We start from the raw sequence: 72,089 nt of genomic DNA on the forward strand, positions 1-72,089 counted from the left end.
AGAGACAGGAAGTCGAGTGAGGGCAAGATGGCCCTCACTCAACTCTATGGTCTTGGAGGACCGGAGCTACGTCAAAAGACGTTGCCTAGCAACCGGTTTAAAGGGCCGCTTTTTTTTTTTCTTTTTTTTTTTTTCCTCTTTCAACAATTTTTTTTTTTCTTTTCTTTTTTAGTGTAGTTGTGAGGTGTGAGGTCTTTTTGACCCCAGATCTCACAATAAAGAGGACCTGTCATGCCTATTTCTATTACAAGGGATGTTTACATTCCTTGTAATAGGAATAAAAATGATCAAAACATTTTTTTTTTTTTTAAACTGTGTAAAAATAAAAAAATAATAAATAAAATAAATAGGAAAAAAAAAAAAAAAATTAAAGCGCCCTGTCCCCGTTAGCTCGCGCGCAGAAGCAAACGCATACGCAATTCCCGCCCACATATGTAAACGATGTTCAAACCATACATGTGAGGTATCGCCGCGATCGTTAGAGCGAGAGCAATAATTCGAGCCCTAGACCTCCTCTGTAACTCTAAGCTAGTAACCTGCAGAAATTTTTAAAATGTTGCCTATGGGGATTTTCAAGTACCAATGTTTGGCGCCATTCTGTGAGCATGCGCAATTTTGAAGCATGACATGTTGGGTATCTAATTACTCGGCGTAATATTATCTTTCACATTATGGAAAAAAATTGTGCTAAATTTACTGTTTTCTTATTTTTTAGTTCAAAAAAGTGAATTTTTTTCAAAAAAATCGCATCTGGAAGACTGCTGCGCAAATATGGTGTGATAAAAAATATTGCAACGATCTCCATTTTATTCTCTAGGGTCTCTGCTAAAAAAAAATATATAATGTTTGGGGGTTCCAAGTAATTTTCTAGCAAAAAAAATGATTTTAGCTTGTAAACACCAAGTGTCAAAAATAGGCCCAGTCTTAAAGTGGATAAATGGACAACTTTGTGTAAAGCGCTACTTGGATGTTAGGCCTATGTATGGGGCCAGGCTGTGAAAAAGTGTTACACATGTGGTATCGCCATACTCAGGAGGAATAGCAGAATGTATTTTGGGGTGCAATTTTTGCTATGTACATGCTATGTGTTAGAAATATTGCATAAATGGACAGCTTTGTGTAAAAAAAAATGTGTTTTCATTTTCTTTCCACATTTTCCAAAAACTTGTGGAAAAAAATGACATATTCAAAAGACTCATTATGCCTCAAAAATTATACGTTGGGCTGTTTGCTTTCCAAAATGGGGTCATTTTATGGGGGTTTCCATTGTCCTGGTGCTCCAGGGCCTTCAAAAGTGCGATAGGTTGTCAGGAAATTATATGTGTAATTTGTGCTCCTAGAATGCCGGACGGGGCTACTTGAATGTTAGGCCTCTGTATGTGGCCAGGCTGTGAAAAAGTCTCACACATGTGGTATCGCCATACTCAGGAGGAGTAGTAGAATGTGTTTTGGGGTGTAGTTGCAAGTATACATGTGCTGTGTGAGAGAAATAACCTGTTAATATGGCAATTTGTAAAAAAAAAAAAAAAAAAATCTTCATTTTGCAAAGAGTTGTGGGAAAAAATGACAACTTCAAAAAACTCTCCATGCCCCTTATTAAATACCTTGGAATGTCTACTTTCCAAAAAGGGGTCATTTGGGGGGTATTTGTACTTTCCTGACTTTTTAGTGTCTCAAGAAATGAGATAGGCCTTCAGTACATCAGGTGTGAGCAAGTGTGATCAATTTTCAATGATTCGCACCATAGCTTGTGGACTCTATAACTTTCACAAAGACCAAATAATGTACACTTACTTAGGTTATTTTTACCAAAGATAAGTAGCAGTATAAATCTTGGCCAAAATTTGTGAAGAAAAATGACTAATTTGCAAAATTTTATGACAGAAACAAAGAAAAATTAGTTTTTTCCCGATATTTTCAGTCTTTTTTTATTTATAGCACAAAAAATAAAAAACCCAGTATTGATCAAATACCATCAAAAGAAAGCTCTATTTGTGTGAAAAAAAGGACACAATTTTTGTATGGGTACAGTGTTGCATGACTGAGTAATTCTCAGTCAAAGTGTGAGAGCGCTAAAAGCTGAAAATCGGTCTGGGCAGGAAGGGGGTGAAAGTGCACTGTAGGCAAGTGGTTAAAAAATATTTTTTTTTTCCCCTGTCATAATTGCAGTCAGTGTCAGGTCCACAGAGTGTACTGTGCCCACTGCAGTGCCCACCACTGATATACATACGGTGGCACAGCAGCTTGTTGCAAATTGAAAATTTTTTTTTTTTTTATAATTGCAGTTGCCTGGCCTGCCAGTGACTGTCAGGTCCACAGAGTGTACTGTGCCCACTGCAGTGCCCACCACTGATATATACGGTGGCACAGCAGCTTGCAAATTAAAAATATATATATTTCTTTATAATTGCAGTTGCCTGGCCTGCCAATGACTGTCAGGTCCACAGAGTGTATATGAAGATAAATCTATGCGCTACCAAATGAAGAGAAGGGAACGGAAAAAGGAGGAGGTACCAATATAGAACAATGGAGCACCAGAAATCTGCAGCTAATTTTGTAGTGTCCCCACATACAACAAGATAAAATAAAGAGTAAAAATCAGCGCAGATATTCTAAAACCGGTGAACCATAGATATCTAAAGGTAGATCTTTAAAATTAATCAATAATTCAAAATCAATAGTATAAAATCAATACATCAACCTTCAGATAAAAATGACAAAGGTGCTTGAGTGCCAAAGGGAAAGTGCATAAATATGATAAAAAAGTGAGATCCTCAATATGCTGAATCAATAGCACTTGAATAAGTATCCTGTGCAAAGTTAATGCTGTGAAAGAATCAGTCATAAAGGGTACTGATCCAACATTCAGCAGAAGAAAGAAGAAAACAATATTATAAAGTGAAGTGCCCTATGAAGAGTGAACCCATCCAACTCTTCAATCAAATAAAGTGAATCGATAAAAAGTGACGAATGTGATCATCTTAAAGAAATAAAGTGCTAAAATGGAGGAAAATAAAAAAATATTTTAAGTGCCCTATGAAGGGTGAACCACTAAAACTCTTCAGTAGCAAAACAATCTTAGTAGTGACAAATGTGAAATATATCTACAAATTACATATATACACTGAATAGCAGTGTGAGGGTGAAGACAGAGTGTACTGTGCCCACTGCAGTGCCCACCACTCATATATACGGTGGCACAGCACCTTGCAAATTAAAAAAATATATATTTGGTCCGTCACTGTGAAGCGGGCATAACCCTTACACTACCTGATTGATACAACATCATACCTGATCGTATACACACACTGGATGTTTTAAAGCACGTTATTCCAAACAATTTAGGAATGTTAGGTGATTTATGCCCTTTATGGATTAAAACCCTACTCTGCGTCAACTACGTAATTTTCCGTGGGAGTTTTGCCATGGATCCCCCTCCGCCATGCCACAGTCCAGGTGTTAGTCCCCTTGAAACCACTTTTCCATCACTACTGTGGCCAGAAAGAGTCCCTGTGGGTTTTAAAATTTGCCTGCCTATTGAAGTCTATGGCGGTTCGCCCGGCTCGCCGGTTCGCGAATATTCGCGGAGGTTTGCGTTCGCCGTTCGCGAACGGCAAATTTTAGGTTCGCGACATCACTGTATATCAGAAGGAATTTCTTGATTTTGATATCTACAAACTCACAATATATCTAAGGTATCAGTGTTGATCAAATACACAATAAGTCCTTCTTATAATCCATTCTAAACTCAATCTATACTATAAAAAGTAAATGGGTAATTTTAGGGATTTAAACAATAATATGTAGAATAAGTATATTTATACCAACTTAGCATAGTTGTCCCTGAAAATGATTTTAAAGTATTGGGAACTTTGTTCTGCACTATAGGAAGAAGCTGGTGTGTGGTGCAAGGCATAAATCACTTTATGACAAAACCTTTAATAAAGATCATCTCAGAGTTCTGTGAATTCTGAAAGTATTCGACTATTGCACATTTAAATGCAAGAGCAAGGTCAGTGACATTATGGTAGCTTAGCTAGATGCACTATAACATTTATGTTCTACTTTCGGAAATGTTAGTTACCCGGCCATTATAATGGTCCACTAATTTTATAGTGACACTTACACCATGAAAAATCCTTAGCCCAAGGCATCCTCACAAAGAAGATGTTGATTATTTATCTGTCCATAAGGTTGTAGGTCATCATCTTATTCAAGAGATAGCAGAATCATTGCACTTCTTGGTGTATCTGATAGCATGCTCTCTGGGTGCTGTGGTTTCTACCACCAGCCACTATGTCACCATAGGAAACAGTAGCTGTTTGACTGAGTTTAATATTTCTGAGCCAATGACATAGGAGAAGTGCACAGATCAGAAAATTCATAGAAATGTCATAACTCCTAATCTGCATATTTGATCTGGTCAGTGAATAAAAGCATGGAAGCAAAATAATCAACAAGACAGCCAGTGAGCTAGCATTTTCCAAGGGAGAGCTTAGCAGTATACACGTCTGTCATGACAAGTTTTTCTAAAGCCAGTCTCCAGACACTTCTCCATATTTGATGTGGACAACCAGCTCAGCAACAGATTTGACAATGTGCTCAATCTACAAACAGATGCTTCCTTTACAATATACAACTGGAATGTCCATCCGGGTCACCTAAAATCCAAATTGGCTAGCTTCCCTAGTTTTTGCTAGTTCTTATGTATTTTTAATTAGTTAATATGTCTTAACCTTCCTCTGCAGATAGATTTCCTGTGTTTGGGCATCTTTATGCTTTATCTTTTTAGGATACTTTATTAAAGCTCAAAGAGAATTTGTCGGAAAAAACACTACTGAAGGTAAAACATACAGGTGTCTACACGTAGCAGATATGGACGCTTTGCTTTATGTTTGAACCAAGGACCCCCCGATAGACAAAACTTCAGGACAAAGCTTGCCTACCTTTTTTTGACTCTTCCTACACACTTGTATTGGCCAGCGAGGCAGCCCATCGTTGTGAATGGTCAATAGAAATGTGGGGGGGGAGGTACTCGTAAATTACAGTACAAGCCCCAACATTGTTTGGAGGTTTAAGAAAAAGGGTATATCTCACTGAGTATGGGACCAATACCCATGTGGATAAACAGGACAAAAGGACTTTAAAGGACAGGTATAGCATATAGTGAGCATGACATTGTTATATAAAAAAAAATAAAGTTTATTGTTCATTAAAAACAGATAGTTGTAACATAGACACAACGACAAGGAATATTGACTACGATAATATGTAAAGTTGTAAACAATCATATAGTTCAAGCAGTCATATGGTTCGACGCGTTTCGCCAATTACAGAGTGGCTTCTTCAGGAACCAATATGATCAGATCATGTATCCTCTAATTATAAGAGAGGAAAACATATGAGTAAATACATTTAGATGTTTATTACATATATATTAGAAATATATCTCATATGGTAAGAAGCTGTTGTTGTTTGCTTGGAGGTGTTGGTCTGTTGAATGTCTGAGCAGCCCAGAATAAAAAATGCTACATGACAACAGGTATGTGCCTGTCTCATGACAATGTTTTTAATGAGTATGCATGTGTGTGTGTGTAAGTGTGTGTTTATAAACTGTTTTACTTGTCAAAAGACAAGTAATTATGTTCAGCTAGTCTAGTTTGGCCCCAGCATGAGTTCAGGCCAAACATTGACTTGTTTGCCCGTTCGCCGAACATGCAAATTGTTACGGCGTTCGATTGTTTGTTTGACCCGCCGAATGACTACAATGCACTGCACTGTCGCACAATGCATTGGAAGCCCTGATTGGCTGAGGCAATGAAAGCTTTGCCCAATCAGGGCACAAAGCATGTCATGATTGGACACTGTCATGATGTCTCTATCCAATCATGGCTCATTGGGACTAAAAGCAATCTACACTATAAAATGATTCATTCCAAAGCGTCAATTTGCAGTGTGATATTAGCGTGGAGAGACATAGAACAAGCTCTGTTCAGTGCTACTAGAGAGTTGGTGTGCTATAGTGTGTTATTGTGATTCTATAGTTAGTGTAGAATATCAGTGTAACTTTAGTGTGATTCTAGTGATAGTGCAGTGTGAGTGTAGTGCGACCATTCATTTTTACTTTAGTGTTATTTTATTTTGTCAGGGCAGGTTTTTCTGCAGTATATTTCAGTGTGTTACTGCACATTTAACACAGTATATTGCAGTGCTTAATTGCACATTTAATGCAGTATATTTCTGTGTGTTGGTATATTGCAGTGCATTAGTGAAAGTTCATTGCAGTATATTTCAGTGCATTATTGCACATTTACCGCAGGATATTGCAGCGCGTTAGTGCACGTCTAATGCAGTATATTTCAGTGCAGTATATTTCAGTGGGCTGGTGCACATTTATCGCAGTATATTGTAGTGTGTCAGTGGAGTGTATCTGTTTAGTGAGTACTCAAGTTAAAGTGCACCAAACACCACATTTTATTGATTAAAGTGCATCCACGTACATATTTCCCCATCTTTATTACATTTTGTTAATAAGCAACCCCCCCCCCCCATCATGTCTGGGAGGCCAACAAGGAGAGGCAGACCATCCCATGGCACTGTGAGAGGGCCAGCAGCATCTGTGTCTTTAGGCAAAGGTGGGCATGGTCTGTCCCCAGGCAGGGCATCATTTCCTCTGATTAGTGACGTTGCCCATGCCATCCAGCCACAGCATGCAGAGAAGGTAGTGGACTGGCTTACTAAGCCATTCTCATCCTCCATCATCCAAGCAGAGACTAGTACGCAGTCCACGGCTTATTCTGCCGCCTATTCTGCCTCCTTGTCCACAGCTACTTCTACCATAGCCCCAGCATCAGGTATAGAAAAGTCAGCTGAATTATTTGAACACAGTGTCAGTCACTTGCTCCCTGACATTGCACAGCCATAACTTGATTCAGATCTTGGTTCTGAGGTTGAGGAAGGTAGGAACATGTGCCTACGGAGAGGGGAGAACCCTGGTAAATAACGAATTGGCAGTCATGTTCCCCTAGCCGCAGCGTATTGCCAAGTTGGCTCCAGTGATGATGAGGATGGAGGGGATGATGATGATGATGAGGTCACTGATGCGACCTGGGTGCCGGATTGAGCAGAGGAGGAAAGTGAGGGTGAAGCACAACCCCAATGAGGCAGTCATCATGGAAGAGTAGAGAGCAGCCACTCTATTCCACTAGATTCTAGAGCTGTTATCTCCCGGCCCACTTCCCACAGCTTAGCTGTCTGAGCCTTTTTTAGCACATGTGCAGCTGATTTCACTGTTGCAATTTGCAAACTTTGCCTCAAGCAGATCAAGTGTGGCAAAAACACCCGCCATTTGGGTACCACATGCTTTACAAGGCACTTAACCTCCATCCGCTCAGCCTGTATGCAAGAGCACCTGAAAGCCAGACAAAAGGGATGCAATTCTGCTCCTCCTCATTCCTCACCTTTCCGGTCTACCCTGCTATACCTCATGACCTCTCAGCAGCCTCCAATGACAGGGATGATGGTATAACGAAGGGTGTGACAGGTCCTTGCACCATGTCTGCCAGTAGCACACCACCAGCTGTAGACTATGCAGGAAAAGTTCTCTGCCCCATTTGCTGCAGTGAAAACAAAAATACAGTTATTGCCACCCACATCCCCAGCATCTAAATCCAAGCTTGTCAAAGCTGCTGGCTTTTTTTTAACACTTGCCTTTCCATCTGGTGGATTCTTCCCCCCTCCTTGAATTTGCAGAATGTGCTGTACAACAATGACAGGTTTCCAGTTACTATTTCTATGCATGTAAGGTCATTTCAGCTCTGTACCATCACGTGTAAGGCAATGTTGTCGCATCGTTGGGCAAGGCAGTCAGCCACAAGGTCCACGTTACTTCTGATGCTGTGGTCCAGCAAGCATAGCCAGCAATGATATATTTTGCTTACAGCACACTGGATAAATCTGCTTGCACCTTGGAAGGATGCAGGACAGGGCTCAGTGCTTCAGCTTGTTGTGCCGCCATGTGCCCATAATGAGTAAGGCTAAAAGGTGCCATGCAGTACAGGCTAAAGGGTGCCATACAGTGCTTCAGCTGGTCTGTCTAGGGGACAGGAGCCACATCAGAACAGAGATTCTTGCCGCTCTGCAGAACCAGGAGGTTCAGACGATGCCAGCTGGAGCCAGGAATGGTGGTGTGCGATAATGTTCTAAACCTCCTGTCTGCCCTTAGACAGGAAAAGTTGACACATGTGTCATGCCTGGCACATGTCCTCAATTTGGAGGTGCGGCATTTCTTAAATAGGTACCCAGGGTTGGAAGATCTGCTAAAGCAGGCCAGAAGAGTCTGTAGCCAATTCAGGATGTCATACACAGCCAGTGCTCGGATGGCTGAAATTCAGCGGGAATTCCACCTGCCTGTAAACCACCTGATTTGTGACATGATCACCAGGTGGAACTCGACTTTGGCAATGCTGCAGTGGCTGCACATGCAGCAAAGGGCCATCAATGAGTACCTGTGTGAACATGGCACAACGACAGGCTGAGGCCGGCTCAGCTTTTTTTCCCACGCCACTGGCTGCTGATAGAGGATGCATGCACTGTACTGTCACCATTTGAGGAGGCCACAAGGATGGTGAGCCTGGACAATGCATGCATCAGTGACACAATCCCTCTTGTGTTCCTGCTGGAGCAGGCAATGCATGGCATTATGGACAGGGCACTTGAGGCAGTGCATTAGGAGGAAAAGCAGTACTTTCTTTGCTCTCAAGGCCCGCTTTATGCAGACAACATTCTTGTGACGCCACACAGCACACAGGAGGAATGGAGGAGGATGAGGATTCTGGCAGTTTTAGAGACATTTAAGCAGAGGAAGAAATACGTCAACCCTTAACAGATGGTCTTCAATCCCCAGAATCCGTGGGAGTAGAACGTGGCTGGGAGGAGGCAGTTCCAGATACTGTAATTCTCAGTGACCCTGAAGAGTCTGCTTCTTATGCCTCCACAAACTTGTGGTGAATTGTCTCCCTCATTCTTCAAAGCCTGTGAAAGGACACGAAAATACATGGCATCAAAGAGAAGGATCACTATTGGTTGGCAACCCTCCTTGACCACCATTACAAGAGGAAAGTCTCAGAACTCATCCCGTCCCACAGAGGGAGCATAAGATGAAATGTCTTGAGGACACCTTAAAGAGGAGTTTATGTAAACCCTTTCCAGACTTTGGTAGCTTACAGTCTCATGGAAAACGTCGTTTTGAGGCTTCTGTTGGTCAAGAGAGGAGTGGTGGAAAAGGGGCTGTCTCAGTGATGCATTTTAACATTTTTTTCAGTCATCGGCACCCAGGGCTGCCATCTTTTACATCCCATAGGCAGCGTCTTCATCATTTTGTGGAAGATTATCTAGGGGTTTTCCAGTTGACTAATTACTGGGATAGCGTGTCATGAAAATAGACCATTGGCCAGAACTTGCCCAGTATGCAATAGAGCTGCTGGGCTGCCCTGCATCCAGCGTGCTTTCCAAACAGACATTCAGTACTGCTAGATGTTTTGTGAAAGATAAGAGAGCGTGTCTGTCCACAGGCTCTGTAGACCAGCTGACATTTATCAAAATGAATCAGTCCTGAATTAGCAGCGATTATCATGGTCCTGATGCCAATGTCACTGATTAGGTGCTTTCTGGATCTGGAATCTCTGAAAGCCTGTGTAGCTTTGTGGGTGTAGATTTCATCTGGAAGAAAATTTTTGGTGTAGGTTTCATGGGCACAATTAACACCCAAGAACCAATTTTTGCACACTTGACATTTGCATATCATTTCAGTTTTTGACAGCAAGGGCAATTCTTGGTTTCATTAAGACATGTGAAGGCACCACCAACACCCAAAGACCAATTTTTTCACCACTGTTCGGCTAGGGCATATCATTTCTATTTTTGACAGGGCATATCATTTCTATTTTTGACAGCAAGGCTTATTCTTGCTTTTATTAACCCGTATAGGGTTATGGTGTGAAGGCACAACTGACACCCAAAGCCCAATTTTTCCGCACCTGTTCTTCTATCCAAAGTCTGCAAAAGAGACACCAGAATTTTAAAAAAAAATCTCTAATCTTGTTCTGAGTGCACTACATTGTGGCCTCATCATACAGACTGGCTCCATAAGCTGTTGTTTACAAAATAAAGAAAGATTGCAAAGGAAATACCATTTTTTGGCTTTATAAATGTCATTATTGCTGCAGCAGGTTCTATATACAGTACAGATGTACTACTTTACAGGCAGACTAAAGGGACCCTTAGTCCTTTAGCCGGTTGCCGACCGCCGCACGACTATGTACTGCGGCGGTCAGCCCCGGCCAGGCAGAGTGACGTATCGGTACGTCACTCGCCTGTCACTGACTTGCGAGCCTATTGCGGGCGCGCGCGCGCCCGCCGAGGCGCGCGCCAGCCGCGGCTCGTTCACAGACAAGTCAGTGCGTGTGACCGGCGGACTCGATGTCCGCTAGTCACACTACGATCGCTCCTGTGAAGGGAGAAAGACAGAGCGGCTTGTGTAAACAAGCTGCCTGTCAGTTCTCCCTGTGTAAAAGTGAAGATCTGTCCGTTCTACTATGTAGAACGGTTGATCTTTGCTTTTACACCAATAGGAATGTCCCTGCACAGTTAGAATCACGCCCCTAGGACACACTTAACCCCTCCCTGTCCAATAAAGTTAACCCCTTCCCTGCCAGTGTCATTTTTGCAGTAACAGTGCATATGTATAGCACCGATTACTGCAGTAATGTCACTGGTACCCCCAAAAGTGTCAAAAATGTCAGTCAAGGGTCCGATCTGTCTGCCGCAATGTCGCAGTACCGAAAAAAAATCGCAGATCGCCGCCATTGCGCGTTAAAAAAAAAAACACCAAAAATGACAAAAATCTTTCCCTTTGTTAGTAAACGCGATAACTTTTGTGCAAACCAATCAAAATACGCTTTTTGCGATTTTTTTTACCAAACATAGGTAGCATAAAACAAATTGGCCGAAAAATGTTAAAAAATTTTGATTTTTACATTTTTTTGGGGGGAATTTCATATAAAAAAATATGAAAAATATTGTTATTTTTGCAAAATTTACGCTCTTTTTTTGTTTATAGCGCGTGATCAAAAAATTGCACAGGTGATCAAATACCACCAAAAGAAAGCTCTGTTTGTGGGAAAAAAAGGACGTCAAATTCGTTTAGGTACATCGTCGCACGACCGCGCAATTGTCCGTTAAAGTCACGCAGTAAAAAATCGCAAAAAAACCCCTGGTCCTTTAGCAGCCAAATCCCTCGGGGCTTAAGTGGTTAAAGGATTTTTTCCTTTTTTAGTGTTATTTCTTATGGTTTCACTTTAGGCATCAGTAAATCACTGCTCATTTAAAATGGTGCTTTTTTACAAACTTTTTTTTCATTGATACATGTCCCCCAGGGCAGTACCCAGCCCCCGTAATCATTGTATGACTTCAATAGGGTTTGTTAATCGGTCCTGAAATTTTGCAATGATTGAAAGTTCTGCCATAAACCGAACCAGGGGTCATTTTGTCCATGCCTATTGCTTACCCCTGTTCTAAGAATCTCCATAGTCCATAGAGGAACACCAATGGGCAAAGCAGTTAAACCCCTCAAATGTTGCCCCCTTCCTTCTTCCAGTCTGAGTCCTGCTATGCAGGGGATTGAAGGAAACATATACAGTATTTTTCCTTGAGTACTTAGAAAAACTATATTTAAAAGGATATTTAGTGTTTTTTTAAATTAATTTGGGCTTTGTTTGTGTTTTTATATGTACCTGGGGATTAGACATTTACAGTACTCACAGCCAGGACTCAGAAGGAATGGCCTGGGTGGCCGTTCCTTCAGAGCACATTCGGTGGTGACGTCACCGGCTGCATCTACAGTAAATTTTTCCTAAACGGTGCATGTTTAGGAGATATTTACAGTACCTATAGGTAAGCCTTATTATAGGCTTACCTATAGATAAAAATGATACATGGGAGTTTACTCCCACTTTAAAGTGTGACACAAAACAATATCAATATTCTCCAAAAATAATCTATATACATACATGGACTTGTATAGGCTACACCATTTAATTTTCTTTATTTGTTATTGAAATAGTTTGTATGTTGTTTGTTTCCAGTGAGGAATGCATGTTAGTAGCAGTATAGCTTCCAACTGTCCCTAATTTTGAGGGACTGTCCATGATTTGGAACAAAGTCCCTCTTTCCTCTTCATTTGTCCCTCATTTTGGTCTGATCTATATAGTTGTAAATCAAATGGACTTTTTATCTTTCAGAAAGTGTTTTCAAGTGCTAAACCTTTCCTCCAATTTCAAAATTGCTGCATTTGTAAATTTCAAAAGTCAACATAAAGGAATAGTAGTGGTAAAAAAGGACTTGTGGGTTTAACCAATCATTTATTTTTTTGTACAATTCCCCTTTAACCACTTGCCGACCACTAACTTGAGCTCTACTGCGGCAAAGTGGTTCGTTATCGTCCAGCGACGTAGTACTACGTCGCTGGACTCCTCCCTCTGTAGGCGGCGCTCGCGCGCCACTGGAGGCGCGCTCCCACTGCATTAATTCACAGAGGGAGACGGGCCAGGGGAGGAGCAGCAGCAATCGCCGCTGCTCTTCCCCGATCATTGGGGAATCTAGTTTGGAGATCCGCCCGCCTGTGTAAACAGAGCGGGCGGATCTCCTAAGTGACAGGGAGTGACAGATTGCAGTGTTCAGCATAGCTGAACATGCGATCTGTCCCTGACTCACTCAGTCACCTCCCTCCACACACGTCAGTAAGCACTAGGCATACATTAACCCCTCCCTCTCCAATAAAATTAACCCCTTCCCTGCCAGTGTCATTTTTACAGTAACAGTGCATATATATAGCACTGATTATTGCAGTAATGTCACTGGTAAACCCAAAAGTATCAAAAATGTCAGTCAAGGGTACGATCTGTCCGTCGCAATGTCGCAGTCCCGCAAAAAAAATTGCAGATCGCCGCCAATTACTCGTTAAAAAAAACCACCAAAAATGACAGAAATCTTTCCCTTAGTTAGTAAACGCAATAACTTTTGCGCAAACCAATCAAAATACGCTTATTGTGATTTTCTTTACCAAACATAGCTAGCAGAAAACAAATTGGCCAAAAATTTTAAAAAATTTTGATTTTTACATTTTTTTGGGGGGAATTTCATATAAAAAAATGATAAAAAATGTTAAAAATATTGTTATTTTTTCAAAATAAACGCTCTTTTTTTGTTTATAGCGCAAAAAGTAAAACTCGCATAGGTGATCAAATACCACCAAAATAAAGCTCTGTTTGTGGGGAAAATAAAGACGTAAATTTCGTTTGGGTACGGCATTGCACGACCGCGCAATTGTCAGTTAAAGTCGCAAAGCGCAGAATCGCAAAAAGTGGCCTGGACGTAAGACAGCAAAATCCTCCGGTGGTAAAGTGGTTAAGGGGGTGTGGCAGAGGGGTGTCCTATGCCTACATACTTTTGCTAATAGGTGTCCCTCATTCCCATCTCAGAAAGTTGGGAGGTATGGTTACAGTTATGTACCCTGCTCTATGCACACTACAAATCACATAGTCCACAGCCCATACTCCATTTTGGAAGCAAGCCATTCTACATACAGTGGGACCATGGAGGATGAATGTAGCCACCCTCTAACAGAAAGTCTGATCACAGCAGCAAAAAAAGGGAATTTGGAGAATTAGAGGAGGTTGAGAGCTATAGAAGGTACGATTATTAAATTGTTTTTCAGCATTTAGTGTCACTTTAGGGCTGGGTTCCTACATATTATTATAGACAATTTCCCAATCTTTCTATCATTGTTCATTACTTATATTAAAAACATGAGAAAAAAATCATACTATTAAAAAAACATGTATTATTGGAAGTCTTTCTTTTTTTTTTGCTGGCTATGCTACATCATTTTTGTGAAATAATGAATTTTGATAACCCCCTTTAGAGAGGATTCTGGTTGCACTTGGCTCCTTTTGAAATTTTTTTTTGCTTTAAATCCTTTTACTATGATTTCATAGACCACTGGTATTTTTCATTGCATGTCTTGTTCTTGTCATTCCTCTTCTTGGAAACTCTACACTGATTCATGGCTTCAGCATCAACATGGTTTCACTAAATTATCAATAATTCTCACATCTTAAACATGAATATAACCATGGCAAAGTATGTCAAAGGATTACCTTTTGTGTAATACTAGAAAGAAGAATACATTTGTCTGGAGGCACCAGACCATGTGATTTATAGTTAAATTGTTCACATTAAGTTCAAGGGTTCCCAGGATTGATTTTATACAATTACCAGGCACTATTTTTTAACCATACAGTTAAAATATTGCACTTTGGAAACATCAATCCTAAATACAGCAGTATATCAATTAAACCAATTGCTAAAAAACATCTCATGACAAGGTAAAGAGGTACAATGAACACAACATGGTGGAATAGAACTGTACTGAAGGGAAAAATTAGTGAGAACATATTCTGTGTTGTTGCTGCAGTGTTTTATTTTTGATGTGACATTACAATTTTACACGCTTCCTCTTTAATATTTTTGTTATTGTGTTACATGTAAAGAACTGTAAATTAGGCACTAATTGCAGTGCCTCACAGCAAATAATAATGCACACTGTTGTAGTGCCCTGCATTGTCACAAATGGTGCTTATTTATTTTCTTGATATGAATAGGCTGTCTTAACATGTAACAAAATACTGGTCAATCCGGCACCACATCTAAAATATAATCAGGATAAAAGAAAAGCAAATGCTAAACAAACTTCATCAAAGTTGACATCAGTAATTTATTCACTGCACCTGAGCAGTGCATTGTGGGGCTGCTTGTGACGTTAGGTCCCTCTAAAAGAGCTGTCACAATCAAAACAGCTCAGAGTGTGGGAAGCGTCCGTAGAAGCAGGAGCTTCTTCTTCTTCTTTTTTTTTTTTTCTATTTTTCGGGCGGGCGGGCGGGCGGGCGACTGATCATCGGGGAACACAATTTTTTTATTTTTTAATAAAGGACTTTTCCAAAACTGGTATTTGTCTTCATTTTTTTTGTACACTTTTTTGGTGAATGAGTAGGGGTACAATGTACCCAATATCCATTCACATAGGGGAAGGCTGGGATCTGGGGGAGCCCTTGTCAAAGGGGGCTTCCAGATTCCAATAAGCCTCCCCCCGCTGACCCCCACAACCACAGCCCACGGTTGTCGGGAAGAGACCCCTGTCCCCATCAACATGGGGGCAAGGTGCTTTGGGTGGGGGGCAGAGCCCCCCCCTGCCCCAAAGCACCCACCCCCCCATGTTGAGGGCATGTGGCCTGGTATGGCCGCGGGCGGGGGCGCTCGCTCGCCCCCACCCCCATCCTGGCCAGCCAGGTTGTGTGCTCGGAAAAGGGTCTGGTATGGATTGTAGGGGGAAACCCCATGCTGTTTATTTTATAAAATTTTGGCGTGGGGGCAGGGACCCCACGCCGTTTTTCTTTTCATTTTTTTGCCTGTATTGCCGGGAGCCAACAATACATTATAGCCACAAGCAAGTTTAAATGACTTTTTTTCCATTAGAAAAGTCAGTATTGCTGCAGCAGGCTACAACCATCACACAAATGTGCTACTTTACAGGTACATTAAGGGAGCCCCCCAGGCACGATATTTAAAGGAATTTTTCATTTTTATTGTTTCACTTTAAGCATTATTAAAATCACTGCTCCTGTGAAAACAATCATTTTAAAAAAATGTTTTTGCATTGATTCATGTCCCCCAGGGCAGTACCCAGGTCCCCATACACTTTTTTTGGGCCAATAACTTGCATTTAAGCCTTTAAAATTAGGACTTTTGTTTTTTCATGTTCGTGTCCCATAGACTTTAATGGAGTTCACATGTTCGGCTCATCACTAGTCATGTGTTTAGTTGTTTTATATGTATTCTTTCGTTTCTGAACATGCGTAGTTTTGCTCTTGCGATTTTTTTCAGACGAAAACTGTAATAATAGAATGAAAATCAGATGTTGTGTTCACATACAATAAAAATTTTATAGCCTGCACATTTAGTTTTTGTCTTCCAAAAACTTGTAATCGGCTGTTGAAAGCCTCATACTAACGATCCAAAAATCGGCAGATTGCTCATAAGACTAAATTTTACTTCCAATTTTCTTATCATGTGTATAGGCCGTTAGTCCACTTCCTCAGAATGGAACAGTACTGTAATGTTTTATGGCTTTCAATGCAAATGCAGCAGCTAGGGCAAGTCAAAAGCCACTCCAAGGTGAACACAGGGGCAAAGAAGGAATGGCAAATCACAGAGAGAAGGCAGAGACGGAAACTAAAAACTTGTGCTTCAATATCTCATCCCTTTGACAACTAAAAGAAGCCTCCTTCTTCTGAATAGTCTGCCTTAACAGAATGCACAATAATAGGCAAAAAATGCCTGTGCATTAATGCTATAAAACATATCCAATAAAAAAAAGGAAAATGTAATTTCTTAAAAAAATTAGGCCAAAATGTTTTCGGCTACAAAACATCTCAGCAACTGTACATTGATTAATTTTTGTGAAAGTTATAGCATCTACAAACTATGGTATACATTTTTTTTTATATATACTAGTAATGGAGGTGATTAGCGAATTATAGTGGGACTGTGATAGTGCGGCGGAAACCTGACACTGGGTGGGAACTGACTAACTGACACTGACATCACCAGTGACACTAATACAGTTATCAGTGCTAATACTATACACTGTCACTGTACTATTGTCACTGGGTGGGAAGGGGTTAACATTTTAGGATAATCGAGGTGTTAATCGTGTGCCTAACAAGTGTTAATGTGTGTATTATGTCCTGCTTTTTACTAAAAATCTATTTATTCCTTCTTCCTGTGCGCACTCGCCCTGAATCCAAGAAGAAGGCATTGCTGTGCCTGTAGGATCCGCCCGTCCATAGTACAACCTGTCCTGCTGCTGACCAGTTTTACACTTCTGCATCCTCTGCGGTATCTTAATCCTTGTATTAAAAAAGCTGCCTGTATTCTTTGTCTCTAGTACATTTGGCCTATTGTCCTTTGTTAAAACTGTCCAGCTACTGGACAATTTTGCACTGCTGTATCCTTTGCAGTATCCTAAAGCAAAATTAAAGTCATTTATTTACTTTTACAAAGTGCTGACAAGCTGTTATTTATAATGGAAAAAGGCAGTTTCCGTCTCTAAAAGGTGAAGCACAGTCAAAGCTCGCTTGGTTGTACATCTCCTATGGATCACAGGAGTGCAGTTCCTTTTGCACTCCTGTGATCTGTTTTCAGCAGAGAGCGGGCTGAAGTCTGCTATCTGCGGACATCACAGAGCCAGTCCATGCTCAGTCAAGATCCCGACAATGAAGTTGGGATCTGCCCACATGCCTGGACCAGCACCCGGTTCAGCCTCTTAGCAAGCTCCTGAGAGCCTGAGCCAGCCACTCCTTCCCCCTCCACAGCTCAGCGCTTCAATGAGCGAGGAGGGGGCAGAGCAGAGTGCTGCTGACTGATAGTCAGCATCTCTCTGCTCACAGAGCTGTGAGAACCGAGCAAATGGCGGTATTAGATCGCTTGGTTCTCAGTGTCAGAGCTAACGGGGGACAGATGCTAAATCCACCTAGGTAAGTATAATCAAAAAAAAAAATCAAGTCAATACTTTCAAAGCCTATCAATGCCGCCTCATCAGCACAAAACAGTGAAGGAGAAAAATTACATATTTACAAAATTCCCAGTGGTGATTAAAAACCACCAAAATAAATCTCTATCTGTCTCAAAAAAAATGATAAACATTTCATATGGGTAAATTGTTGCATGATCATGCAATTGTCATTCAAAGTGTGACAGCGCTGAGAGCTGAAAATATTCCTTGGCAAGAGGGGGGTGAAAGTGCCCAGTATTAAGGGTCGTGGCGTGTTCTTAATGGGGAAAGTGGGTAAATGGGTGCAGGCCTAGCAAGCCCAGATTTGGACTTTAAGACATAGAACTGAACCATTCTGCAACTGTGCTATCAACAGTTTTTGGAATTTTTCCAGTCTAGTACCAGATTCTTGCTCGCTTAACAAAAACATTCCACCTGGGCACTTTAGAGGTATCATGTCCTGCTCAACCCGTATCTCCATGGTCTATCTAATATTATATATGCAAAACTCCTGCAGGTGAAACCTGGTATTACACATTGTTATCGCAAATGGAAGGATATGTTTTGACAGCCATCATACCAGAATGTGTCAGCTCAGTTCTTTGAGTAAATTTAAACAACAGCAGGGTCTTACTTTTACTTATGAATTGGGACTACTTCAATCTACCACACAGAAAGGTCAGACACAGGAGTTAATTCAAATCAAATAGAGTTCACTCCAAATCAGCATAGACAGTATTTCATGCAATGCACAGCCCTGCCATAACCTCTATTGGTGTTAAACTGTGTAAGACTCTGTCTGATAGCTGTGTGTTCTTAATAAAAGGTTACCTACTAGCCTACTCATCAATCAAAATAGCCTGCACATGCCAAGGTCAGCAGATCCGCTGGGTGGTGAAGATTAAACATGCATGAAAAAAGTGAAGGCAACGACAGATAAAAGTCCAAGTGATCATTCACATTTTTAAGAGAAATTTTATTGCTAGTAACAAAAGCAAAAACAAGACAGGATTAATTTAATGTTGGGTAAAAACTGTCATTTCGTAGACATAAAAGTAATCTGCCAAAAGTACAAAAGTAGTTTATAGAGCTTCAAAAATGTAGATCGACAGCTAAAATGACTACATTCTTTCTATTTTGATATTATGTATCTATTTTAAGGAGCTGAGCAAATGGCTTAGCATGAACAACTTGGGGATAAACTTTATATTAACCCTCTAAAATGTATATTAAATGTCATTAACACTAGGCTGAAACAAAAGCAGAAACAGGCTGATTTACTAAAGGCGCAGACAGTTTTTCCAGCAAATTTACTCTTTAATGAGCTTGGTAAATAATGGGAAGCTTTGCTAACGTAACTTCAATCCAATCATGTGCAAGAAAAAAGAAAACTTTTCTGCCTGATTGCATACAATTTAAAAGTGTTTATGTTTGACCTCATATTATATGGTTTTGGTCAATCTAAAGGAAAGTTGCACAAGAAAATTGTATAAAAATTGTAGCCAGCTCTACACTGCATTTGTGTAACCCACGTCTGTGGACCCTTTAAGACATAGGAGCCACGCAGCCCATACTTCATCAAGGCTGTATTGCAAACTGTCACCACTGCCACTGATGACAGACAGCTCCAAAGGGGGAAGGATGTAATTGGCTGCATAGGCATCCAGGGGACTTAAGCCCGCCCTCCAGCTTTTAAAACAAAGAAGCACCAGGCACCGAACAATTCAGGGTCACTTAGTCCCATTCACAATCTTCAACTCCTGTTTGGGCCTATGGAGCAAGGCTTGGTTCAAACTCTAAAGACACTCCTGGAGCCATCTTATAAGGGTAAAATCAACAATTGTCACTAGAGGTTTTCTAACCTGTCTGATCACTATTTCTTAAAGTGGTTGTATGCTCCACTTTCTTATTATGATAAGGCTTACCTGTAGGTAAACTTAATATCCTCTAAATCTACATAATTTAGGAGATATTCAACCTGCATGCAACCATAGTCATCAGTCGCGCATGCGCTCTGAAGGTCCAGTGTACCGTGCCTGAAATTCAGAGCGTCTTGCCGGAACTAAGGACTCCTGCGCACATACGCGAGAGTGACGTCATTATGGCTCCGGCCACTCATAGTGCTGGAGCCCGATCCCTGAAAAAAGTACGGGAAAAGATCTCAGCCCTCTCATCAATGACTGGGCACCGCTGAGAGGGCTTCATTCTAAGGTGAGTATTTCATTATGTGCTAGTATGTGATGCATACTAGCTTTTTGCCTTTTTCTTGCAGTTTTTATTTTTTTCAGCGGGTTTACAACTGCTTTATGATGAATCTTGTCTGGTGCTGCCTTTAGCAGCCCCAAAACAATAGGGTTGATTTTCTAAAGCAGGGGCAGGTAACCATTGAGAGGTGGAGAGCTACCCGAACAACATGGAAAATATAAAAAATCACCAGGGTGCAGCATGCTTTTTTTTTAGGGAAATAATTAAAAAATAAGGTTAGTATAGTAAGTCAAATCTAACCAGGGATTACCTCAATCTGCTTATCCTTTTCTCCTAATAAATACAGCCACTGACAGCCTTGAAACATCTTTATTACTGCCATCTATTTCATTTTACTGCTTATTTTTTTATTAACAAAGAAGCTGTTGCCATTGGAACATAGCCCATCAACAAATCAGCTAGTAAAGCAGGGACTTTCTCCTCTCCCTCTCTCTGACCAATCACTACATCCATCCTGGAGAAGAAGAAAGCAGCCCACATTTCCTCTCAGCCCTCTCCTCCTCCTCAGTGTCGGTTCGCAGCCATCACTATTCCTGTTAGTGGCCCAGACAACAAAAGTCAGTCAACACCCAATCATTACATGGTTGATAAACGGGTGGGTTGCGTTTGACCTCTTTCCATTGCCAACACCCATTCTAAACTATTTTTTTTCTTGCATTTGATTGCATAAATGTATTGAATACTGCTTTGCCTAAGCTCAAAGTACATTCAGTTTAGCAAATCAACCTCATTGTATTATCTGACAGCCAGATCAGCAGATTGTCCTCTAATGCCTATGTGACCATTACAGTTGCTTCTGACCTTACTTCTTCACAGTTATGACCAAAACACTAAAACAATTCGGGGATGTCTGTTCAGAGGTGTAATGGCGATAGCAATTTGGTCCCTCCCAGTGACCTGAGGAAGTATTGTTGTGTACATTAGAGAGGACTGCAATCCACTGTACATTGGTTGTTACACCCCAACTGACAATGGCAGGCCCATCATTATTTCCTTACAACAAAGAGTATCTGCGATTTATTGTAATATGTTGACAACTATGAAAATGACTGTCCTCGTTATTCGTTTTTGGCAATAACTTCTACCAGAAAGAGCCCACACTAAACTTTTATATTTTTTATCAAAGCGTATCAGTGTAAAAAAAAAAAGAAATCCTTTGTTTATTACTTGAATGAACACAGCGCCAAATTAGTCCCGTGAGACATATAGGATTGGCTGATATATAAAAGTCGTGTATATAGTTCCCGGTTAGACGGAAACTACTATTGGTTTCTATAGAGCTCAGTGCTGAAAGCAATAAAAGTGGGATTGACATAGATTTTAATAGTAAATGCATGTATAAAAAGACAATAATACCTGCAATTAATTTCTTTATGTCTGACTAAAAACACCTGCTGAGGAAAGTGTTTTAACATATAGTGTTGAAATTGTAGCAGTGGTGGCTGAAGCAGCGAGTAGGAGGAGGAGAGTCATGCTGGCTGCATTGTAGACGGTTCACACAGGAAAAGGGGTACAATCAATTGAACATACTTCAATCGAAGACAGACCAGTCAAAATAGGAATGGGAATTTATAAGGTTATTTATTTACTAACCATTTATAGGGCTAAGACCAGCATAGTTAAATGCTGAATGTGAAATTCAATGGGCTATAAGCAGAACACTATTCTGAGTTATTTCACATAATGTACGCTTTTATGGCTTAAGTGACCAGGTATCCATAGGCTTCATTACATTCCAACAAACAAAATAGGATTTTTTTCTGATTTTGTCTCGCATTCATTACATTCCAACCTAACCCATAATTATGATACAATAAATACATTAAAACAATATCCTTAGCCCCCAGAACACTGCAACACTGGTTTCAATACAATTTTTCAAATCTGCCTAAAAAAAGTATAATCACATGGTTTAAAGAGGTCCTGTCAATAGACTTTGCTTTAAAAAAAAAATATTTTGTTAAAGTGGATATAAACTCTCACATATACCCAGTGAAGTGAACAGCCTCAAATGATACACAGTGATGAAAAAATTCTCGCTACATAAGTCTTGCATGTATATCTGCTGTCTGTGGCTTTCTATATTCTTTAGAAAGTGCACATCATGTTAGAATTTCTTCTTCCTGTTTCAGCAGTGGGACAGTAGTCTGGCCATACACTGTGTGTGAGCTGATTGGAGGAAACCCCCTCCCCCTCCAAATAAGCAGTGGAAAGACGAAACATGCAGAGCTGTGCTGTGAATAAATCAGCTGTCTGCTAATCTATCTCTATGCACCCATCCTGACACAAATTTCCAGCTGCTTTTATCTCCTGTGTCAGAGAACTAGTCAGAAGTTATCACTCTGATAACAGAGGAATAGAGCAGCAGGAAGACATGGGACTTAGGGCTTTGGAGAGAGATACGTAAACACTACAGATATATGTGCCCAGGTCAGAATTCATGAATGGGGTTTACATCACTTTTAACATATTGTATGCATGTTACTTAATTGTAAAAGTTGTCCTTTTGTAGATATCCAAATGTGCTAAGGTTATTGCTGAATGTTGCCATGTGGATGTGGTGTCAGCAAAATCAGAGCTGTCACTCAAGTGACACCCACTAATACTCCCCTTCACTTCTTCCCTGAAAGCCACATAAAATAGGGAGGGTCTGAGAAGTTGGCTTAGCACTGACAGTAATAAGACACTCTTAGAAGGGGAAAAGGCTATGATGTGTATGGAGGGATAGGGCTATGCGAGGAATTGGCTCTTCCTGCAGTAGTCAAACTTTCTACTTCAGAGGAGGATTGCAAGTGAATTTAAAATCATTTATGAAGGAGACCACTGCAAGTAAGCATTTAATAAGTGCTAACATTTTTATGTACTAGAATGAATTCTATTGATGCCCCACGAGCTAATTAAAATGAGTTATAAGTAATGTGTTCTGTAGGAAACTTTGAGCAAATGTGTGTATGTAAACTGTCATGTGTGTGTGATTGTGTGTGTGTGTGCCTGCAACTGTGAACCAGTAGTGTGATGAGCTGTGCTAATGCAAGTCATAAAAATGTGTGCGTTTGTGCCTCTGTAACTCTTGTGGGGACATCAGCATATAATGATAGAATAGACATGAAAAAACAATCTTTAGTTTAAAGTGTAGCAACCTCCTAGCAAAGGATGCTAGGCAAATTTAGTTTTTAGCTCCTTCTGTAGTCTAGGGAACAGTGGTTTGTTCTCGTCTGTTCACGGTTTCATAGACAGGAGTTTGATTTCCCCCCCCCCCTGCCTCTGGAAGGAGCTTTCAGAAAATAGGTAGAGAAATTCAAATGACTAGCTTGAATATTTATTATGCTCCAATCAATTCCTGGGGGGGTCCAGAATGTGGCTGGGGAGGTAATAAATAGTCTGCAGGCCTGCAGAGATTGTTCCTTCTTCCCGGGAGGGTGCCAACGCCTCAGAGGACTGTGTAGCTGTTTTTGAGGCCTCAGTAGTGTAAGGGCTGAGGGCCTCGGGTGATCTTCCTAAGGAGTTGGCTGTGGGGCTTCACTACAGGGATCAGGCCTGGAGAAGGATTGTCTCCCTCACTGGACCGTGTCCAGATAAAGCTGGAAGGAATGCAGCGGTCCTGGGGTCTTGTGAGTAAAGATCCTGAACTGATTCCTGGTGACTGTGTGCTGTTGGCATAAAGGGGCAAGAGGTAGCTTGGACTTAGATGGCTCTCAATGTGTCCCATATTACTGGCCATTCCCCTGTTCTCAGCAGAATCCTGGAATGTGAGCCTAGAGAAAAGTTTCCTCTCGTTTACTGTGCACCATTTTGTAGTTTTCCATGCAGTAACCCTTCTTCTGTTTAAGGTTCTTCAAGTAAAACATTTTTCAAAACACTTCCCTTAGTCTTTGCTATAGGAGCATGTGTGTATGGAGCGGTGCTCAAGGCGGTGGGTAGCGTGTGTCTATTTGGGAAGAACCAGCTATTTCCTCTTTATGTCTGGTAACTCTGCTACCTGTTACACAAGTGCTACACAACAGTTGTACTTTACTGCTCTTTCTGACATTGAAGTTCTGTGTAATAGCTGAGTCATTGAAAACAATTGACTCTCCAACTGGCTGATATATCATCTTAATAGTTGTTAAGTGAAACCTGTAATGGAAAAGAATGGAGACACAATTGGTGACATTCTGAAAATGCTAATTCACTATCTGTCATGCTGACCCAGTGATTTTGGTACTCCAATCACTCACCCAAAACAAATATGGAGTTTTAAAAAATAATGTTACTATACCATACCATGTTACCATTCAGGGCAAAATGACAGTGTCTGCACATTGCCAACCCCTCCAGCAATTAATACATTCCAAGTAACACTTCCTTGCAACCTCTCTGAAGCAGCACCCACATTTGTCAAAACCCCAGTGTAAATGGTTGTTGGAGTTTAGACAGGGGGATGACAAAATGGCTCCCCCAAATGACAGTGTTGAGGACTAGTGATTGGGTACTCAGGCCCAAGCACTGTGTTATAAGGTAGATGCTCCCTCATACCTAAAGTCCTGTACAGTTAGTAAGGACTTTGGCAGTGTGGAAAGACAGAGAGGGAATGTAGGAGAGTAGGTACATCATAAAGATCTCTGGATGTAATAAATAAGGTTTCAAATGTATAGCCTACCCCTCTGACATTTAGGGTGGAATAAGTTGTCTGTGCCAAACAACAAACACATCAAATATATTAAAGCTGCACAAAGAAATGAAAGATATCATAAAAACATAAAGAGCAGAGGGTGCATGTGTATAAACCATTATTGTTAAGCCAAATTAAACCCTCTTCATTTAGGGTAACACAGTTAGGCTGCATATACCATACAGAATATGTGTTTTTTTTTTTTTTTTTAATTTCTCAATCTGCTAATTGCTGCCATAAGGGTTAAAAGAAAGCTGGCAGCACTAAGGGAGTCGCATCATCTCAACTCTCTGACACGTCCCCTTGAACCCTGCTCCAATCAACAGCTTTGTTTAGGAAGCAAGAGTATTGTTGATTAGATCCAGCATTTACTGGAGGTTTGTCAGCCCGCATGAGAGCTGGGGCTGAGTGAGTAGCAGTCCGACTCTGCTACAGTATGTACTGGCAGAACAAGGTTTTCTTACCTTTGTCGCAGTACTTAACAAATAAAAAATAGACATAATAAATACTGCATTACGGCATTACAATAAATTAAGATGCTTCAATTGGGCTTTACTATTTTATGTTCAAATATTCTGAAGCAATAATTTTCTCCAAGCTTATGTTCTAAAACAATAATTTTCTTCAAGCTTGTGGATTGGAATTTCTATATTCCTCAAAAATAACTAGGGATCCTGCCAGTTCCCCTTTTTTATTTTCCATTCAGCCGATGCCAGACAGATTTGTGCTGACATGGTCAGCTTGCTTCTCAAAGCCAACTCATGTCATTTCAGTTTAGCACCCTGGGTGCTATGGGTTAGCGTTTTGTGTTAGGTGTTGTGCTACATGTTAGAATAGGTTTGATAGTGTAGGAAAATTAAGTTTAGCTCAAGGCTAAGCCTGAGCTACGAGTCTTGGTCAGGGTTCAGTGACTCCGGGATGGATGACTCATATGGCAACTCCCTCTGGCACCTCCCCCTGGTCTGGAAGTTTGTAGAAGCTTTCAGAGCTGGAGGGTTGGAGTGAGGAGGGGCTGCCATGCATATTTATGAGGCTTTGGTCAATCCCCAGCTATAAGCCCGCAGGGGCAGAGCTTACCTCATTAATAGACGTGGGCCATGCCAGCAGGGGCAGTCGGGTGGAAGATGGAGATATAGTGCTGTAGAGACTGCTGGTGGCCCTCAAGATTGCCCCCTAGTCTGGTGGGTGATCTTTGGCTGAGGCATCCTGCCATAACACAGGGAAGAAGCCCTTCCTGGAGGCACGGGAGCAAGTGTGAGTACAGTAGCACTACTGGGGACTTACAAGGGGGGGGGGGGAGAGACTGCCACGTGTAGCCAGTTTTCCCTGAAGACCAGGATGTGCCAAATCTTCAATCCCTTCCCTGGGAGATCTCTTGAGAGTCAGCTGGGTGGACTGGTGAAGAGTCAGCCGGGTGGGCTGGTGAGAAACAATCAGGAGGACTGTGGAGAGATGGTAGCCTGAAGTGCTAGTGAAAGGGGTCGCTTCAGCTAGGTGGGTTGGCTGCATCCCATAACTTTCCATCCCCATCCAAGTTATTAACCCTCAATAAACCACAAAAGAAAATCTCTGGAGTGCCTGTGAAAATATGGTGTGCCTGGCTGTGCAGGGTGGGAGATCCAAGTTCATCTGCGGCTCCTTAAGGTGTGAGCTACACCTGTATCTCCCATGGTCAGATTAGCTGCCACATCCCCCTGACAATCACAGTACACCCTCTGTAACAGAGTCAACTTTATGGAATGCAGACTGGGAACTTACACGCCCCCCCCCCTCAAGTGTAATGACATAAATGCCGGACCCCTTTCTAAGTGCCCGCCTCTTGTTATGTGGAAGAATGAACATCAGGAAGACTTTGCGGACACGTGTCTGCTATATAACACTCAAAAAAGGTACAAAAAGCAAATATGTGATTATGGTATAGGGTGTACTATGTGCTGTGATTCTAGTGCATTAATATCTAGCCCAAAAATGCTACATGTCAGAATGATGTACGGAGCAGCACATATCACATATGGGAGACCATGCTCCATTTGAAAGCATTGATGTTTGTATTGCCTTGCATTTTGGCAGTGCTGCTAAGTGCAAGATAATGAGACCTGTGTGAACAAGCCCTAAAGAAGTCTGAGAAGGCAGGGCTGGGCATACCAGACAATACTGTCAGTGTTTATTTTTTTTTTTTAAGTTTACTTGTGACAAATAATAGAGTATTGCTTGTATTTAGTATCAATAAATCATTGTAAATATATAGCAAGTGCTGGGAGTGCCAGGTCTTTCACTTTGTTATAAAAATGTTAGCCTGAGTTAATTACATTTTTATTGCACTCACCAATAAAGAAGGTGAGCCCAAGCAAAACATTTTACATTTTTAAATAGACTTAAAAGGTGATATTTTCTATAAAATGCTATCTCTAATAAAGCATGTCATGCTAGTTAAAGTGAGCCTGTACCTAGACTATGCACATTAAAGTATTTACATATTCTAAACAAGCAATAAAAGCACTTTACATGCCACCATTCACCTTTGCAGCTATAGAAATTGTGGAGAAATTCATCTTCTCAAAATTATAAGAGTCACTAAAATCACAACTACTCTCCTCTTATTTTCTATGACAGAAAGTTAGCAGACTAGGATATGTAGGAAAGTGCGCTGATTCAAAAGAACGGGTGTGCTGCTACCTTAGAGTGAGTAAGATGAAAGGTGAAGATAAAAATCAGGTGCGCTACCCAAATTAAGTGTATTAAACCATACAGAAATGTACGTGAATGAGAGAATCAACAATAAATGAACATAAATTAATAATTCATCTAAATAATGACAAGTACAAGTAAATCCGGTGAAACACCAGTGAACATCAAACAATAGTGTCCATAATATTGAAAAAGTCCAATAGGTGATTCCAAAATTCTGTGTTGCAAACGTGGAAAATCTGGAAAGTGCAAAACTTGTGATAGGATAGTTCAGCTTCCCACCACCGGCTAAGCCTCTTACCAGAGAAAAGAAGTTTTAAGGGCTGGTAAAGATATCACTGCTTCAGAGATCATATAGCTGCAGAGAGATTCCAAGACCACTCAGATGACACTCATATACAAAGGTAGTACCTGGACTCTTACCAGACAACGCAAAGATGTGAGCCTGGAAATATCATGTGCGGTGGTCCTGCAAAGAATCGCTGGGTGCTTGCTGGCTGATGTGACCTCAGGTGTCTAGTTTACCTTGTCCAGGCAGTTGACTTTCTCAGTCGGGTAGACAATCTTGCCGCAGCGGGCACAGCTCGGGTTCATAATGGCAGATAAAGAGATTTTGCTTAGTAATGGAATTGTGCTGACAGTGTCTCTGACACCCCGTCCAGCTCCCTTCTCTCCTCAGGACTCTCCGGCAGTCTCTCCTCAGCGGTCTCTGGCTGTCTCTTTGCCACGCTGTCCATGACAAACATAGGAGGGGCGGGGGCGCGAGAACGTGCACTGAGCGGGAGCGCGCCTCTGCTCAGGGCGTTTCTTGGTGGTGTGGGAGTGCGCGCGTTGTTGGCCTCATAGGCACGCAAAGTCTCTTTATCTGCCATTATGAACCCGAGCTGTGCCCGCTGCGGCAAGATTGTCTACCCGACTGAGAAAGTCAACTGCCTGGACAAGGTAAACTAGACACCTGAGGTCACATCAGCCAGCAAGCACCCAGCGATTCTTTGCAGGACCACCGCACATGATATTTCTGGGCTCACATCTTTGCGTTGTCTGGTAAGAGTCCAGGTACTACTTTTGTATATGAGTGTCATCTGAGTGGTCTTGGAATCTCTCTGCAGCTATATGATCTCTGAAGCAGGGATATCTTTACCAGCCCTTAAAACTTCTTTTCTCTGGTAAGAGGCTTAGCTGGTGGTGGGAAGCTGAACTATCCTATCACAAGTTTTGCACTTTCCAGATTTTCCACGTTTGCAACACAGAATTTTGGAAGCACCTATTGGACTTTTTCAATATTATGGACACTAAAGTTAGCAGACTGCCAGTCATCTATAATATAAACACACAACAGGTGCTTGTAAGCTACAAGAAATTGATTGAAACCCCTCCATTAGAGTTTCTGTTGTGATCTTTGATGGTGAATTACTTCACTGAACATGCAGCTAGAGAAGTCATGGATGGCTTATTTTAGAGCGTGTTACTGCTTGTTAATAAGTAAAAGCATTAATGCCTATAGGCTGCGCTAATGTAGGCAGGTAGAGTTGGGTCAGGTACCCTTTAAGGTCTGCTCTTTCTATTTTTGAGAACCTCAGGGAACCCTGGAAAACCTGTGTGTTTGGGGGTAGCTCAGCTGCTTGCAGTGGTCATGTGCAAGGCAGTCTGGATACAGCCCACACACAGGTTCACTTTAATAAATACAAAGACATTTTAGGGCCCAGTACCTCAGTTGCTAGCAATGGAATCTCCTGGTGGTGTTCTGAAAAAATGGAATAGATTAGTCAACCAACGCCCTTTTCTTCTAGGGTTTCATCTTTTGTGTTAATAAATCCACTATTGATTCCTTTGAATAGTATAAAAGCACATTAAAACTCTAACTAAATTATTATTTTTTTCATATTTTTTCCACTATTATTACATCCATTGTTGCATCTCAGTATTGTTGATCTTCTGCATTCTCTCTGCAGCTACTTCATGTCTATATACATGTACTTCCGGAATGACTTCATGCTTTTTCTCTGGGTAGGTGGTGACAACAGTGGACTATGCCTGTGTCTTAAAATGACTACTTGTCTCCTTCAGATGCCCAGAATGGGAGGCAACACAGGAGCACAATTTGGAGACAGAGTGTTGTCAGCCTATAACAGGCAGTGCCTGCAACTTCAAGCTTGGATCACCAAATATTTCTTTAATGAAAGCTACTGATTTAAAAAATATTGACTTTTGAGATTACTTTAACATATTAAAGCTTTTATGGGATTTTACTTGTATTTTTATATTCCACTGTGATTTTTTGATACATTGGGTATGGATTAACAAAAATTGCTTATACCTTCATCAGGACAGGATGTGGAAATAATATTTTTTAATATATAAAACCTTAGGAAAAACATTTTTGTACAATGATTTTTTTTAATTCAAATTTTTCAATTTAAAGAAACTTGGACGGAACCTATTTGAACAAATTTAAATAGCTATTTTGGTACTACTCTTAATTAAATATTCTATAATCATTTTGAGGGATGCACAAATTGTATCACTGTTTCTGGCTCAATTTTTGATTTAGGGTGTCCTCCATAAATAAGCTCTACACTGTTCATTCAGAAATATTATGGGCCTAATAGGTTCAGGAAAGATAGGCCGTGTGTGTGCACAGGCAGACTATGTATTTATATGCTAGAGTGCTATACAGACAGTGATAATACCGCCAACATAGACCAGCGATCCTCTTACAAGTGCAAAGAAGAACGTGGCCCATTTTTCTTCCAGTATCAAGGAGCTATCGCATCTAAAGGACTCTTGTCTGCATAAATGGTTGACGTAGTTTTTCATTAGTATCTTCTTATCTACCGCAGGCACTATTTAAAAAATAAACAGCTTAATAAACAGACAGAAGGCTTATCTAAGTATAGGGAGTAAAGTGTATTGAACTAGACAATTTGCTCCTAATTTCCTGGAGAATATAAAAACTACAGTATCTTGTATGGCCACCTGGGAAATCAACTCCTCCACTATCAAATCTGCTAAACAATCTACACCCAATGAAAGACAGCATGTTCTTGTTTTCATTACACTCTTTATGGTAACCCCCGGTGGAGCAGTCAAGATAACTTTTCATTAACATCTCTTTAGAAGTAAGCAAAGATAGCAAATGTCTTTTTTTTCTGTAACTTTCACTTGTCCTTTGATAGGTGAACAAATAATTTAAAGAAAAATGACTGCATAGTTACCTATATGTGGTGGAGGACATTAAATAATTACCTAATTTATTTATAGCACTGTACGCAGAACCGGAGAGAGAGGTTGCAATGTAATGTCCATGCCACAGTCATAGGTCCATAAAAATATATAGTACATTTTAGGGGAAAGATTATCAGCATGTTTTTGGATTTTAGGATTCAATTGCAATAAAGTATAACAGCTGTTTTCCATGTTGATGCACTAATGTTCCACACCGCAGGGAAACATTTTTCCACATTTTGTTGATACTTCAAACAATGCAGGATAAGCTGTCTATACATCAGTACAATTTTGTTCAAACTGCTTGAAGAAGAGGACTTAAGCCGAAAGCTTGTCCTGAAAAATTGTATGTTAGAGCAAAAAAATTTTAAAAAGCATAACCTCCTTAACCGCCTTAACCTCCGCAACATCGCTAGAATACGGCCCTTTTTAACCAATGACACCACCAAGCTTTTAATTCACGCCCTGGTTATCTCTCGCCTTGACTATTGAAACTCCCTCCTCATTGGATTACCCTTACATAGATTATCCCCCCCTTCAATCCATAATGAATGCTGCTGCATGACTTACCCACCTTACCAACCGTTCAGTGTCCTCCACCCCTCTCTGTCAATCCCTTCACTGGCTTCCACTCACCCAACGAATAAAATTCAAAGTGCTAACAATAGTTTACAAAGCCATCCACAACTCTGCCCCCAGCTACATCACTAACCTGATCTCAAAATATCAACCAAGTCGCTCTCTTCGGTCCTCCCAAGACCTCCTGCTTTCTAGCTACCTTGTCACCTCTTCCCATGCTCGCCTCCAGGATTTCTCCAGAGCTTCTCCCATTCTTTGGAACTCTCTACCCCAATCTGTCCGACTGTCCCCTAATCTATCCATCTTTAGACGATCCCTGAAAACCCTTCTCTTTAAAGAAGCCTACCCTGGCTACTAACTAATAACACTGTTTCACTTGCTCCATCAGCTCATCCCCCACAGCTATTGCCTTTTGTATCAGATGTCAATTGACCCTCCCTTTTAGATTGTAAGCTCTAACGAGCAGGGCCTTCTGATTCCTTTTGTTCCAAATTGTAGTGTAACTGTAATGTCTGCCTTCATTTTGTTAAGCGCTGCGCAAACTGTTGGCACTATATACATCCTGTATAATAATAAAAAAATAATAATGGACAGTACTCAGTGATTTCTGTTCAAACATTTGTATTGAAATTCTGAAAAATCGCTCATCAGAGCATTTGATCTTGCCCTCACTGAGTCAACTACTTTTGTTCAAAAGACCTTAAAATTTCACCCAGATCTGCTACTTAAATGACATTTCAGGTGTATTACACAGGTTTCTTGTGCCTGGGACATTGCTTCTGAAAAGCAAAACCACATTCACAGGTAGACATTTGTTCATTTAAGACACATTTTCCATCCTGCATCCAGTATCTTTAAATTTTCTCATCGCTATGGTAAAAAATTATCATTGATTTGAACCCACTAACAATAAGAAATCGAATGAATGTCTCGAAAGTGAAAATTTTTGAGCAAAGCTGTACTAGTGTTTAGCCAGCTTTGAAGTGGATCTCTAGGTGAATCTTCTTGGGTTGTGTGTCCCATAGGGGAGATTTCTCTTCATTTCCTGTGATAGAAAAACAACAGGAGGTCACCAGAACATGTTTTTAAGTGAAAACCTTTCCTCTCAACTATAGTTTCAGTGACAATTGTAACATTTTGGTTTTATAACCAAGACATGAATAAAATAAACATCTGACAAGGGTTATTTTCCTTTTTATATTACATCCAAAGCAAAAAATAAAGTTTTGCCTAGTATTACACTTTAAGACCAACTGCACATGCATCGAAATTTAGTCGGTTTAGAAGAGAGTGGACGAATTTCAATCCAATGTATAAGCAGGTTGATGTTCTCTCCATCAGCACCACTGGCTTTAGCCAGCCATGCTGTTGCGTGTATTCTGACGGTGGGAAAATCTCTTCGCTGTCAGCGGGAGGGATTCCACACACTTGATGTGGATGGGGGAATCGAGTCATTTTCTTTTGTTCAACCAGTGGGTAGAAAATAACTTATGGCCAGCCTAAGAAACCAGAAACAAATATTAATCAGGAAGCTTAAAATGTGAAGCTTACTATTTTTGGAAATTCTACAATTTAATGCAATTAAATGCAGTACTTTAAGTTACACTCTAAAAGCTTACATTAAACCTTGCCTCTAAATCTTAACCCAGCCTATCCATATTGCCCATATACTGTATATGCCATTGTACACATAAGGAGATAATATAAATATAGATCCTATATTGTTGCTTTGTTAGCTTACTGTGTGTACAGACAATGAATCAGCTAAAGGGTCAGGGGGAGAGTTGAGAATCTTATTTTTTATCTATCTAGGGGAATCCTAGTGTGAGTGTGAGATAAACATGACCAAGTCACCCCAATTGCATTTACTTTTTTTTTTGCATTTTGGTAACTTATGGACAATTACAAAGGGAGGGACTTCAGAAGAAAAGGTGGATTTAAATGTATACTATCATTTGGCCAGTTGAATGTGTGTGTACAATACAGGGCAGTTCCAACTGCATTAGGGTTCTGCCAGCTGTGGACAACCCAAAGTGATCAAACCTATATGGATGTCCAGCACAGACAAATTAATGCCTTTATAATGCAGAGGACAATAAACAGGTTGTACAGGACTCACATTCACCATAACAAACCCTAACTATGATGTCTTCTTTGTAGGCCTATTGATGTCCATATCACTGTCTGCTTTGAAAGTCTCAGGATGCCCAAACACAACCTTTAGAATGCATTTTTTTTTCAAATGTTCTAAGCACTAATATGCTAAATTGGCAAAAAGCATAAAAAGCTCAATGAATATTGGATTCTAATTATGTGTTATCATAGGAAACATGAATATAGTTCTGAAACCTTAAACAATTGAGACTGAAAAACAAAAATAATTTAAGAAAACAAAAACACAAAGGTTTGTTGACATGCATCAAACCTAAGATACATCTTGGCACCATAAAGGGCTCTAAGTAGGTTTCTTGTTGACTCGATCAATGAGATCATTCTTTTCACATGCATCCAATTATCAGTTTCCTGTAGTGGGATTTCGTGTAATAAATCAGCATATATTACATTGTATTTCACAATACACACATGACAGCATATAGGCACCATTGTGTTATTACATTTACAATTTTGCATACGCATTACATTTATACTGATAAATAGACTATACCCGTTAGGGAAATCATATAAGGTATTTAACATATCAACAAATTAGTATTCTGATTTGAAATATTGTGTAGAAGTAATTTGTTTTAAACTCAGCACAAAATGTGAGGTATTCAGACTTTTATATATTTATGAAATGCCATTGAAACAAAATATTTAAAACTATATAAAGCTCTGGGTTCCAAAACATTTCCTGCACCATGCATCTAATTCTACAATTAAATAAATCTAATTAAATCTAATTCTATTGTACACAGATTATGTAGGTAGAGTAAAACTCATGAAAGACTGCTAAAACCTAAATTTCGGACAGACACGTTGGTGCAAATGTGAGTGCCGAATTAGAATGATACTTTCAGACTGTTTAAGGTAAACTTACGTTTAGATTTCAAAGAGTTGATTTAGGTTTAGAGGTTAGGAAGGCTTGAGGTAAAGTTGGGGTTTATGGATCAGAGGTCATGATTAATGTTAAGGCAGTGATATCCAACCTAAAAGAGTCCAAAGGCCACATTTGTATCCACATGTTGAGTGGAGGGTCACATCTAAAATCAACCATGTTGTTTTTTTACAGTTTCCAACATGAATATAAAAGGGATTTAACTTTATGGGAAGCTCTGTCCTCGGGGAGCTACCTATGTACTGCCACTGTGTCCCCCTCTATCCTTCGCTACCAGGAATCAATGTGTGGCTACAGATATGGTCGTGCCTGGGTTTCTGTGAAGTGGCGTTCAACTGTTAGCAATATTGACCCTTAGTATTGGGGTCAGTAGCAGAAATAATATCCCCTGGCATTAGCGTCAGTGGCAGCATTATCAACCCCTATTATAGTTGTCAGTGGCAACAAAATTACCCATTCTTGACTTGCTTCACTGCCAGAAATAATAACCCCTGACACTGCTCCTGGCAGCAGCAAAAAAGACCCCCTTTCCCCCCTTCATTGGTTTCACTGTCAGGAATAATAACCCCAACATTGGTGTCAGTGGCAGCAATAATAACCCCTAGTATTGCTAATGGTGGCAGCAATATAAGCACAATAATAAACCACTACCACCTTTACTGGTGCCATTAGCAACAATAATAAGCTCCCTACCACTGGGGAAAATAATAACTCCCTACCACTGGGGACAATATTAAAGTCCCTACCACTGGGGACAATAATAAACTGCCTGGACCCCTTCGTTAGTGAGAGTAACAGCAATAATAACCCCTATCCTTTAGTGATTACAGTGCTGCCAATTATACATTTGCCCTCCCCCTTTTTATTGGTAGCAATTTCAGCAAAATAATTTCCCCCATTTTTATGTGATCAATAGGAGCAGAAATGATCCTTGTTTTTATTGGAGTTGTTCAGGTGCTCCCACATTGCTTTCTCCTTTTACTGAAATTATACTAAGCATGTAGGGTTGGCGATCACTCTATTTGAAAGGCAATACTGAATGTTTTAACGCAGTTTATTTTTCCAACCCTGTAGTTAGTACATCAGGCGGTTTGAGAAAAAACAATTCCTCCTAAAGGATTTTTTGCCCACTTTAATACTGTAGATAAGCCTAGACAGGTATTACAATGCAGAGCATGCCATTGCTGCGGTATATGAAGACAAAGGGGGCCCAGTGCTATCGGGCTACACAATGGGTACATATACAGTTAGAAAAAATATAAATAGATTATATATAGCTTCAGAACCACTATAGGATCACTATAAAAATAATGTGTGCTGTATCACTAACTAGAGGATTATTATTTCAATGGACACTAGGAAGGCAGAGGGCCCTCTAATGGTTTGCTATGGGCCCAATTTATAGTCATGACCTTGCATGCAAATACTATATTTAATTTTGTCTAAAAACTTGCAATTTTCTGTGGTGCTGCTATGCTTGTGCTTAATAAATTAATAGTAAAAATAATAAAGATAATAATTATTTAATTACATGTGTAGCCAGGGACTGGCTGTTTTGGGTGATTTCCTGCTTCTGCACCAGGATACTGCTGCATAGAGCGACAGAGTGCAGCTGCAGCTGCATAAAAGTCACTCCTCATTCTCTGCTCGTTCTGTCTTCTCCCCCCTCCCTCCTAGCAGCCCCTGCTTGGCCAGCCAACAGTAGGAGGAGGTCACAGCAGCTTAAATGCACCCTGGGAAACATAGTTTTGTGGAGGGACCGCTGCACTGTGTGGGATGGCTGTCAAACTACAAATCCCACTAAACTAGGGGACCCAGGGGAATCATGGAGGTTTTTTTTTGAACTGCCCCAGAAAGTTTGGGGCTTTTTAGCACCAGGGAAGAGGAGACCACTTTCTGCATGCTGACTGCCTAGAGAGGTCAGACCTGGAGGAACTCGATCATGTGAGTACCAGTGCCCACCAATGCCACCTATCAATGCCAATCAGTGCGCCATCATTGATGCTGCCCATCAGTGTCACCTACCAGTGCCCATCATTGCCCATCAGTGCCACCTATCAGTGTCCATCAGTGCCACCTATTAGTGCCCATCAGTGCCCATGAGTGCCATCTATTAATGCCACCTATTAGTGGCCTTCAGTGCCACCTACCAGTGCCCTTTAGTGCCGTCCATCAGTGTCCATCGATGCCACCCATTAGTGCCAACTATCAGTCCCCACCAGTGACACTTTATCAGTGCCCTTTAGTACCGCCCATCAGTGCCCATCAGTGCCCATCAGTGCCACCCATCAGTGCCACATATCAGTGCCCACCAGTGCCACCTTATCAGTGCCCCTCAGTGCTGCCTTATCAGTGCCCATCAGTGTTGCCTATTAGTGCCCATCAGTGCAGCCTATCAGTGCCTATCAGTGCTGCCTATCAGTGCCTATCAGGACCCATCAGTGCTGCCTCATCAATGAAGGGGAAAAATTACCTTGTTGCTAAATTTTATAACAATCTTTAAAAAATGTTTTGTTTTTTGTTTTTTGTTTTTTCAAAATGTTTCAACTTTTCAAAATTTCCGATTCTTTTTTGTTTGTTCAGCAAAAAATAAAAACCCCAGTAGTGATTAAACACCACCAAAAGAAAGCTCTATTTGTTTTAAAAAAAATTAAAAAATTTCATTTGGGTACAGTGTTGCATGACCGCGCAATTGTCATTCAAAGTGCGACAGCGCTGAAAGCTGAGAATTGGACTGGGCAGGAAGGGGGTTTAAGTGCCCAGTAGGCAAGTGGTTAAAGTCTATTGCTTGAGAGCATTTTTTTTCTTGAAAGAATGCATGTTATCAGCACAGGGCCAATCAGCACTGTCTAGACAGAGGGTCGGGGGACCTGAGACCTCATAGGACAGTCAGAGAAGAAAACGAAAACTACTCCTACAAGCTTTAACCAGACACTCATAGAAATCACAAGACTGCTATATACTCCTGATGAGAAAAGGATGCATGTTATCAGCACAGGGCCAATCAGCACTGTCTAGTCAGAGGGTCAGTGGACCTGCAGGCTCATAGGACAGTCTGAGAAGAAAACGAAAACTACTCCTACAAGCTTTAACCAGACACTGATAGAAATCACAAGACTGCTATATACTCCTGATGAGAAAAGGTATTTAGCAGTTTATATTTACTAAACCTTTTGCATTTCCATGTTCTGCGTACTGTGGGAGACCAGATATAGTGAATGCAGGGTCCTGGATTTAGTAACACTTTAAAGAGGAAGTAAACCCTCTTCAGGAAGTTGTACCTATAGGTAAGCCTATGATAAGGCTTACCTATAGGTACTGTAAATATCTCCTAAACATGTACCGTTTAGGAGATATTTACCTTTAATGCAGCCAGTGACGTCACTGGCGCATGCGCTCTGAAGGAACGGCTGATCGTGCCGTTCCTTCAGAGCCCCGTGCCGTGACCGTCGGCTCCCGCGCGCGTGCGCGGGAGTGACGTCACCGCGGCTCCGGCCAATCAGATGACCGGATGCCGCGATCCCGGAAGACGGGCGACATGTCATGTCGCCCGTCATACAGGTAACAGAGCGGCACGGCGGGGGCTCGTTCTAAGGTAAGTATTTCATAATGAGCTAGTATGCGATGCATACTAGCTCATTATGTCTTTCTCTTGCAGGTTGTAAAAAAAAAAAAAAGTTTTTAAACGAGTTTACAACCTCTTTAAGTTTGCCTTTACTAATTGATCTGGTGCATGTTTCTTTGAAATAGCATTATTGCTGGGTAATTAGTGTTACTGCCAGTGATTTCCTGTGGTATTATGCGTTTGTGTACTCAGCCTGGAGTGTCAAAGGGGCTGAGGTAATTGAGAAGGTCAAGGCCAGGAACAGAGGACCCATCCTAAGCAGCGGCTCCTTTAGGGGAAGCGCTACGTTTATAAAGAAAACAATGACGATAACAAATCTTCTGAATTAAAAAAAAAATTCTATGCTGTTGTCAAAGAAAAAGATTTCTAAAAAGACCATCCACATGTCACTGTCATAAGCTAGAAGCTGAAACGAAGGGATACAAATGAGAGGTCATCTAGCACAGAGGAGCCCTCCAGACTACCCTGATCCAGGCAGCTTTGTGTGCAGTGACTGCACAAAGTAAGGAACTGGTGAACGAATTACTGAGAAGAAGAAAATCAGATTAAATAATTAGTGTCAATTAGCTCCAGTAAAATCATTCTCTAAACAATTGGTCTCAAGTGCCCTGCTTAATTATGTGAGACTTTCATCGCTCCTTATCAAGTCTGCTTTGATTCATGTTTGACTCTTGAGGCTCCCAGAGGTGCAATTAATTATTGTCTAGTAAATAAACCCCCCGTAATTAATTGCTGCTGAAACAGTACTGTACCTTAATAAAATAAAGAATATTTCTGAGTGCAGCTGCATGTATTCATGTACTCTTTAGATCACTTAGCAGAAGTACTGAACGACAGTATAATACTTGACAACACAGAGTTGCGTTATAGTAGAGAAATTATGTTTTCCTTCCTCAATTACAGTAACTGCTGGGTGACCTAAGACGTCCAGTTAGATCTTGTATAATTAATTATTAAGGGATGGCCATAAACTTACAGCCATCCTAATGTCTCCTGTCAATTAAAAGATAATGGTCATGTGGACATTTATATTAGAACTTATTTTCTTATGGAAATGGTGTAAAGAAGCTTTGTTTTTCGAATAATCTGTACTTTCTTTTACTTTTTCTTTTATTTGATTAAAAAGGGAACCTGCCAGTGAAGCACCTGCCAACTTTAGCCCAAAAAATTTAAGTTAAAATGTATGAAGGGATTTTGCATTGAGCATGTAGGGGGTTAGAACCACTGTAAGTTATTTTTGTGATCTGTGTTTCTATTGGGGAGATTTACCCTATTTGTCCTTGCGAACAATGTGTAGGATTAGGAAGAAAACATTTTTGAGTAATTACCAGAACAAGAGATGAAGGAATATATTTCAATAAGGACACTCATTCCAGTGACAACTGTCCACAAGTGGTCACTGGAATGGCAACTCACTTTTTAAACCTCTTCTCTCACTTCCTGCTGTGTCTCCACCAGGATGGGAAGTAGGGGAAATCTCCCCAATAAGACAAAGAAAGCAAAAAAAAAAAAAAAAAGCCAAGGGTCATAAGCTTTCTTTACTCAAACCAGTCTGTGTGCAGTTTGTGTGAACCTGTCCTGAACGGCAGGCACAGGATAGCTGAGAGCTTGTCACTGGATCTGTGACATAGAGGATTTGAAGTGCTAGACTTCTGAAAATTATATGTGAGTGTTTTATTCTTTTTCTGCATTTTAAAACAGAGAGCACTATGTTGTTGTTTCTCCACTGAGTAAAAAAAAAGTGACCAGAAGAGATGTGGATGTTGAGAGCTGAGAGGGAGCTGAGAGAGATGCAGATTACCTCAGCATAATCTGGGATATCTTGATTTGAGCTACTTATGATCTCATATAACACAGAAGTCCAACTATTGTATAAGGGTAAGAGTTTGCCCAAAAACAACCCCACACCATAATCCCCCTTCCACTAAATGATTTGGACCAGTGCACAAAGCAAGGTCCATAAAGACATGGATGAGCGAGTTTTGGGTGGATGAACTTGACTATCAGGCACAGAGCCTGACCTCAATCCGACAGAAAACCTTTGGGATGAATTAGAGCGGAGACTGCGAGCCAGGCCTTGTCATCCACATTAGTGCCTGACCTCACAACTGCGCTGGAAGAATGGTCAAACATTCCCATAGACACACTCCTAAACTTTGTGGACAGCCTTCCCAGAAGAGTCGAAGCTGTTATAGCTGAAAGGGGGGCGAACTTCATATTGAACCCTATGGACTTAGACTGGGATGCTATTAAAGTTGATGTGCATGTAAAGGCAGGTGTCCCAATACTTTTGACAATATAGTGTATTTGAATATTGCAATCAATCTTCTTTTATTTGTCTCTTCTTCAGGGAGAATATGTTTAATGATTGCAGTCTTTCATCATAACCAAGGTCCTCTTATTAGCTTTACTGCCCTTCTCTGGACTCTCCCTAGTTCCAGCACTCCTTTTATCTGTTCTGCATCAAAAGTTTCCCTATGAATGTTCAGGTCTGTAAACTTCACTGGATTTTCAGTTCCTCCAGTTTCCTTTAACTCTTCAACCTTAACAGAAAGAGAAGAGCATGGAGACTCCTCAGAACAGCCCTTTGAACCACAGTCTAAAGAGAGCTCTGCAGGCTCACCAACCAAGGGGCTCTTGATGTGTTTGGGCAATCCCAGCTACTCTAAAGCTGAGGAAAATCCCTCCCAATCACAATGCTATGTGGAAATTGAGGGACTTTGTTCCAAATCAGGGACAATATGTGAAAGCAACCCTACCACTCAAGCTGCTAAAACTGTACGCAGACAGTTCACTCACTGTCAACCAACTAGGCCCAATGTCTGCCTATCTCTCTCTCTAAGCAAGCAATAAACTCACTCACATTTAGTTTTACTCACTTCTTAGTTCTGCAGAATATATTGTGTCTGCTTCCAGGGCAGAACAAACTAGACACTGGTACCACCTGAGACTGCTCATTTCTAGAAAACTCTGCTTGGGATCAAGGGATCCAGGAGACAGATTGCAACATATTACAACAACAAAGAAGTAACCTCTGTCCAGGACACGCACACACACACATATACACATATGTTTTTTTATCTGTCAAAGGATTTCATATTCGGTTCCACCATACTTGTGATTCAGAAATTCCCGCCATACTACAGAGCCAAGAAGTAGTAGAGGAGCACTAGACAAAGATTTTCACGTTTTATTAAAATGTGGTCAAAGTCATACTTGAACTGAATTGGCCTGTAGAGGACTTTCGCTTTTGTTGAGAAAATCCAAATGTTACAGGTCAAAGAGAGCACCAAATGAAAAGAGTCGAAAGACTGTATTGTCAAACTGATTACAACAAGCAGGGCAAAAGACAGCCACCAAGTTTCAAGGGCCCCACAATTCCCTTTTGTAAGGGCTTTTTATACATAGTTACATTGGTCCAATAGTCTCCACTTGCTCCCGAGCCCCATGCCGAGCGGCTGGCCTGATGCTTTCTGGAGTACAAAAGTCTGCATCCTCTGAATAAATGCAACGCTTTCTCTGATTGGATGAGTTGGAAAGGTGTCATGCTTCTCACCTCATCCAATCAGAGATGCAAAGAAAAGAATCAAAGAATGCAAAGAATCTCTGAAAGGTGCCCATGCTGAGTGCCTGATCTCCTGGGTTCAGAATGCAGCATGCCAGCTGCTCAGAATGGGACCCAGAAGTGAGTGGAGATCAATTTAATAGTGGTGTCTACTTCAGTGATTATCAGCTTCCAGGGACATCGGCCAGGTATGGTATATACACTGTGCATAGTTACGTAGGTGCAAGCTGGACCAACACAACAATGTATAATATAGCCATGCCTGGAAATTCCTTTTAAACATGCATCAAAAACAAAGTCTGTAAATCAGTAAAACATTTTAGGGCTAGAGGGCTCCTGTTTGTAGACCATATGTGAACATGGTTACTGTGTACCATTTAACCACTGCAAAACCGGGCACTTTACCCACTTCCCGCCCAGGCCAATTTATAGCTTTTAGCGCTGTTGCATTTTGAATGACAATTGCACGGTCATGCAACACTGTACCCAAACCAAATTGATGTCATTTTTTTCCCACAAATAGAGCTTTCTTTTGGTGGTATTTTATCACCGCAAGGTTTTTTCTTTTTTGCTAAACAAATCAAAACTGAAATATTAATAATAATAAAGACCGAAAAGTTAAAAAAAAAAAAAAACAGTTTTTTTGTTTATGTTATAAAATTTTGTAAATAGATACATTTTTTCCTGCACTGATGAGCACTGATGAGGCCGCACTGACAGGCACTGATGGGGTGGCACTGATGGCGTGGCACTAATATGCAGCACTGATAGGCAGCACTGATGGGCACTGATAGGTAGAACTGATATGCAACATTGGTGGGCACTGATAGACGGCACTGCTGGGCACTGATAGGTGGCATTGATGGGCACTGATAGGCGGCACTGATGGGCACTGATAGGTGGCACTGATCGGCACTTATGGGCGGCACTGATGGGCACTGATAGGCGGCATTGGTGGGCAATAATGGGCACATGTGGATGGCACTGATAGATGGAAATGATGGGCACTGGTGGGCAGCACTGATGGGAAGGGCACTGGTTGGCTCCCTGAGCCCTGATTGCCATCCCTGGTGGCAATGGTGGGCATCCCTGGGGTCATGGGTGGGCATCACTGGTGGTTCTAGTAGCACCACCCTCAAGGGTCTGCACTGGTAATCAATGCTCTGATTTCCAGTGCAGACCCCCCCTGTCAGGAGAGCCGCAGATCGGCACTTCCTATTTACTATGTGACCAGCGGTGATTGGACACAGCTGGTCACATGGTAAAGAGCCTACGTCAGTAGGCTTTTTACCGAGATCGGAAATGCGGTGAGTCAGAATAACACGCCGCATCACCGATCGCGCTCTGCCCGCCCCCCGGGTGCGCGCAGAGCGCATTATCCTGCCGCCGTTATATGACGTTGGGTCAGGATAATGTAACCACCTTCCCGCCGTCATTTGCCTATAGGGCGGGTGGGAAGTGGTTAAGGACCAGGCCTATTTCTGACATGTTGTTTACAAGTTAAATCAGTATTTTTTGCTAGAAAATTACTTAGAATCCCCAAACATTATATACATATATATTTTTAAGCAAAGACTCTGGAGAATAAAATGGTGGTCATTGCAATATTTTTTGTCACACGGTATTTGCACAGCGGACTTTCAAACTCAATTTTCTTGGAAAAAATACACTTCACTGAATTTAAAAAAAAACTAAGCAGTAAAGTTAGCCCAATTTTTCTGTATAATGTGAAAGATGTTGTCACGCCGAGTAAATAGATACCTATCATGTTACGGTTTAAAATTGCGTACACTCGTGGAATGGCGATAAACTACAGTACTTAAAAATTTCCATTGGCGACGCTTTAAACATTTTTAACAGTTACCAGTTTAGAGTTACGGAGGTGATCTTTTGCTAGAATTATCACTCTTGCTCTGACGGTCACGGTGATATCTCTCATATGTGATTTGAACACTGTTTTCATTTGCAGGCGGGACTTGCGTATGCATTTTCGTTGGTGCACAAGCTCATGGGAATGGGGGCGCTATAACTTTTAATTTTTTTCCTATTTATTTTATTTTATTTTTTTAAATCTGATCACTTTTATTACTGTCACAAGGAATGTAAACCTTCCTTGTGACAGTAATAGGCAGTGACAGGTACTATTTACAGAGGGATAAAGAACCCACCACTGCATTTCAAAGTAATAAAAATGCCAAAATCTGCATTTTTGAATACTGTCAGTTTTTTTTAAATCGGTGGTTGTGACGTCGCTTCTAGGTTACATGATCAGAGTCCCGATCAAAGCTGAATCTGGCTTCGTTCGGGACTCCAACCCACCGGTGGATGTGCCATCTGGTTGCTTGGGTCTCCCGGTGGGACAGGAGACCCGGGCTGAGCTGCGGAAGGCAGCGGGAGGGGAGGGGCAATGACCCCTCCTGCTCACTGAGATAACAGCTGAGCGGCTGCTGAGCCACATCGGTTGTTATTTCCAAACAGTTGACTGCCGGCTCTAAAAAACGGTACTGGGGTGATGCCTCTAGCTGCACGCATCATCCCGGTACAACCACTTCTTAAAGCCGACGTACAGGTATTTCGGTTTGAGGGAAGTAATGAAAAAAGGGACCAAATAAAAGCAAAAGATAATTGAATAGCAGTTTAAATAATATTATATAACTTGTGTTATTCCATTTTAACTATTGGGTACAAGTTTAACTGTGACCCAGGAACTCCACAGCCTCTATGTTGTTTAATGCATACCTTGCTCATTGTAATATAACTCACAATAGAATAGTCTTTCCATCAGAATTTATGAAATGCCAAGATTTATATGATTTTTGTGACACAGAGACAATAGACTGATAAGAGTCTGAACAATACATAATAGAACTTGTTTTGTTGCAAGTAGTTATGGACAAATTGGTTAACTATAACTCAGACTGATCAACAGAGAGATTGAATGTTTATTGCAGATCCCCAGATCACTGCATCACATCAGAGAACCAGTAAAAGGGTATTTTTGTGTTTTTACATAGTTACATAGTCAGGATGAAAAAAGACACAAGTCCATCTGTTTAAACCAAAAAAAAAAAAAAAAACCAGTATTGAAAAACACAACCATACAATCCCATATACACAATCCTATACCCGCAGTTGATCCAGAGGAAGGCGAAAAAACCCTTCCTTCCTGATCCCCCGAGAGGCAATCGGATATTCCCTGGATCAACTTTACCTAACAAAATTTTAGTACCCACTTATGTTAAGTACACCCAGGAAAGAATCCAGGCCTTTTTTAAAGCAATCTAGTGAGCTAGCCAGAACCACCTCTGGAGGGAGTCTATTCCACATTTTCACAGCTCTTACGGTGAAGAAACCTTTCCGTATTTGGAGACAAAATCTGTTTTCCTCTAGACGTAAAGAGTGCCACCTTGTCCTCTGTGTTGACCTTAAAGTGAACAACTCAACAGCAAGTTCACTATATGGACCCCTTATGTATTTATACATGTTGATCATATCCCCCCTTAATCTCATCTTCTCAAGAGAGAATAAATTCAGTTCCTCTAATCTTTTCTCATAGCTGAGTTCCTCCATGCCTCTTATTAGTTTGGTTGCCCTTCCCTGCACTTTCTCCAGTTCCCCGATATCTTTTTTAAGAACTAGTGCCCTAAACTGCATATTCCAGATGAGATCTTACTAATGATTTGTACAGGGGCAAAATGATATCTCTCTCTCTGGAGTCCAAGCCTCTCTTAATACAAGAAAGGACTTTGCTTGCTTTGGAAACCACAGCTTGGCATTGTATGCTATTATTAAATTTATGATCTACCAGAACACCCAGATCCTTCTCCGCTATGGATTCCCCCAGTTCTACTCTGCCTAGAATGTATGATGCATGCATATTCTTAGCCCCCAAGTGCATAACTTTACATTTATCAACATTAAACCTCATTTGCCACATAGCTGCCCAATGAAACAATGCATTAAGGTCAGCTTGTAAGTTGGAGACATCCTGTAAAGAAGTTATTCCACTGCAAAGTTTAGTGTCATCTGCAAAGACTGAAATGGTACTTTCAATCCCAGACCCTATATCATTTATAAAGATATTAAAAAGTAAGGGTCCCAACACTGAACCTTGGGGTACACAACTGATAACCTTAGACCATTCAGAATAAGAATCATTAACCACTATCCATTTACTAACTGATCTTTCCAAGCCTGTAGACTTTACCTTACACATTAGTTGTGTGTGGGGAACTGTGTCAAACGGTTTTGCAAAATCCAAGTATACTACGTCCACAGCCACCCCTCTGTCCAAGGTTTTACTTACCTCCTAATACAAAGAAATAAGGTTTGTTTGACTTCTGTCTTTCATGAATCCATGCTGTTTGTTGCTTAAAATATTTTTTTTCCAGCAAGAACTCATCTATGTGGTCTTTTATTAAACTCTCCAGTATCTTCCTGACTAAAGAAGTTAAACAAACAGGTCTATAGTTACTTGGCAAAGACTTTGATCCCTTTTTAATTGCTGCAGATCCTTTAACCATTACCTTACCTTCCACTGGTCCTTATACATCTTATACATCTAGCAAGTTAATCGGTTGAATTATAATGAAGATGAGGCACACAGACTTTAGGTCTTAATAACCTAGATGCCCTTATTTAGACTTAAAGTGAAACTAAACCTAAAATTTTAAACATTTCGAGCAAGCAACTCTTTATTGCAGAAGAAACATTCTATGCTGTTTCTGCAAAAAACTCACCAACCTGTCTGTTCGCAATCTTCTACTGAACGTACATTGAGCTGTGCATGTGCAGCTCAACGTGCATTACCAACACACTGCAGATGGGCCAGGATGACTGACTCACTTCATTCCCACCAGCCAATCAAGAGGCCGAAAAACCCAGCACCTAGAAGTAGCTCAGGGAGGAGACTACAGCAGCTGGCAAGTAATCTAACAGTCTCATTACTAAAAGGCAAAGGTAAGTTTGTATAGAGTTTATTTTAGCTTTAAAGGTGAATGAAGATAGGTTTGAAACCAACACTCAGAGTTACAGTTTGATGGGAAACTTAAAGTGGAAGAAAAGCCTAATTCTTAAAAATGTTCACCCTCCCCCCCCCCCCCCATCTATTTTGCCGATCCTGTATAAAAACGATGTGTGTACTTACCTATTTTTATTCCACTCTGGTCTAGTCATGTGATCCTGTGATCCATGTGAGCATTCAACAACAGCTGGGAATTCCCAGAGCTGTGATCTCACCCATCAGCTCCCATGGCCTAGCTCCCCTGCAGCACTCACTCACTGACAAAGGTAAAACAGAGCTCCAGGATCACATGACCGGATCTGAGCAGAATAAAAATAGGTAAGTAACCAAATTTTGGTTTGTCCTCAGAAAAGTAATAGAGGTGAAATCTTCCAATGGGGACATTAGTTCTGGTGACCCTAGTGACAACCAGGGATTTTCTCTTACTTTCTGTTTTGGCTATGGAACAGGAAGTGAAGGAAAAAAACCGACAGGGGTTACAACCCCCCTTACTCTTTCCAAAATTAAGCTCCAGTATGGCCTGATGTTGCTCTTCCATTGGCCCTACTTCTTCCACTAACTCTTATGCCACACAATTCTTCTCCTGCTTTTTCCTACTTTCCTCCACACCTTAGTCCTCTGGTTAAAAATCTTATATCCTCCATCTTTGTACAGTGATTCAGTACTGACATTGAAATAATTGATGTCCATACTATTTACACTGCCTTTGACCTTAATGTTTTGTAACCCTACATTTACATTCAACCCAATATTGCTTCTGTAACTGTGAAAATAAAAAAAAGAATGAACAGTAGACTCCAAGGATAGGAACATGGATGGGCAATTGGACCAAAGAAGCTTTCACATAATGCCAGCAATAAAAAAATGCAGGATTAGATGTGCTCATCATAAGTTACTAGTAAATTAAAGCTGTACTCTAGACAGATACAAAAGATATACATTAATTCAACTCTGTAATCATTAATACATATAATACATACAATATATGTTCGTGCCAAACATTGGCTGTTCCCCCATTAGACGAACACTCGAATTATCAGGGCGTTCGACCGTTTGTTTGGCCTGCCGAATGGGCAGAATGCATTGGAAGCCCTGATTGGCTGAAGCAATGAAGCCTTTGCCCAATCAGGGCACAGAGCACTGTCAGAGCCACGATTGGAGAAAGTAATGATGACGCTATCCAATCATGGCTCATTGCTCTTAGTCCCGTCCCACACTATAAACATATTCTCCCCATAACGGGCATTTGAGGTGTGATATTGGTGTGGAGAGAGATAGAATAGGGTTCTGTTCAGTACTCTAAGTTTTAGTGTGCTATAGTGTTCTATGCTGCTTCAATTGTCCGTGTATAATATCAGTTTAGTGTGAATCTAGTGATAGTTCAGTGTGAGTGTAGTGTGACCATTCATTTTTGCTGTAGTGTCACTTTAGTGTGAATCTAGTGATAGTTTAGTGTGAGTGTAGTGTGACCATTCATTTTTACTTTAGTGTCAGTTTTTGTGAGTGTGGTGTGACCATTCATTTTCACTTTAGTGTCAGTTTAATTTTGTCAGGACAGGTTTCCTGCATTATATATCAGTGCATTACAGCACATTTAACACAGTATATATCAATGCATTACTGCACATTTAACGCAGTATATATCAGTGCATTACTGTATGTTAAACGCAGTATATATCAGTGCGTTACTGCACATTGAACTCAGTAGATATCATTGTGTTACTATATGTTTAATGCCGTTTACATCAGTGTGTTACTGCACATTTAATGCAGTATATTTGAGTGAGTTACTGCACGTTTAGCGCAGTATATATCAGTGTGCCTCTGTACGTTTAACACAGTATATGTCAGTGCGTTACTGCACGTTTAACACAGTATAATTCAGTGCATTACTGCACGTTTAACACAGTATAATTTAGTGCATTACTGCACGTTTAATGCAGTAAATATCTGTGCCTTACTGTACGTTTAACGCAACATATTTCAGTGCATTACTGCACATTTAATGCAGTCCATTTCAGTGCGTTAGTGCACGTTTATCACAGAATATTGCAGTGCGTCAGTGAAGTTTAACTGCACTATATTGTGTTTCAGTGGAGTGTGTCTGTGTAGTGAGTTCTCAAGTTAAAGTGCACCAAACACCACTTTCCATTGATTAAAGTGCATCTGCATACACATTTCCACATCTTATTACATTTTCTTATTAAGTGCCCCCCATCATGTCTGGGAGGTCAACAAGAAGAGGCAGATGTTCCCATGGCACTGTGAGGGGGCCAGCAGCATATGTATCCACAGGCAAAGGTGGACGAGGTCAGTCCTCAGGCAGGGCATAATTTCCTCTGTTTACTGATTTTGCTCGTGCCATCCAGCCACAATATACAGAAGAGGTGGTGGACTAGCTTACTAAACCATCATCATCCTCCTCATCCTCCATCACCCAAGCAATGACTAGTGCACATTCCACTGCAGCTGCCAGAGTAGCTTATTCTGCCTCTTGGTCCATAGCTTCTCCTGCCATTAGGGGTTTTTTTTGGTGCCTCAGGCCAAGGGGGATTGGGACTTTAAGGGCAAGTGCATAAATATAGAAACAAGTATATGAATATATGATAGATAATGTTCCATTTCAAATAAAACAAAATTTATTTACAACAATGTAAATCCATATATTGTAGAAGAGACAACATATATAGGTGAACAAGGTGCTTGGGGGTAAAGACCCCGGTGTGAAGGAAGTAATAAAGAGGTTGATTCAGAGATGAATCAGTGACAGTGGTGAGAAAAGTGACTTTTTGGATAGGATTTCTGCAGATATTGAGTGGGACATTGGTCCCTTAGGAGAATCCTATTGCTGACGCGTTTCGGCTCACTTGGAGCCTTTCTCAAAGCGTTGAGTCACTCTGTACTTCAGTCTATGAAGATAATATATATATAAATAGTTTAGATCTTTATTCATGTCAGGTGTAATTTCAAAGAATTATTGATAGCAAATTTTACCTACATGGATCTAGCTGACGGTTACTGCGCATGGCTCCCTTCATCCTGTTGCAAACGCAGCGGGATCAGGCTATGCATATTGCCTGGGATGGGTGAGATGGTATTAATAGGTGTAAAACACATAGTATCTTTATGTTTGTGGAATGGGTAAAACCACTTACATTTACTGAAGGAGTTAAAGTACTTCCTCCACGGGGAATAAATTTCCCTCTCTTGTTTTCAGGTTGTTTGATCTATGTTAGAGAATTAGTCTATGTTACCTCAGATTGCATATGGTGTAAACATAAAGAGTGACTTTTCCCAATGGAGGTGTATAGCCTCCTAGTGCTTGTACAATACAAAGTGACTTTTGGTGCCCATAAATTATTGGACAGTGAAGCGGTCCAAGGAGCTTACATTTTGAAGAGAAAGGTGAGGTGATCCTTCCGGCTAAACGCAGGTCCGTCCGTCCTCTTCCCTCGGTTGGAGAGAAGTGAGGACTTGACGTTGATCCCCGGCCTTTTAAAGCCCTCCGCGCATGCGCAGTAGACTGCTGCACGTCGGAGGGTTCGTTCGAGCGTGACGTGGCACCTTGTAATGCGCCTGCGCCAAGTGGATGCGCGCGCAGGCGCTGGAGTGGAGACGCTCATTGGCCGCCAGCACGGGAGGAGGGGCCCTCCTTTCCCCGTGGGTGATTGGATGGGTCCCGGACAGCCCCTACGATGATGCGTAGGGGCTACCCGTGCTGGGTGCGATTGTCGGGGATGAAGGGGAGGGGGCCGATCTGCAGCGCTGACAGCTTATAAACCATGCAGGCAATTGTAATTATTTGGTAGTACATCTTATTGTAAAAAGGTATATTCAGCTTTATAGTGTATCGAGACCGTATTGGATCTTGGAAATGAACATATATACAAAGCAAGGTACAATACAGTATTGCATGAGTATTAAACAGCAGAATAACAGTAATAAAGACTTTGCCTCAGTGAATCTGATAGATTGGGGGGGAAAAACTCGATGGGGCGGTCATCCAGAATGGTCCCTGGATCATGTTTAAGCAGGATTGGATGTATAGGGTATATATGACTAATTCATGGGAATAGTTAGGTTGTTGCAAGAGACAATTTAAATATCTCATTCCTAGTTGGGAGGTGTATGGTTGAGAGAGATAAAAGATAAAAAATAATAAATAAAACGAAAAATAAATAAAATCTATGAATTGTGAAGGAAAAAGAAAAAAGAAACGCATAAGGGGAGAAGTATGGGTGGATCTTTATGGATTGGATAGCCATAAGCCATATCAACTCAATTGGGGGGGAGGCAGATACCTAACTGTAGGAGAAAGAATATCTGAAGGCAGTGATTATGCCAGTAGGTCCCAACTGTTTATAATGCGTTTTTGTTTGGTTAGTCTGTCTTTCCTGATGCAAACCCTTCGAGAAAGGGGCGAAAACTCTCGTTTTCGTTTAAACCAGGTGGTTTTGTGGCTTGGAGACGTCTTATCCATCTCATCTCCATTTGTAGCAGGTGTTTGTTCCAGTCGCCCCCTCTACACGGTATGTGTATCCTTTCCAGTGCTGAGAATGTAACATTAGGCATTTTGTTTTTGTGGAAATGTGCCACATGCCTGCCAAGTGGTACATAGAAATTACACATCTCCATACTGTTGATGTGTTGGTTTACACGTTTTCCAAATTCTTGTTTTGTTTTTCCAACATAAAAGGATTCGCATTGGCATCTCATCAGGTAGACCACCCCTCTCGTTCGGCAGTTAACAAAATGTCGGGGTGTAAAAAGCTCTCCATTGGGGAGTGTGGTGGTTGTGCATTTTTTAATCACATCACATTGCCCACAGTTTCCGCATGGGAATGTGCCCTTCTGTTTACAGGGGTCTTTTCTCGTTTGTTTGTATTCACTGTGGGTGAGCGATTGCTTCATAGATCCCGCTTTCCTGTATGTGATCTGTGGGTGTTCCGATATGAAAGGTTTTATCGCTGGGTCCTCCTGTAGGATCTGCCAGTGTTTGGCAATGATATTTCTTATTTTAGGGTGGTCGTTCGTGAATCTCATGATCACTCTCGTTTGATTCTCTTGCTTGTCTAATCGTTGTTTCTTTCTGAATAGAATCTCTTGCCTTTCTTGTTGTTTTACCCTGTTAAAGGCTTTTCTTAGGGTCGTTTTTGTGTAACCCCTTTTTAATAGTCTGGCAGTCAGGGAGTCAGCTTCTTTCTGGAAGTCTTGTTCAGTAGTACAAATCCGTTTTAGCCTGAGAAATTGGCTGTATGGGATTGCATTTTTCAGGGAGGGGGGATGGAAGCTGGATGCATGTAGAATAGAATTACCTGCCGTTTCTTTTCGATATAGGGTTGTTTTCAGGAGTCCATTTTTTTCTTTTATGATCCAAGTGTCCAAAAACGGGATTTTTTCTCTATCATAGTTGATTGTAAAAAACATATTGTATGTGTTATTATTCATGGCGCGGAGGCATTCGTGTATCATGCTTTCCGAACCAGTCCAAATTATGAAAATGTCATCTATAAATCTCTGCCAGACGATAATATTGTCGGCGAAAATACCGTTTTTTTCCTCGGCTAAGAATTCTTGTTCCCATGCTCCAAGATATGTATTCGCATAGGATGGGGCACAACTAGTGCCCATTGCAACGCCGCACGTCTGTAGATAGTATGTGCCATTGAAAACAAAAAAGTTGTTATTAAGGATATATTCCAACATCATGATTATGAAGGTGTTAAATTTGGTGTCCTTTCCACTTTGTTCTTCTAATGTATTTTTGATGACTTGCATTCCTTTTTTGTGTGGAATGTTATTGTAAAGAGCCTCAACGTCAATGGTGATGAGAAATGCCTCATCTGGTATGGTGATACCCTCAATGATCTGTAGGAGGTGTCCTGTGTCTCTGGTATATGAGGGAAGTTTCGTAACATGAGGCCTTAGATAGGCATCTATGACTTTGCTGGTATTTTCCGTCAAATTGCCATTCCCTGATATAATGGGTCTACCCGGGGGATTGTTTTTATCCTTATGGATTTCCGGTAAGGCGTAGAAGGTTGGGGTTCTGGGATGTTTTGTCCTCACGAACTGCCAGAGTGTTTCTGAAATCATTCCTTGATTTCGGGCTCCGTCAATTTTTTTGTAGAAGTCTTCTGTGTATGTTTCAACCATAATGGGCATAATCTTTTTATAGCATTGTGTATTATCAAGGATCTTCTGGCACATGGCTTCATAGTTGTCGTTGTTCATTAGCACAATATTCCCCCCTTTGTCCGAGGGTTTTATTGTGATCAGTTCGTTATTTTTGAGTCCTTGTAAGGCAGTTTTTTGTTCCTTGGTCAGGTTTTGTTTCAGGTTGTGGCCTTTGAGTTTTTCGAGGTCTTTGGTTGTTTCCCTGACAAAGAGGGCTATTGAGGGATTCTCATTTAGAGAGGGAAAAATATGGGATTTTTTCTTGAAGGTGGGACATTTTGTTCCTTGAGGTTCTTCTACTCCTTCCTCTTCACTCTCGGTTGATTTGTTTTCATCTGTCCAGTCGTCGATTGCTCCTTCCTCCAGTAAGATATTCAGGTCTCTAATCGCTCTGAATTCGGCTGCAGTTAAATTTGTTGGTGGTATCTCAGCAGGTGGTTTTTTGTTGTATTTAGTTTTAAGAAGAAGATTACGTGCAAAAAGATTGACATCCTTAATAGTTTCAAATGTATCTGTCCCTTTGTTTGGGCAGAATGAGAGTCCTAGGGATAGTACTTCTCTTTCGACTGTGGATAGGATATGGGTGGATAGGTTTATGATGGTCAGACCTTCATGGTCAATATCTTCGTTTTGTGTCATTTGTTGGGTTGTTTTGTCTTCTGTTTTGTTCCTAAAAAAGGCCTCTGTGATTTGGGGTTCTCATCTCTTGGTAGTTGGGACCTTGTGAACATTTTGGGGTATTTTTTCTGAGCCGTTGTATCTTCGTTCGGAAATGAATTGGTGTCTAGGGTGTTAGGTTCTTCAGCCTCTTGTGATGATTGGTCATCGTTATCTACTGTTGGTTGTGTTTTATCTGCGGGTTTGTTTTGGCCCCTCCGTTTGAACCGTTGTTGTTCGGGTCCCGATGTATAGGCCGAAGAGTCTGAGGAGTATTGTGGATCCGTGTTTCTAGATGTTCTATACGTAGTTCTCCTAGTCTGTCTGTTGTTTGTCCATTTGTAGGCACGGTTTTGTGAGAAAGCGTTTTTGTCTCTCCAATATTTTCTTTCCTTTTTCTTCAGTAATTCTTTGCTGAATTCTTCAATATGTTGTTTAAGTTTATTTTCTTGCTCGCTATACATTGATGCATTCCTCAGCGGGTTTAATTTCTCGTAGATTAGTTTTATTTCCACATCCAAGTTTTTCATTTGTCTAAGGTATTCTGTTTGAAGGAGGATCATGAGTTTTTTCGAACATTCGTTTAGGATCTCTTCCCACTCTTTTTTCATTAATGTCGTGATATTATCCATTGTCGGGAATATCTGTATTCTGAGACCGACAGGGTTTATGTTTTCCGTCACATATCTCTCAAAGCTTTTTATATGCCAGAAGAGGGCTGACTTACGTTCTAATTGTCTCTTCAGGGTGCTGAATAGTGCTAGAACATCCGACTCCTGCTGTTCATGACCCTGAAAGCTCTTCTGGATGTCCAGCATCAGGGTATTCCATCCGTCTCCAATCAGATTCCCTGTGGGTGGGTCTTCCCTTTCGGGAGCACTCATTGTATCTCTCGTAGGGCGAGATACTGGGGGGGGGGGGCTCTGTAAATCGTCCGGGTTACCTTTTTCCCTTGGGACTCCTAGTCACTCCAAGGGCGGTAATGCTCCCTGATTTCAGAGCCTTTTTGTTGGGTTTATAGCAGAGAGGTAGGGTCCTGCTGTGTTAACCCTACTGGATACTGTTCGTATCCTATAGTATATAGAAAGCAGAGGAAAAGGAAAATGAGGCCGCGGATGTGTTATCCATCCAGAAAATAGATGAGGGGGGTATTTTTCCTTAGGCTGCTTGAAAAATAATAAGTAAGTAGGTGTTGCCTCCGTCCCTGTATGTGCTATTAGGGGGTTTTTTTGGTGCCTCAGGCCAAGGGGGATTGGGACTTTAAGGGCAAGTGCATAAATATAGAAACAAGTATATGAATATATGATAGATAATGTTCCATTTCAAATAAAACAAAATTTATTTACAACAATGTAAATCCATATATTGTAGAAGAGACAACATATATAGGTGAACAAGGTGCTTGGGGGTAAAGACCCCGGTGTGAAGGAAGTAATAAAGAGGTTGATTCAGAGATGAATCAGTGACAGTGGTGAGAAAAGTGACTTTTTGGATAGGATTTCTGCAGATATTGAGTGGGACATTGGTCCCTTAGGAGAATCCTATTGCTGACGCGTTTCGGCTCACTTGGAGCCTTTCTCAAAGCGTTGAGTCACTCTGTACTTCAGTCTATGAAGATAATATAAAAACCACCTGCTGAGATACCACCAACAAATTTAACTGCAGCCGAATTCAGAGCGATTAGAGACCTGAATATCTTACTGGAGGAAGGAGCAATCGACGACTGGACAGATGAAAACAAATCAACCGAGAGTGAAGAGGAAGGAGTAGAAGAACCTCAAGGAACAAAATGTCCCACCTTCAAGAAAAAATCCCATATTTTTCCCTCTCTAAATGAGAATCCCTCAATAGCCCTCTTTGTCAGGGAAACAACCAAAGACCTCGAAAAACTCAAAGGCCACAACCTGAAACAAAACCTGACCAAGGAACAAAAAACTGCCTTACAAGGACTCAAAAATAACGAACTGATCACAATAAAACCCTCGGACAAAGGGGGGAATATTGTGCTAATGAACAACGACAACTATGAAGCCATGTGCCAGAAGATCCTTGATAATACACAATGCTATAAAAAGATTATGCCCATTATGGTTGAAACATACACAGAAGACTTCTACAAAAAAATTGACGGAGCCCGAAATCAAGGAATGATTTCAGAAACACTCTGGCAGTTCGTGAGGACAAAACATCCCAGAACCCCAACCTTCTACGCCTTACCGAAAATCCATAAGGATAAAAACAATCCCCCGGGTAGACCCATTATATCAGGGAATGGCAATTTGACGGAAAATACCAGCAAAGTCATAGATGCCTATCTAAGGCCTCATGTTACGAAACTTCCCTCATATACCAGAGACACAGGACACCTCCTACAGATCATTGAGGGTATCACCATACCAGATGAGGCATTTCTCATCACCATTGACGTTGAGGCTCTTTACAATAACATTCCACACAAAAAAGGAATGCAAGTCATCAAAAATACATTAGAAGAACAAAGTGGAAAGGACACCAAATTTAACACCTTCATAATCATGATGTTGGAATATATCCTTAATAACAACTTTTTTGTTTTCAATGGCACATACTATCTACAGACGTGCGGCGTTGCAATGGGCACTAGTTGTGCCCCATCCTATGCGAATACATATCTTGGAGCATGGGAACAAGAATTCTTAGCCGAGGAAAAAAACGGTATTTTCGCCGACAATATTATCGTCTGGCAGAGATTTATAGATGACATTTTCATAATTTGGACTGGTTCGGAAAGCATGATACACGAATGCCTCCGCGCCATGAATAATAACACATACAATATGTTTTTTACAATCAACTATGATAGAGAAAAAATCCCGTTTTTGGACACTTGGATCATAAAAGAAAAAAATGGACTCCTGAAAACAACCCTATATCGAAAAGAAACGGCAGGTAATTCTATTCTACATGCATCCAGCTTCCATCCCCCCTCCCTGAAAAATGCAATCCCATACAGCCAATTTCTCAGGCTAAAACGGATTTGTACTACTGAACAAGACTTCCAGAAAGAAGCTGACTCCCTGACTGCCAGACTATTAAAAAGGGGTTACACAAAAACGACCCTAAGAAAAGCCTTTAACAGGGTAAAACAACAAGAAAGGCAAGAGATTCTATTCAGAAAGAAACAACGATTAGACAAGCAAGAGAATCAAACGAGAGTGATCATGAGATTCACGAACGACCACCCTAAAATAAGAAATATCATTGCCAAACACTGGCAGATCCTACAGGAGGACCCAGCGATAAAACCTTTCATATCGGAACACCCACAGATCACATACAGGAAAGCGGGATCTATGAAGCAATCGCTCACCCACAGTGAATACAAACAAACGAGAAAAGACCCCTGTAAACAGAAGGGCACATTCCCATGCGGAAACTGTGGGCAATGTGATGTGATTAAAAAATGCACAACCACCACACTCCCCAATGGAGAGCTTTTTACACCCCGACATTTTGTTAACTGCCGAACGAGAGGGGTGGTCTACCTGATGAGATGCCAATGCGAATCCTTTTATGTTGGAAAAACAAAACAAGAATTTGGAAAACGTGTAAACCAACACATCAACAGTATGGAGATGTGTAATTTCTATGTACCACTTGGCAGGCATGTGGCACATTTCCACAAAAACAAAATGCCTAATGTTACATTCTCAGCACTGGAAAGGATACACATACCGTGTAGAGGGGGCGACTGGAACAAACACCTGCTACAAATGGAGATGAGATGGATAAGACGTCTCCAAGCCACAAAACCACCTGGTTTAAACGAAAACGAGAGTTTTCGCCCCTTTCTCGAAGGGTTTGCATCAGGAAAGACAGACTAACCAAACAAAAACGCATTACTTTATAAACAGTTGGGACCTACTGGCATAATCACTGCCTTCAGATATTCTTTCTCCTACAGTTAGGTATCTGCCTCCCCCCCAATTGAGTTGATATGGCTTATGGCTATCCAATCCATAAAGATCCACCCATACTTCTCCCCTTATGCGTTTCTTTTTTCTTTTTCCTTCACAATTCATAGATTTTATTTATTTTTCGTTTTATTTATTATTTTTTATCTTTTATCTCTCTCAACCATACACCTCCCAACTAGGAATGAGATATTTAAATTGTCTCTTGCAACAACCTAACTATTCCCATGAATTAGTCATATATACCCTATACATCCAATCCTGCTTAAACATGATCCAGGGACCATTCTGGATGACCGCCCCATCGAGTTTTTCCCCCCCAATCTATCAGATTCACTGAGGCAAAGTCTTTATTACTGTTATTCTGCTGTTTAATACTCATGCAATACTGTATTGTACCTTGCTTTGTATATATGTTCATTTCCAAGACCCAATACGGTCTCGATACACTATAAAGCTGAATATACCTTTTTACAATAAGATGTACTACCAAATAATTACAATTGCCTGCATGGTTTATAAGCTGTCAGCGCTGCAGATCGGCCCCCTCCCCTTCATCCCCGACAATCGCACCCAGCACGGGTAGCCCCTACGCATCATCGTAGGGGCTGTCCGGGACCCATCCAATCACCCACGGGGAAAGGAGGGCCCCTCCTCCCGTGCTGGCGGCCAATGAGCGTCTCCACTCCAGCGCCTGCGCGCGCATCCACTTGGCGCAGGCGCATTACAAGGTGCCACGTCACGCTCGAACGAACCCTCCGACGTGCAGCAGTCTACTGCGCATGCGCGGAGGGCTTTAAAAGGCCGGGGATCAACGTCAAGTCCTCACTTCTCTCCAACCGAGGGAAGAGGACGGATGGACCTGCGTTTAGCCGGAAGGATCACCTCACCTTTCTCTTCAAAATGTAAGCTCCTTGGACCGCTTCACTGTCCAATAATTTATGGGCACCAAAAGTCACTTTGTATTGTACAAGCACTAGGAGGCTATACACCTCCATTGGGAAAAGTCACTCTTTATGTTTACACCATATGCAATCTGAGGTAACATAGACTAATTCTCTAACATAGATCAAACAACCTGAAAACAAGAGAGGGAAATTTATTCCCCGTGGAGGAAGTACTTTAACTCCTTCAGTAAATGTAAGTGGTTTTACCCATTCCACAAACATAAAGATACTATGTGTTTTACACCTATTAATACCATCTCACCCATCCCAGGCAATATGCATAGCCTGATCCCGCTGCGTTTGCAACAGGATGAAGGGAGCCATGCGCAGTAACCGTCAGCTAGATCCATGTAGGTAGAATTTGCTATCAATAATTCTTTGAAATTACACCTGACATGAATAAAGATCTAAACTATTTATATTATATATTATCTTCATAGACTGAAGTACAGAGTGACTCAACGCTTTGAGAAAGGCTCCAAGTGAGCCGAAACGCGTCAGCAATAGGATTCTCCTAAGGGACCAATGTCCCACTCAATATCTGCAGAAATCCTATCCAAAAAGTCACTTTTCTCACCACTGTCACTGATTCATCTCTGAATCAACCTCTTTATTACTTCCTTCACACCGGGGTCTTTACCCCCAAGCACCTTGTTCACCTATATATGTTGTCTCTTCTACAATATATGGATTTACATTGTTGTAAATAAATTTTGTTTTATTTGAAATGGAACATTATCTATCATATATTCATATACTTGTTTCTATATTTATGCACTTGCCCTTAAAGTCCCAATCCCCCTTGGCCTGAGGCACCAAAAAAACCCCCTAATAGCACATACAAGGACGGAGGCAACACCTACTTACTTATTATTTTTCAAGCAGCCTAAGGAAAAATACCCCCCTCAGCTTCTCCTGCCATAGCCCTAGCATCAGGCATGGAGGAGTCAGCTGAGTTATTTGAACACAGTGTTAGCCACTTGCTCCTTTTCAATGCACAGCCATTACTTGATTCAGATCTTGCTTCTGAGGTCAAGGAAGGTAGGAACATGAGCCTACAGTGAGGGAAGAACACTGGTAAACAACAAATTGGTAGTTCTGTTCCCCCAGCCACAGCGTATTGCCGAGTTGTCCCTAGTGATAATGAGGATGCAGGGGATGGCAATGATGATGAGGTCACTGACGCAACTTGGGTGCCGAATAGAGCAGAGGAGGAAAGTGAGGGTGAGGCACAGCCTCAAAGAGGCAGCTATCATGGAAGAGTAGAGAGGGGCCACCCTATTCCACCAGATTGTGGAACTGTTATCTCCCAGCTCACTTCCCACAGCTTAGCTGTTTTGGCCTTTTTTTTAGCACATGTGCCGCCAATCACACTGTTGCAATGTGCAAACTTTACCTCAAGAACATCAGACATGGCAAAAACACCAGCAATTTGGGTACCACATGCTTGACAAGGCATTTAACCTCCCACCACTCATCCCATCGGTAAGAGCACCTAAAAGTCACACAGAAGGCCACTCCTCCTCACTCCTCACCTTTCCAGTCTACCCCCCCGCTATACCTCATGACCTCTAAGCAGCCTCCACTGACAGGGATGATGGTATAGCGCAGGGTATCCCAGGTTTTTGCAACATGTTTGCCAGTAGCACACTACCAGCTGTAGACTACAGCAGGCAAATACCTCTGACCCATCTGCTGCAGTGGAAAAAAAAATACATTCATTGCCAACCACATACCCAGGGTCTAAATTCAAGTTTGTCAAAGCTGCTGGCTTTACAACTCCTGCCTTTCCGTCTGGTGGATTCTGCCCCCTTCTGTGAATTTTCAGAATGTGCTGTACCACAATGGCAGGTTCCCAGTCACTATTTCTTTTCACGTAAGGCTATTCCAGCTCTCTACCATCATGTGGAAAGCAATGTTGTGGCATCATTCAGCAAGGCAGTCAGCCGCAAGGTCCATGTTACTGCTGACACGTGGTTTAGCATGGTCATGGATGATATATTTCGTTTACAGCACACTAGGTAACTCTGCCTGCAACTCGGAAGGATGCAGGGCAGAGCTCAGTGCTGAAGCTTGTTGTGCGACCAAGTCTCCATACAGCTAGTGGTAATGATGTGAGATTTGTCAGCTCCACCCCCTCCTCCTCCTCCATGTCCTCCTTTGCTGAATTGTCCCATGAACCACAAGTACCCCCTAAGTGTTCAAGGGGCTATTCAATTAATCAGACTGAAAGGTGCCATGCAGTGCTTCAGCTGGTCTGTCTAAGGGACAGGAGCCGCGCCAGAACAGCAGGCCCAGAGGTTGTTCACGCCACACCAGCTGGAGCCAGGAATGGTGGTGTGCGATAATGGCATAAACCTCCTATCCACCCTTAGACAGCGAAAGTTGACACATGTGCCTTGCTTGGCACATGTCCTCAATTTGGTAGTGAAGCAATTTTTAATTAGGTTTCCCAGGGTTGGAAGATCTGCTGAAGCAGGCCAGATGAGTCTGTAGCTGTTTTAGGTGGTCATACACAGCCAGTGCTCGGTTGACTGAAAATCAGTGGGAATTCCACCTGCCGTAACTGCCTGATTTGTGATATGCCCACAAGGTGGAAATCGACTCGCAATGCTGCAGAGGCTTCACATGCAGCAGAGGGCCATCAATGAGTACCAGTGAGAGTATGGCACATTGACAGGCTCAGGCAAACTCAGCCTTTTTTTCCCTCTCACCTATGGCTGCTGCTGATAAAGGATGCATGCACTGTACTGTCACCATTTGAGGAGGCTACAAGGGTGTGAGCAGTGACAATGCATGCAGCAGGGACACATTTTCTGTTGTGTTCCTGCTGGAGCAGACTCTGCATGGACAGGGCACTCGAGGCAGAGCAGCGGGAGGAAGAGGAGTACTTAGTTTCCTCTTAAGGACCACTTTATGCAGACATCATTCTTCCTACCCCACAGAATACACAAGAGAAGAGGGAGGAGGAGGATTATGGCAGCTTTGGAGGCACTGAAGCAGAGCAAGACATATATCAACCCTTAACAGATGGTTTTCCCTCCCCTGAACCCTTGGAAGTAATAGGTGCCTGGGAGAAGGCAGCTCCAGATACTTTAATCCTCAGTGACCCCGAGGAGTCTGCTTCTCTATGTTGTGCATGGGCTCCCTCATTCTTCAAAGCCTGCAAAAGGACCCGAGCCTACGTGGATCAAGGAGAAGGATCACTATTGATTGGCAACCCTCCTTGACCACCGTTACAAGGGGAAAGTTTCAGATCTCATCCTGTCCCCACAGGGGGAGCATAAGATGAAATCTTTTGAGGACACCTTAAAGAAGAGTTCATGTAACGCCTTTTCAGACTAAAAAAGTTTTAGTCCTCGGCGCCAGGGTTGTCAGCTTCCACATCCCATTAGCAGTGTCTTCATCGTATGGTGGGAGATTATCTAGGGGCGAAAACAGACATGGAGAGCTTTCCAGTTGACAATCCACTGGGTTACTGGGTCATGAGAATAGACCACTAGCCAGAACTTGCCCAGTATGCAACAGAGCTGCTGGGCTGCCCTGCATTCAGGGTGCTTTCCAAATGGGCATTCAGTGCTGCCAGAGGTTTTGTGACAGATAAGAGAGCGCATCTGTCCACAGACTCCATGGACCGGCTGACATTTATCAAAATGAATCAGTCCTGGATTAGCAACAGTTATTAAGCCCCCAATGCCGATGTCACAGATTAAGTGCTTTCTGGATCTCAGATCTCTGAAAGACTGTCTAGGCTGCCTAGCTTTGTGGGTAGGTTTTAATGGGCACAACTAACACCCAAGGACCAATTTTTCCACACCTGCAAGGCCAATTCATGCTTCCATCAAGAGAACCCGTATAGGGTTAGGGTGTGAAGTCTTTACCGACACCCAAAGACCAATTTTTCCACACCTGTTACTTTTATCCAAAGTCTGTAAAAGAGACAACAGAATTTATCCAAAAAATCTCTAATCTTGTTCCGAGTGCACTAAATTGTGGCCTCATCATACAGACTGGCTCCCCAAGCCATTGTTTATAAAATAAAGAAAGTTTGAATGGAAAATGTCATTTTTTTGGCTTTATAAATGTCAATATTGCTGCAGCAGGCTCTATACACAGTACAGATGTGCTTCATTACAGGCAGACTAAGGGGACCCCAGGCATATTTAAAGAAATTATTCATTTTTATTGTTATTTCTCATTTTGATGGTTTCACTTTAAGCATCAGTAAATTACTGCTTATTCAAAAATAATGTTTTTTACAAACTTTTTTTTTCACTAATACATGTCCCTCAAGGCAGTATTTGGACCCCATACCCATTGTTTACCAAATTACCTGCATATAAGCATTCAAATGGGCTTTTTTGATTTTTCCAGTTCGGGTCCAATAGACTTTACTGGGGTTCGTTATTTGGTTCCGAACTTCTAAATGTACTTCTTATGTTCTAAATTTATGCCGCAAACCAAACAGGGGGTCGTTCAGCCCATCTATATAATTAAATGTATTGTTTAAATGCAAAAAGTATAAGGACCTGAATTTAACTTAGTATCAGCCTCTTGCAGTTTACTGTATAGTCTGTACAGCAGAGTTGCTGTACAGAAATGTTATAACTCTTCCACCTCTATCTAAAAATCTAAGAGAGAGGTAATGCTGGACTTCCACTTTAATGCCTACAGAACTGTTATTCTGTATGAATGTTGTAGTGTGCACAGCATCTCTATCCTGCTTCTTACCATTTTTATTCTGCTAAAATTGATGGGGACGAGACAGGGGCTGCAGACAGGCCCTTAATCTGTCTCAATGGATTGGTAATTACCATAGCTGCTCCCACTGAGTTAAACCATCAAAACATGACCTGCTGGGGTACTTGAGGATTGGAGTTGACAAACGGTACTATAGTATGTGTAGACTCTACATAGACTGCTTGTGTGATCACAGGATTTTCCCTTATTTTTGCAGATATGTCAAATACATTTACAATCTTGTCCTGCACAAAGAAAGGGATGTAAAACACCAGGGCACAGAAAAATCTGAAAAAATATAGTCCTAAAATTGCCAACACTTAGGATAGCATTCTGTAAAAAAGGCAATTGTTTCAGTACAACATATAAATAAACTGATCTTTATATATTATTCAAGAAACCAAATAAGGGCACAACCAACACAAAAAAATTACCATGGCAAACAAACTAACTGCGTGGCAAAATGTAAATTATTCCAAGTAACCAGTAATACATCTGGATTTCAGCATGTATATGTAAAGTGTCTTACAAAAGTGAGTACACCCCTCACATTTTTGTAAATATTTTAGTATATATTTTCATGTGACAACACAGAAGAAATGACACTTTGCTACAATGTAAAGTAGTGAGTGTACAGCTTGTATGACAGTGTAAATTTGCTGTCCCCTCAAAATAACTCAACATACAGCCATTAATGTCTAAACTGCTAGCAACAAAAGTGAGTACACTCCTAAGTTAAAATGTCCAAATTGGGCCCAAAGTGTCAATATTTTGTGTGGCCACCATTGTTTTCTAGCACTGCCTTAACCCTTTTGGGCATGGAGTTCACCAGAGCTTCACAGGTTGCCACTGGAGTCCACTTCCACTCCTCCATGATGACATTACAGAGCTGGTGGATGTTAGAGACATTGCACTCCACCTTCCGTTTGAGGATGCCCCACAGATGCTCAATAGGGTTTAGGTCTGGAGGCATGCTTGGTCAGTCCATCACCTTTACCCTCAGCTTCTTTAGCAAGGCAGTGGTTGTCTTGGAGGTGTGTTTGGGGTTGTTATCATGTTGGAATACTGCCCTGCGGCACAGTCTCCGGAGGGAGGGGATCATGCTATGCTTCAGTATGTCACAGTACATGTTGACATTCATGGTTCCCTCAATGAACTGTAGCTCCCCAGTGACAACAGCACTCATGCAGCCCTAGACCATGACACTCCCACCACCATGCTTGTCTGTAGGCATAACACACTTGTCTTTGTACTCCTCACCTGGTTGCCACCACATGCATCTGAACCAAATAAGTTTATCTTGGTCTCATCAGACCACAGGACATTGTTCCAGTAATCCATATCCTTAGTCTGCTTTCCTTCAGCAAACTGCTTGCGGGCTTTCTTGCCCATCATCTTTAGAAGAGGCTTTCTCCTGGGATGACAGCCATGCAGACCAATTTGATACAGTGTACGGCGTATGGTCTGAGCACTGACAGACTGACCCCCCACCCCTTCAACTTCTGCAGCAATGCTGGCAGCACTCATACCTCTATTTCCCAAAGACAACCTCTGGATATGACATAGAGCATGTGTGCTCAACTCCTTTGGTCGACCATGGCGAGGCCTGTTCTGAGTATAACCTGTCCTGTTAAACCACTGTATGGTCTTGGCCACCATGCTACAGCTCAGTTTCTGTGTCTTGGCGAACTTCTTATAGCCTAGGCCCTCTTTATGTAGAGCAACAATTCTTTTTTTCAGATCCTCAGAGAGTTCTTTACCATGAGGTGCCATATTGAACTTCCAGTGATCAGCATGAGAGACTGCGAGTGATAACACCAAATTTAACACACCTGCTCCCATTCACACCTGAGACCTTATAAACACTAACGAGTCACATGACACTGGGGAGGGAAAATGGCTAATTGGGCCCAATTTGGAAATTTTAACTTAGGGGTGTACTCAGTTTTGTGGCCAGCAGTTTAGACATTAATGGCTGTGTGTTGAGTTATTTTGAGGGGACAGCAAATTTATACTGTTATGGAGACATGCTTGGCCAGTCCATCACCTTTACCCTCAGCTTCTTTAGCAAGGCAGGGGTCATCTTGGAGGTGTGTTTGGAGTCATTATGTTGCAATACTGCCATACGGCCCAGTCTCTGAAGGGAGGGGATCATGCTCTGCTTCAGTATGTCACAGTACAAGTTGGCATTCATGGTTCCCTCAATGAACTGTAGCTCCCCAGTGCTGGCAGCACTCATGCAGTCCCAGACCATGACACTCCTACCACCATGCTTGACTGTAGGCAATACACACTTGTCTTTATACTCCCCACCTGGTTGCTGCCACACACGCTTGACACCATCTGAACCAAATAAGTTTATCTTGGTCTCATCAGAGCACAGGACATAGTTCCGGTAATCCATGTCCTTGGTCTGCTTGTCTTCAGCAAATTGTTTGCGGGCTTTCTTGTGCATCATCTTGAGGTTTCCTTCTGGGACGACAGCCATGCAGACCAACTTGAAGCAGTGTGTGGCATATGGTCTGAGCACTGACAGGCTGACCCCCCCACCCCTTTAACCTCTGCAGCAATGCTGGCAGCACACATACGTCTATTTCCCAAAGACAACTTCTGGATATGATACTGAGCACGTGCACGCCACTTCTTTGGTCAACCATGGCGAGGCCTGTTCTGAGTGGAACCTGACCTGTTAAACCAATGTTTGGTCTTGGCCACCATGCTGTCGCTCAGTTTCAGGGTCTTGCGAATCTTCTTATAGCCTAGGCCATCTTTATGTAGAGCAACAATTATTTTTTTCAGATCCTCAGGTTCTTTGCCATGAGGTGCCATGTTGAACTTCCAGTGACCAGTATGAAAGAGTGAGAGCGTTAACACCAAATTTAACACACCTGCTCTCCATTTACACCTTAGACCTTGTAACACTAACGAGTCACATGGCTAATTGGGCCCAATTTGGATATTTTAACTTAGGGGTGTACTCACTTTTGTTGCCAGCGGTTTAGACATTAATGGCTGTGTGTTTAGTTATTTTGAGAGGACAACAGTGTTGTCACATGAAAAGATATAATAAAATATTTACAAAATGTGAGGGGTGTACTCACTTTTGTGAGATACTGTATATATATATATATATATATATATATATATATATATATTTAAATATACAGTGGGTACGGAAAGTATTCAGACCCCCTTAAATTTTTCACTCTTTGTTATATTGCAGCCATTTGCTAAAATCATTTAAGTTCATTCTTCTTCCTCATGAATGTACACATAGCACCCCATACTGACGGAAAAACACATAATTGTTGACATTGTTGCAGATTTATTAAAAAAAAAAACTGAAATATCACATGGTCCTAAGTATTCAGACCCTTTGCTGTGACACTCATATATTTACACCTTCATTTGAGTCCAGCTGTGTTTGATTATACTGATTGGACTTGATTAGGAAAGCCACACACCTGTCTATATAAGACCTTCCAGATCACAATGCATGTCAGAGCAAATGAGAATCATGAGGTCAAAGGAACTGCCTGAAGAGTTCAGAGACAGAATTGTGGCAAGGCACAGATCTGGCCAAGGTTACAAAAAGATTTCTGCTGCACTTAAGGTTCCTAAGAGCACAGTGGCTTCCATAATCCTCAAATGGAAGACGTTTGGGACGACCAGAACCCTTCCTAGAGCTGGCCGTCTGGCCAAACTGAGCTATCGGGGGAGAAGAGCCTTGGTGAGAGAGGTAAAGAAGAACCCAAAGATCACTGTGGCTGAGCTCCAGAGATGCAGTCAGGAGATGGGAGAAAGTTGTAGAAAGTAAACCATCACTGCAGCCCTCCACCAGTCGGGGCTTTAAGCCTCTCCTCAGTGTAAGACACATGAAAGCCCGCATGGAGTTTGCTAAAAAACACCTGAAGGACTCCAAGATGGTGAGAAATAAGATTCTCTGGTCTGATGAGACCAAAATAGAACTTTTTGGCCTTAATTCTAAGCGGTATGTGTGGAGAAAACCAGGCACTGCTCATCACCTGTCCAATACAGTCCCAACAATGAAGCATGGTGGTGGCAGCATCATGCTGTGGGGGTGTTTTTCAGCTGCAGGGACAGTACGACTGGTTGCAATCGAGGGAAAGATGAATGCGGCCAAGTACAGGGATATCCTGGACAAAAACCTTCTCCAGAGTGCTCTGGACCTCAGACTGGGCTGAAGGTTTACCTTCCAACAAGACAATGACCCTAAGCACACAGCTAAAATAACGAAGGAGTGGCTTCACAACAACTCCGTGACTGTTCTTGAATGGCCCAGCCAGAGCCCTGACTTAAACCCAATTGAGCATCTCTGGAGAGACCTAAAAATGGCTGTCCACCAACGTTTACCATCCAACCTGACAGAACTGGAGAGGATCTGCAAGGAGGAATGGCAGAGGATCCCCAAATCCAGGTGTGAAAGACTTGTTGCATCTTTCCCAAAAAGACTCCTGGCTGTATTAGATCAAAAGGGGGCTTCTACTAAATACTGAGCAAAGGGTCTGAATACTTAGGACCATGTGATATTTCAGTTTTTCTTTTTTAATAAATCTGCAACAATGTCAACAATTCTTTGTTTTTCTGTCAGTATGGGGTGCTATGTGTACATTCATGAGGAAGAAGAATGAACTTAAATGATTTTAGCAAATGGCTGCAATATAACAAAGAGTGAAAAATTTAAGGGGGTCTGAATACTTTCCGTACCCACTGTATACAGCCAGGTCCATAAATATTTGGACATCGACACAATTCTAATCTTTTTGGCTCTATACACCACCACAATGGATTTGAAATAAAACAAACAAGATGTGCTTTAATTGCAGACTTTCAGCTTTAATTTGAGGGTATTTACATCCAAATCAGGTGAACGGTGTAGGAATTACAACAGTTTGTATATGTGCCTCCCACTTTTTAAGGGACCAAAAGTAATGGGACAATTGGCTGCTCAGCTGTTGCATGGCCAGGTGTGTGTTATTCCCTCATTATCCCATTTACAAGGAGCAGATAAAAGGTCCAGAGTTCATTTCAAGTGTGCTATTTGCATTTGGAATCTGTTGCTGTCAACTCTCATTATGAGATCCAAAGAGCTGTCACTATCAGTGAAGCAAGAATACATTGAAGGGGACAAACATTACAAACCAGATAGAAGATAGCTGTTATTAAATTAACTGTTTTTTGCAATAGAATTTATATGCAGCTACTGCTATTTTATTAACCCTGTCCCTTCTGGTCTGGGATTCTATAGCTAGTTTTAGCTCAGGGCTCTGTAACCAGCATAGGCTAATGCCAGGTCAGACATTTAATGGAAAAAATAAATAGTTTGATGTCCAGTTGCATGGCAAATTAGGAGCTACTAGGGACTAAGAAGCAGAGTAGATAGGCTGACTCTGACACCATGGTTTTTGCTGTGAAAAGCTGTGTTCCAGGCTTGTTGGACAATGGTTGGAGGAACTCCCCATCATTGCTGATCCTGTTTTCAGATCTTTGACTCCAAGATGAATGTCATATTACGATCATCCTCAGGGACCCCCTGCATCTGAACTTTGGTGCAACATTCATTGGCAGGTATCTTTATTAACCACTTAAGCCCCGGAAGATTTTACCCCCTTCCTGACCAGGGGGTATTTTGCGATTCGGCACTGTGTGACTTTAACGGACAATTGCGCGGTCGTGCGACGCTGTATGTAAACGAATTTGGCGTCCTTTTTTCCCACAAACAGAGCTTTCTTTTGGTGGTATTTGATCACCTGTGCGATTTTTTGATCACGCGCTATAAACAAAAAAAGAGCGTAAATTTTGCAAAAATAGCAATATTTTTCACATTTTTTTATATGAAATTCCCCCCCAAAAAAATGTAAAAATCAAAATTTTTTTAACATTTTTGGCCAATTTGTTTTATGCTACCTATGTTTGGTAAAAAAAATTGCAAAAAGCGTATTTTGATTGGTTTGCGCAAAAGTTATCGCGTTTACTAACAAAGGGAAAGATTTTTGTCATTTTTGTTGTTTTTTTTTTTTAACGCGTAATGGCGGCGATCTGCGATTTTTTTTGCGGTACTGCGACATTGCGGCGGACAGATCGGACCCTTGACTGACATTTTTGACACTTTTGGGGTTACCAGTGACATTTCTACAGTAATCAGTGCTATACATATGCACTGTTACTGTAAAAATACACTGGCAGTGAAGGGGTTAACTTTTTTTGAAAGGGCGGGGCTATGTGTGTCCCTAGGGGCGTGCTTTCTACTGTGATTGGCTGTGGCTTCAGATGTATGAAGAGTGATCAACGGTTCTACATAGTAGAACCGTATGATCATCCTTCATACACAGGGGAGAATGACAGGCAGCTTGTTTACACAAGCAGCCTGACTTTCTCCCTCTCCCCCGCCGATCGCAGAGTGACCGGCGGACATCGGGTCCGCCGGTCACACGCGCGGGGGGGTCCGTGACCACGCGGGAGCGCGCCTCCGGGGGCGCGCGCTCGCTCCGTAGACCCTCACAAGCTAGTGACGTAGCCCTACGTCACTTTGCCTGTGAGGGGCTGACTGCCGACGTAGATCGGCGTTAGGCAGTCGGCAAATGGTTAATACTAATATATACTCAGGAATATATGCACAATTCCAACATGATTCCTTTTAGGCTCTTTGATGATATTACCGCTCTGTAAAAAATGCAGTTGTTTCAGTACAACATATAAAAAAACTGATCATATATATTATTCATGAAACCATATACGTGTACTGTGAAGTAATATTATACCCACGCTAACTAAAGAAAAAAGTGATCCGGGGCGACGTCACATATGATGAAACCGGTGGGGCGATACCGGATGCAACGTTGATCACGCCCCCTTGAACGCCGGCTGTATTGAATGCTTGCGGGGCGCTGGGGTTTTAGATTTTCTGCCTGGACTGTTTTTAACCGATGTAAGTGCAATCTAAAAAAATGCTTTTCTTACCTAAACTGGATTACGCTATGTATTCCCTTACTCTCCCTTCCCATGCATACTGATCTGTGCACTGTTGGAGTTGCCTGTGAGTCTGTGATTTAACCCCTGACTACCTGGAGGGAAAGACCAGAATATTGATCTGCAGATAAGGTGTTTGTGTCCTATCCATTAATTTGGGGGCCCACACCCTTTGGTAAGCAGCCATTTTGTACCATTCCTCACGGGTGTTTTTTTCCTTCTGCCACACCATCTGTTGGGAATTCCATCTTTGGACATCAGCTGTTAGTTCATCGTCCACTCTGGGACCTACAGTATATTTTGAACTTCAATATTTCTATTGGACTTTATTTGATGCACAGTTTTTTGACACACTTTTAATGTCTTATTTTGCACTTGTTTCATGTATTAATTTCATCTGTAATTTCACTATTCAAGATTAGCGCTACACGATTGTTTTATATATTGTTTTTGGATTTCTATTGATCCAGTGTTTAGCAGCTTTTTCACCATTATTTCTTCTATGCACAATCACATTTAGCGCAGGTTTTTTCCTTGATTTTATTCATTTTCATTTTCCCTGGTGACCATTGTCGCCAAACGTGAAATTGATAGAAAAACCGAATTTGAGATGCCAGGAGAACAGGGAACTTTTTCAGTGGAAACAGTAGCTTTGATGATAACTGTCTAAGAGGGGGTTTTTCTCACTTTGTAGCGATTTCCTCTCACTTTCTAGTGTGGTTATTGGATAGAAAATCAAGATAAATCTATCCAATGGGACACATGTTGAAAAGAATCTGACCGGAAATTCTAACTCTCTCAAACTTAAAAATGAAAAAAAATGGCTTTAGCTATGTTTTAATTACCATTAAAATTGTTTTTTTTTATTAAAGGAATGCCTCAGTTTCTTGCATAACCACTTTTTTAAGTTGAGCAAAGGAGAAAATTTACATTTTTATTCATAATTTTCAATTCTCTGTGTTTATTCACTCTTTACATTTTGTACCAGATTATGATACCTTTCCAAATGTACATTTCTATTTAAAAAAAAAACATTCTGATTTTGACTGCCCTCCACAATTAAACTTGCATATACAAGTAAGTTCCTGATTCCTGACTTTAAGCAGAGATGAAGCCAGCCTTCGTAAAAAGATAGGAAGGTTTTTAATATTCACTTGTTTTAACTTTTTTTTTTTTTAACATTTCTTTTTACATTTCTTTAGTTGCTTCCTGATTTCTGGCCTAGGCCAAAATTATGTTGTATATCCCAGGAATCCTCACGGGCATCATTTTTCTTTCATTTGAAGTAGGAGGGGCTTATTCAGCTAAGAACACCCTACTGTGTGCATGCCTGAGCTAAGGGCAGATGGATTCCAGGAAGTAAATGACATATGAATCATTCACCCTTACTCAAGATGGCCATGGCTTAAAATAGGTGTTTTTCAGTGATTTCTAATTTAAAAAAGCACAGAGATATGGATAAATGGATGGATAGATAAATGAGTTTGCTTTGAATATTAAAAATAAATTAAATAGCGTTTTCAGTATGTGGTGCTCAGATAACGCTATGTTTCACTTTAAAGTATGAAATATTGCTTAAAAGTGTTATATAATTTTACAGAAAATCATGGCATACAGCAGTGTATATAGAGTTTGCAAGTGTTAGTGAAGACCATTAGAAAAAAGGTATATTCATGAACCTTTTTTAGAAAATTTAAGAAAGAAAGATACAAGAAAAATGCAAATGAACAAGAATGAAGTCCCATTCAAAGACCCAAAGATAGATTAAATCCAGTGTTTGATGACAGTAAACGATTAGATGAAGGTGAAGGGTTAAGGCATCAAAGATTATGGTATATCTGCTGGAGCAAAGTGTTATAAATCATATTATAATGTGTGCTTGGCTATGATCAATGTCTGGGTCTCAAGAGAGATCAAGATAGTATAAATACACAAACATACACAAACATATATGAACTGTTTTTATTATATATATATATATATATATATATATATATATACACACACACACAGTTTTTGTTGCAAAACTCATAACACATAAAAAATAAAATATAGTCATGATTATCACGATTATATTTTCTTCCAATATTACCTTAGCATTTATTGTTTGGCTACTTTTGATTTATGATTTGATTGTCTGCCTTGTAGCTTTGGGATATTAGGCCCATGTCACCAAGCCAATAAATCTCAGGCACTGCGTAGCGTCAATGTCCACTCTTGTCTTTTACATATTTTCCAAAATGTGTTCCAAAATATGGCTGATACAAACATTTAATAA

The sequence above is a fragment of the Pelophylax lessonae genome (assembly GCF_965119305.1).
Source record: "Pelophylax lessonae genome assembly, chromosome: 5".
NCBI classification, from domain to species: Eukaryota; Metazoa; Chordata; class Amphibia; order Anura; family Ranidae; genus Pelophylax; species Pelophylax lessonae.